At 36.4% G+C, this 62,823-nt stretch overlaps 1 protein-coding gene across 2 annotated transcripts; it reads right to left on the bottom strand.

Moving 5' to 3' along the window:
* Window positions 1–3,048: 3,048 nt before the first annotated feature.
* Window positions 3,049–49,787, bottom strand: eif2b3 (eukaryotic translation initiation factor 2B, subunit 3 gamma). Of its 2 annotated transcripts, XM_038289353.1 has the most exons (13): window positions 49,476–49,787; window positions 47,683–47,685; window positions 44,618–44,770; window positions 40,981–41,138; window positions 28,466–28,625; window positions 27,506–27,617; window positions 16,519–16,608; window positions 12,994–13,130; window positions 12,618–12,808; window positions 12,043–12,105; window positions 11,349–11,497; window positions 7,002–7,105; window positions 3,049–3,207 (listed from the first exon to the last, which is right to left on the bottom strand). In XM_038289353.1, the coding sequence occupies exons 3-13, from the start codon at window positions 44,763–44,765 to the stop codon at window positions 3,146–3,148; spliced, it is 1,374 nt and encodes a 457-aa protein (XP_038145281.1). In that variant the 5' UTR covers window positions 44,766–44,770; window positions 47,683–47,685; window positions 49,476–49,787; the 3' UTR covers window positions 3,049–3,145. The 2 variants fall into 2 exon arrangements, with proteins under 2 accessions (XP_038145281.1, XP_038145280.1); XM_038289352.1 differs by lacking the exon at window positions 47,683–47,685 and having other exon boundaries at window positions 49,476–49,786.
* Window positions 49,788–62,823: the final 13,036 nt, after the last annotated feature.

Here is a 62,823-nt window from a genome sequence, read left to right as displayed (position 1 = left end):
ACAAAGAAAATCCTAACCATTATTTTTGTGGCTTTAGGGTTCATGTAACAAATGTTTTCTGTTACTGATACATTTGTTCAAACCTGAGATGACTCCTAGTGAGTTTAAAAAAAACTGACATTGGCTTTGATGGAAAATCAGGCACAGTTACAGAGTTCAAAAGTTGGAAATGCGAGCCATAAAAAAAGGAGTTTTTCTTACCATAAAATCCACCAAAACATCAAAAAATACAAAAAAATCTGACATGTACTTACGGAGCAGTCTTCCAAAACAAGTGAATACTGAAGTTTTCTATTTATGGGATTTAAGCCACTTCAACAAGATGGACTCAATTCTGTGGCCTGACCCAGAAACCACATCGAGATTGGTTTCTGTCAAACGTGGGCACTGATTGTTTCTCTTCTTTCACCATTTCATATTCCTGCAGTTTTTGCCTTTCACAGCCAACCTTTTAGGGTTTAAAAAACTGTTTGTGGCAGCTGAAATATTAATCCTCTTCAGTATTTGATGATTTAAGGTAATTTTTGAAACTGAAAAGCCTGTATTGAAATATAGTTTTGCAAACCAGGTAATATTATCTGCCGTCACTAGTTTGCTTAACCAGCTTAAACTGCTGGTTTTATCAGGGCGCATCATTTTCATAATTCAGTGAACCACAGTCAGAGGAGACAACGTGGAATAATAAAAAAATAAAATAAATTAAACACAAGAGTTAATTTTTGATGTATTTGGTGAAAGTGTGCAGCACTCTGGTCAAATTTAGCTTTGTTATAATTAATTTGACATTTGATTGTTGACTCTAGGTTGGTTTTGTGAATTGGGTTGGATGATCAAGGTTTGAAGAAACAAGACATATTGGCAAATTTAAAGCTGATTCAGTAAATTAACAAACAGGGGACTAATAATGCACACAGTCTGGTACTGTATGTCCACTGCATGACGGTCACTAGCTTTGTCTCACAAAGTGGGGTAATATCGTAAGACAGTGTGGATCTGAAAGGACTACAGTCCATCTTCTCCAATGATAAATTCAGTAGGAAGTCTCTGATAATCTGTTCTCTCTGGGGGAAGTTATTGACCTCTTGGAGAAGAGTTTGGTTGCTAAATGGGGAGTAATGGGGCAGCAGGATCTCATTTTAGCATCTGTTGACATCGAATTTTCCGCTGATTACAAGCCTTTTTTCTTTACAGTAAGGAAGACAATCAGATCAACAAAAGATGTTTGGTAGCTGCAGAAAGGATTTGCAGTTTTTAATGGATGCAGCCCCAAAATAGAGCTGGGTTACAAAAATCGGCTGGAACATTTTTTAAGAAAAATCCAATGATGCACAAAATGTTTTTTTAATGCACAATTTTTCGAACCAAACTGGCAGGATGAATTGCAAATAGGAAAACTGAGGATAAGTGTAGATCTAAAAAACAAAAATAAATGTAGGACAAGTAGGGTGCTTATAAGGGGATGGGGGACAGACGTGGCTTTTTCAGCTGCTTCCTTTGTGACTAATTTTTACTGGACTGCTTAACATCGCACTCACCTTGCATTAAATTAGAAAACAAAGAAAAGTCTTTGTTTCGGCTTGGCTATATTTTCTTGAAACTTAGTCTCCAGAATACTTTGTATTAAAACTCTTTACCTGTTCAATTTTAAGAACATCAATCGTAACATGGTCATGATCTGTGGCAAACACTGCAGCTCTGATCTCTTTGCTTTTAGAAAAAGCCACCTGTATATATGCATTTTTTTCTGATTTGACCCTGTCAAATGGGGAATATTGCTGCAGTTTCTGGGACAACTAGAGAAATAAAAAATACAGGAGTGTCTCTCACAAATCGGGACATCTCATCACCCTAAATAAGAGTCTGACAGATATTTTTTTACTTGATTTGCATATTTTTGATTATTGTGAAAATGATTTAAAATTGTATTTTGCTGAATGTTTCCTGCTAAAGTAAACACAATATTTGCTTTCCTTTAATTTGGTAATTTTAGGCAGACTTTGAACCTTCTACATTTATTATTAGCCACTAAGACACGACACACTACAAACAATTTAATTACTTGCTAAGAAAATATCCAAAAAGATTTGGTCTCCCTCTTCAGGGTGACATCTTCTCAAAACTATCCAGTTTCGTTATGTTTGTTATTTTGCATTTTCTTGATGTCAGCTTTAGTTATTTTTCTTAAGGGACTTAAATCGAAGTTCTGTGAATGTGTAATACTTTTTTTTAAAGTTTAATCTTTTACCATATTTAACTTCTAAAATTCACTGCATACTAAGACTTGACTCTTATGCATATTTTCAGTCAAGCAGGCCTACATACACAACAGAAAGTAAAGGACAGTAAATCAGACATGCTGATATCCTTTCTTCCCATCTCCTTCCTACATGTCTGAGAAACTTCTAATCTGTAATTTAGGAGAAACTACACCAGTGGAATGCAATAAATCTTGCGATAGCAAGACGTTCAGTACGTGGAAGATGAGAAAATAAAGAAAAAGAAAAAAAGCATCAGGCTTGAGTCAGTTTCCTCCTGTGCTGGGCTAGTGAGTGTTCGTCAGGGTGGGGAGCCGGCGTTAACTGATACATGACCGAGCTGGGTGGTCTAAGGCCGACACATACACCATTTTTGTGTACAAATAAACTTAACCCCCCCCTCCTAACACACAGCATTGTGGTCACCCCCTCCCACTGCCTTTCCTCCCCATCTCTGCTGCTCACAGCTGCTCAGCGTGCGTGTGTAAACACCTTCACACACCGGGATGTCAGTGGGTGTGTGTGCGGTCTCACGCTCCTCCCTCTGAAACACTGTAAACAGAGTAACTGAGAACGATGGAGATGACAGCGATCTGATGAGGGAGTGGCTACAGGACGACCAAATCAGCAGGGTAATGTTGCTCCTTATTTGCTTATAAGATTATGCTGCCTTTTAAGTAGGGAGTGTTATGGTTTCATAGCAACAAAGATGTTAAGAAAAGAAGTTAAATAAAAAAAAAAAAAAAAAAAACACAAATCAGTGCAGTGAAGTGAACAAGTCTTTATTGGAACTTCATAAAAAAAAAAATCCCAAACTTTTAGACTGTCTGTCAGCTTCCAGGCTTCTGATTGGTCAGTCAGCTGTCTCAGTCTACCGTTGCTCCTTTTCATTAATTGAGCAAGAACTCCATCAGTTGGGCCCTTCCTACGATGACCTCATTTGTTCGCTCAGCTGGAAAGACAAAAAAAAAACAAAAAACATATATTTTTTTATGTACATATATAGTCTGATTTAGATATTTGAATACAATTGTTGTGAAAAGCTTGATCTTCTGTTAACTTCATAGTAGTAAAAAAAAAAAAAAAAAAAAGGACTAAACTAAGGCACAGATAAATGCAGATTAAAATTTCTGTACGATGATCAGGACGCTTAGACAACTTTTAGACAGAAAATTTAATCAATAAATGAAAAAAGTGATGAATTCCGGAGCACACAGCGTAACGGATTTAAAATCTATTAGATCAGTAAAATGTCAAGAGTTGCCCTTTAAACAAATACTTTCAAAAAACCTTTATAAGTCAAGATTAATAAAAGTTAAACAGACATCAGAAATATGACATTTATTTTAAAGTAATAGAAATCTTTGCTGCAGTTCAATGGGTTGAAACTTTTATCTCCACCCTGTGATCCTTTTTACTTAGTTCATATTTCTGTATTATAACACGTTGGAACTATATCTGCTGCAATAATATGGGTGATGATCTCTTCTCCAACACAAGAAGGAGTAAAACTAAAAGTTCTCCCTGGATCCCCTCCCATCCACCAGCGATTACCGGTTCTGATCCAAAACAAATGGTGGTGGAGAGCAATGTTCCGTCCACACAGACAGGTTTTAGTGTGAAGGAATCCTTTGCTCAGGGTGAGCTTAGCCACTGTTGTGTGAAAGAAGAGGACAAATGGAGCATGGGACTGCAGGAGACGGAAGGGAGGGAGAGGCGTGGAGTGACTGGAGTGTAAAAGAGGAAAAGTGTATGCTGTATGAGCCAAAGAAGCCCCCGAAAGCCAATAAAGTCTGTGGTTGTAGCGACACCATGTGTGTTTACATACCTCTCCTGATGATGCAGTGATAGAAACTTGAGAGGAGGGTGGGTTGTTTTAAATCTACCCAAATATTGATAGGGAGGGATTTTTAGTTTCAAACAGATCGCACCATTTGAAACAGAATAAATAGGCATTAAAAGCATTGTTTCCCTTTATGGGGAGGATAAAGATGTGCATCAAAGCAAAAACAAAAAAGAGATGAGGTATCCAAAAAAAAAAAAAAAAAAAAGAGATGAGGTATCCAAAAAAAAAAAAAAAAAAAAGAGATGAGGTATCCAAAAAAAAAAAAAAAAAAAAGAGATGAGGTATCCAAAAAAAAAAAAAAAAAAACAACCCAGGAAAATCAACAGCCAATAAACGGTGTGAATGCGGCGCATGTGTGTGTCTGTGTCAGGCCGTCATGGTGGTCTTTGGCTGCTAACGGCTTCAGCAGTAGGGTGGGTGTATAATGTCTTTAACAGCCTGCGGTCAGACAGCTAGATTGGCAACAAGGAGCTATCTTTTATTCAAACATTACAATGATACTAAGAAAAGCAGACCAAAGCTTTATTTTAAGTTTTATATAAAGTAATCTAATAGACTAATGATTCTTTTCAACCGTTACTAAGACCAGTAAAACAGGAATTGGTAGTTGAAAAGAAATCTTGAAATAAGTATAATAAATCATATAATATATTTTATGAAAAGATATTATGTTTATAATGCTTCAGCAAAATATGATCAACTTTGCCAAACCAGGATATTTCTGTGATGAAACCTGCAAAGTGTATGAAAAAGCATTTAACGAAAATGGAGGTTAGCTTGATCACACGCCGTTAGCTTCAGAACCATCTCAACTGTTTCATTTTGAGATGATTTTAGTTCAAATTCAAACCGCTGTTGCTCAAAGCGTCCCGTTGTTCACTCAATTAGGCATCTTAGTGTGATAGCAAAGCTTGTTCACTCTTTATAAAGAGGGGCCATGTTTTTGTTACATTGTAAGAACAGTTTGGAGCCAATTTCCCTGGAATATTTTACTTGTGGGGACTTTGGGGTCCTCATAGGACCAGTCAACTGTTCTTAATTGGGAAAAGTTCTCTTCTTGGGTTGGGGGTTAGGGTTAGGTCTAAGGTGTGAATAGAGTTTAAGTTAGGGTTATGATTAGGTATGTGTTGGTAATAGTTAGGGTTAGATGCAGGGTCTGAGTTAGATCATAGAAATGAATAGAAGTCAATGCAAAGTCCCCAAAAGGATAGCAGGACATACGGCGTTTGTGTGTGTGTGTGGCTGCAGGCTGCTGCTGTTGAATTCCGGGTGGTCCTGTTCTGGCCGTGCTCTCTAACCTCTCCATCAATATAACACACATATATAGAAACACAAATACACACACATACAGCTAGCTCTGGGGACAAGGGGATTAAAGATATACTGAAAAAAAAAAAACTTTAACAAATCGGACTGAGATGGAAGAAACGTTCCCTGTTGTCTCTAATGCTTGGCACCTTCAAATGGATGCCACACTCTGAATCAGTCACAAACTGATAGAAATAACACAGAGTATATTAGAAGGGCAAACATTTAAATGTTTTTACATTGATGCACTGGTCAAGATTTCCTAAAGGCAATAATTTCAATTTTTTTGATCTGCTTGATTATTTTATTCTGAGGACTTTAACTCATGAAAAAGATACAGGTCCTTTTATGAAGGTAGGATCTTAAATCCAACACAAAGTTAAGGTAAAAAGATGATCTTAATGTTTGCATCTGTCTATTTCTGCTAAACTTTATGTCATTCCTGTTAAACAGTAGAGTAAATCCTGTAGGTTGAGACATTTATCCCCAACAATCCATTGGTGCCCCTTAAACTTTCTGAAATAATTGTTGTAATATCTTTACCATCCAAGCAAACAGTTGCTTAGTATCTAAAATTCCAATTGTAATTTTTTTTCGACGTACATCTTTAGAAGTATGAACATTTTTCATCAATCAGCTCTGTGATTGGCATGTCTCTTAATGAAAAAAATAACATTTAGATTCTCTTTTTTTTTAACCACTTTATCCAACAATGTGTACTCTTTTGTGTACGGGGCTGCAACTAACGATCATTTTGCAAATTGATTCATCTGTGGATAATTTTTTTCGATTATCGATTAATAATCGGATAGCAAAAGGTTTCTTAAAGATGACTTTTTACGAAATTAAACCAGGTGAAACTAAACCTTTTCCACTTGAGGATTTCTGGATAGAGCATGTTGACAGATTAAAAAGGTTTAGATGTTTAAATATGAAATGTTTAAATATTTTCTTATAATTGCTGCTCAAGGTGGGTCACTCTGTAAGCTAAAGGTGTGTTTTAGAGTCTATACTCAAGTTCAGAATTGATTGATCACTAAATTAGTTGACAATTTTTTCAATAATCGATTAATCAAGACTAATCTGATTAATTGTTTCAGATCTAATGGTGTATAATAAAAAATATGAGCTACAGTTCTTTATTTATAAAGTGGCATAGTTGATAGAACTATAAAACTGAATCAGTCTAAAATAAAACCACATATTGCTTCTGGAAATAAAAACTAATCAAAACAAAAGAGAACATTCCTAATTTCTACCAAGTCTTTGATGCTGTGACACTAGCACCAGCCATGAAAAATTATGCTGAATTATTGCAAGATTAAAAAAACAGTGCAGCTGTTTGATGAAAATGTCATGAACAGGTCCTGATGTTGCACTAATAAAATCTTGGCCAGCTTAGGTCGGTATATCACACTCAGTGAAGTTTCCAGTGGAAACGCCTTCATCACTATTATATGTCACAAAGACTCTGAATGTTAATAATGGGTATTTTAAACAAGCCCAAACCAACAAGGTGAAATAAGAAAGATCATACTCAGAGTGTTTTTTTGTGTGCTAAGTTTTGATCCGTTCGTGCAGCTCTGACTTACCTTCTGGCTCGACTCGCTGTCCGTTTCCAACCAGACAGTATTTAAGATCTGCTCCCCTGCCAATGGTTGCATTGCTGCAGATTACGCTGCCTTGGATGTTGCATCTGGTGATCAAGCAAACATTTAGTGTTGGGAGGGTTGTTAGAATCATGCATGAATAAAATTTAAGAGATGGCCATCATTCGCACAAGGGAGAGAAAACACCAAAGATTAACGCAGCTTCTGTTGGAAAGGTAGAAACAAAGAAACAGATGTTTAATTGATATTTATACAACAAGACAATGAAGAAGGTAGCATCTGTTTGAGCAGTGTGGGATATTAGGCTTTAATGTGACCAGTCAAGAATAAAACACATTTGAATAAACAAACCAGAAAGTAGACCTTCCGGGAAGCTGTTTCCATCTTCCAGATAATAAAGAAGTGAATCAAATCTGGAAATTTAAGGGATTTTTTTTCTCCCTCCTTACACTGAAGTGAAAAGTGACAGCTTTCGTACTTTTCCACACTTTTAAAGACTGAGTAGGAACCTTTTAAGGAGCAACTGGTGAGTTATAAAGTTAAATCAGCTTATAAATTCAACTTATGTAGCACCTGCAAGAAGTAAGTCCGTTTCCCTGTTAGTGTTAAAATATATTATTTTTCGACCAAGCCGCATGTTCTTTTGCAAACGAGTCAGAGAGCCTTTATGTACGGCTTTCCTCTCACAGCTGCAGCGCAAACTGGAAGGACAGAGCAGGGTGCTCGTTTCCTCTCAAGGATCGCCACACCTGCCATGAAAACTCACAAATATCCAATCATCTAAACTTAATGACATGCCATTAGCATTGATGTCAGCTACCGTAATAACATCGCCCTATGCCGCGTGAATGCGTTTGTGTGTGTTAAAGGCCCTGTGCTGCAGTTCCACCTGAGCGCGCCCTGCCAACCCGCCGTGCCTGCCCCCATTCAGCCAAACCATCACCATAAAATTCTTGGAGGGACACACAGACATTGCCTGTGTGTCCAGCAGCCGACTAACCATTAAGGCTGTGTATGCGCAAGCGTGTAAGACACAGAATCTGTGTGTGTGTTTCAGAGGCTAGAGGGAGCCAAGTGGTGAGCACACGTGGGTCTTGCCCAGGCAGTGACGCACACACACTTGGCTCTCCGTAACTCACACACAGACAGGTTTGTATTGGCCTGTTTTATTCAGGTGGTTAGACCAGGAGGGGGAAAGACAGATATTTGGTGTGTGTGTGTGTTGCAGTGTGTGTAAGTGACTACCTAGGAGGTAGTGGTGGTAGTTGGTGACGGGAGATTACAAGATTCAGAGTTTTGTAACATTACAGAGAAAGGGAGACCACCAAGGAAGCTTCAGAGCTGAAACACCACTAATTACTAACACCAGGGCTCCTCCTTGTCATGACCCCCACATCCTCCCTCCCTATTACACAAACAAGCACATACACAAACACATACACACATCATCCCCCACCTCCTGTGCCACCCATCCTATAAAGTTGACCCCTACTATCCCCCTCCTCGAACACGCAGTGCTTTGTCAACAAGCTCTGGTCAGCTCCAAACAAAGAAATCAGAAATGTAAAGGGTTTCAGAGACATGGCTGGGGTCTGCTAATCCCCTCATACTGGTGCTTTCTTTCTTTCTTTCTTTCTTTCTTTCCCTCTTTTTTCTTCTTATGTCCTCAAAGCAGTAAAAGAAAGAATTGCAATTTTTTTTTTTCTTGAGCGCTAGCTTGCTTTCCTTTCGCTCCTTTCTTCCCTTCTCCTGTCTCTCTCATTCTTCTCTGGCTTTGTGTGTGCACCTACACGGGCATGATGAGGGTCTCCACGCTGCCTGGCCCGGCTCCCTGAAAGGGCTTAAGGAGGGATGGTTGGAGACAGAAAGAGAAGGGAGATGGCGGTGGCTCCACGATGAAAAGAAAGGGAGGAGGAGTAAGAAATTGAGATAAAAGAAAGGACCTTGTGAACGAGTGCATTAAAATCTGGACTAGAGGCCAAGTTGATCGACCCAGGTGCTAATTCTACTGTAGCTACTGCTGATCTTGATGGATCGGCACATTGTTTTTACTCTAAGAACCTGCAAAAAGTGAGATGGCATTTAGCAGAATGCTGATCATTGAGCATCACATGCTTTCTGTTTTTTTTTTTTATTTAGATACAGATGCTATTACTTTTTAAAAAATATTTTAACAGTTGTTAAGTGTTAAAAATGTTAAGATCAAAACATCTTTTTTTAAGTTAAATCAAAAGCATTAGAAGCACAATAAAAGTTAACCTTGTATGATATTTATTCAAAGAAATTATCCAGAAGACTTTTTTTAAAATATATATATATATATATATATATATATATATATATATATATATATGGGTAAATTGTTCATCAAAAGGCTAAAATGTTTATGTACATTTTAAAACAAATGCAGAACAAAAAGCATTAATATGTCTGTTGCAATGAATATTTTTTGATGCTGATTGCTGCAGCACATCAGGAATTTATTCTAACTGTTGAGGTTAGAGAGTTAGCGGGCGGGGCTAACTCAGCTGTAGACAAACCAAAATGTCTCAGGAGGACTTATTGTGGAGTTTAATCAACAAAGCGTTAAGATCTGTTTGAATATAATCTATACTTAATTTTTGCTTTATAAAATGCAATCACAAAACAAGCAGAATTGTTAAATTCTTCTTTTCAGTCATTTCTCTAGTTTTCATAATGGTTCCAGAGATGATTTATGTTGCTCCAGATATGCTACAATAAGGGAGGAATAAAGTATTTGGAGACATCTGTAAAAAAAAAAAAAGTGCCTGTTTTACATAAACCTGATTATTTTAAAGGACTTAGATTGATCTAATATGTGGTTTTAATAATGTATGATATAAAGTCAAATCTAAAAATTGGCAAACTGAAAGGTTTCACTTCCATATTTCTATTTATTTGATGTATTTCAGGATTCCCATTAGTCTCAATAAGAGTAGAGATTACTCTTCCTAGGGTCCATTTAAAAAAAACAAAAAAACAAAAAAAACAATCAGTAAATACAACAGAAAAGGGTGTTTAAAATAAGTTCAATTTAGCTTTAGTGTTTGAAGAAAATTGGTTTCTATTACATCTAATTAAGTTATTTGATTTCGCGATAGTCATCAAATTATCCATCATCTGTAGGTAGAACAATTACAATTTAATTTGATCTATTACTATGTTATACATGTTCTGTATGGCTAGTTTGAGACTCAACACTAACCCCTAAGGGGCCCCACTGTGTTCAGACAGCGTGAGGAATTACTGCCTGTTAGCTTTGCATCCAATCTAGCACCAGTCTGTGGAGACATCTGTGTTTTGATCTATTGTGTACCTTGAAAACATATTGAATTATTTATTCACATTTTAAACTAGTTAGGGATATATTTGTTTATTTACATGTAGTTAAATTAAAATTATGACACAAACAATCATTTCATAATTAAAGACCATGGCTACAATCTTCTCAGAAAAAGATAAATATTTTGAAAATATACATCCACAGAACATCTATAGTGGTGCAGAAGAGACATATTAATTATAGAGAAATATGATAATATATGAATAATAGTTTTAACAGATTTTATGAGACAATTGGTGACATAAAAGGAATCTGCACTAACAGGAGTGATTAATGGACACATTTGTGATAGGCATCAGAAATTACTTCTATTTGGATTTCAATTGCTCAGACACAAAAACCAACAACCATCTAACTTGAACATCAAAGGTTTGCATTAGCATTAGCAGAACTGGAAATGGGCTGGCAAACTGTAAGGAATGAGAGCGGGCAGAAGTGGGTGCCTCACATTCCGTTCTACTTGTACCCATCTACTTCACCTTATTACATTTTGTCCCTAATTTTGTCTTAGGAAACTTTAGCAGACGTGACTGTTTAAGAATTTAGAACTAACTATGGCAAATAAATAAATGACCCTCCCCCACCACTTGGTAACTGGGTTCAGGTGAGAGGATTGGGGGCTAACTGATTCCGAAACAAATGTTGGGTTTCTCTATAAGAAACTGTGTTTGTTTGGCGGTGGTCTCTGGTTGGCTGCACACTAATAGATGCTTTGTTCACGCTGCCACTTCTGTGTGACCTCAGAAAACAAAACAGCAACACTTCCTTTCAAGACACACACAAACACTCCATCACATATCTGCAGTACAAAATCTGCACAAATGTGTGTTGAGTGGAAAATCCCCTCCTTTTAAGCTCCTTTAAAGTGATAAGAGTTTAAATAGGGAATCTGCTGCAAGGATAGATTCAGTGGACGATGGTGAGCTGTTGGACAATAGTGTGTGTACAGGTAATAGCATGCTCACCCTTCCTCTATGGTAACTCCATGCATGATGATGGAGTTGGTGATTTTGACCTTCTCTTTCACTGTACTAGAGTTTCCAATGGTGGATCTTTTTATGGACGTCTTATCTGCTATCTGGCACTGAGCTCCAATGAGGCTGTCTGAGCCCACCTGCAGGACAAACACAAACTGTTGAACTACTCTGAGTCACAGGTAATAAACAAAATGGACACAATGATATGAAGAATTCCGTAAAAATTCAAAAAATTCAAAAAAATATCCACTGGACTAGGTTTTCAAGATTTGAAGACGTTTCGCCGCCTCTCCAGGAAGCTTTCTCAATTCAAATGTCTGGATCCGCAGTGAGTTTGAGTCTTATATGGACAAGGCCTTGTATAGCTTGGAAACATGCAATGTTAACCAATGTTTCCAAGCTATACAAGGCCTTGTCCATATAAGACTCAAACTCACTGCGGATCCAGACATTTGAATTGAGAAAGCTTCCTGGAGAGGCGGCGAAACGTCTTCAAATCTTGAAAACCTAGTCCAGTGGATATTTTTTGAATTTTTAAGGAATGACTATGACCTGGATGACTGAGAACCTTCATCAGCGATATGAAGAATAAATGAAATGAGAATTGATACAAGAAAGAAATAAAAAGCAGAAGATACTGACTAGTGGGTCGGCGTCTTCTGCTTTTGTGGGTAATGCTCACCTGACATCTCTCAGAAATGGCAGCAGATGGGTGAACTGCTGGCTCCTCAAACAGCTTTGGGACCTAATGGTGAGAAAAACCGTGTGACAAAATATTAGAGAGCAGAAAACATATTTAATAACCAAATTACTATGAAGGATTTCTGGATCTATAAGTAAAAGGAAAAGAAATTGGGAGGTGACTGGAATGAACTAACGTCCACCTTGATCAGCCTGCACCTGTGATTCGAAACTAAAAGAGCTATCAGGTTATTGTCACATTGTTGCGGAATTAGAGAGAAGAATAAAAGTCAACTTTTTCAATTCAGTGAGGTGTATATTTAAAGAGGAAGCACAAAAGTAAAACAGCCATTAACAGTTTTATCTTCGATAAAATGGCTACAGTTTCTTAAGAGTTTATAGAGAGAGAATAACATTTTTAACTGATAACAGGAAGGCTAAACCAAGCATATCAAAACTTTAAAAACACAAAGATGGAAAATTTAACACAGTTCTGATCATGTATCTATATATCTAGGTAGAAACAATTTATTTTAAGATGCAGTATCAGAAGAGTGGGCTAATTCTCAGACTTACCTGTCGGTTAGCCTCTATGTAAGCAGCGAGTGTGTTAACACGGTAGCACAGGCCCTGGTCCATAATGTGAACGTAGCAGCGAAGCTTTCCTCCGTGGTAAGCCTCACTCATGTCACCGCGGTGATCATTCCAGCAGGACCGTTCCTGAGCCAACTGGAGAAGAGACTCGTCCCGTGATGAGATGAGAAGCTCTTTGAGCCAGAAAAAGAACCAGATTAGCAAAAAAAAAAAAAAAAAAATCAAATATCACAGCAGATTTTGACAATTTTTGTCTCTTATCTGGGAATCAAACATATTTTTACAAAACAGCTTAATAAAATGTTATTTTCCCTAGTTCTGATGAAGAAAAATTTGATATTTCAGTGCAAACACTAACCATGGTTTGTATGATTTACATTCTTTTTCTGGGTCTGATCCTCAGAATCTTCTTTCACTTTCTGACTGTTAGTGGTTTTGGAAAACTGCTTGCGCACTAAATATGGTACTAACTCTCCACGAATTGATGAAATGGACCTAATAAAAAAAGAAGAGAAGAAACAAAGGAGAAACATTTTAATATAGACATTTTTGCTCCAGATATAGAAAGGATTTCTCAGATCCTGTGATGCACTACCAAGCACTCTGAGCTTTAGCAGGTACACAAAATGGATTAAGGGAATTATTATTTCATTAAGGCAAAATTTTAGATAGTTATTTCTGTTTAAAACAATAAGCAGTAGATGTTCCTAATAAAAGTTTAGAACAAAACCACATGAGGATGAACTCTAATTATTCTCATCATCTCCGTCTGTTTGCACTGAGCTTCTCTTTTGGTCCCTGTTCCCCTCCACCGCCCCGCATCCCCAGACCCCCTCCACTTACTTTCTTTTGAAGGGAGATTAGAATTTTCATTTGAATGACAGGAGAAAAACAACAGTTACTTTGTCCATTTCTGTCCTCCAGCAAGGGACAGAGAAAGAACACGGAGGAGGAAGGAGGAGAGCCCGAGAAGAGCGGCTGAAAAGAGAGTCCAAGAAAGGAGCTGGAGAAAGGAATGAGTCATCTAACAAGAGAGACGATCTATGACGGGGGCGAGGGGGCATTCGCAACGCAATGATTGATGTAAGATTTATATCTAAATCTCTTTAACTAAAAATACTGGTGGGGTGAGCAGAAGTGAATTAGGATTTGCTTGAATTTATGGACAGGAAGTAGTTTGAGAAGGATAGGTCAATTTTATAAAGGGGGGGAGAACTCACTCTGGTCTTACATCCATAGCAGGAGATTTAGGCTGAATTAATGCTGTTTAAGCAGGAGTTTCTAGAAATAAAACGTAGAAAAAGATAAAACAGCACAAACCTATCATCATTCTAATAGTCCAGGTAATATGTACCTCTGAAGTTTTTTAATAACTTTCCAGATTTTCTCTTATCTGTAAATAAAAGCAGTAAGTAGGATTGTTCTGGATTTGTAAAGATAGACAAAGTCTGATTCCTACCAGCATAAAGCCTGTTCATTGTTAACATAACTGCGATGATTGCAGAGACTTTTTGCATAAAGTGACTCCAAGTATTCCATCTAAGCAGAGCTTGATACTCTGTTGTTCAGTTCATGCCCAGAAGAAAACAAAGCAACCGAGACACAAATATCTCCAGTAATAGTAAAGTGAAGAGGAATCTTAAATGTAGGTTTTGAATAAAAGTCAAAACGAAATGGAAAGTCTTGGAACTTCTATTTATATGAGTTTTTCTTCAATAGTAGAAAGTTATTAAGCATATTGGCTCAACTCTTTGAGAAAAGTTGGAAAGAAGCCACACAGTTTATGTAGCTATCAGCAAGCTGGTATAACCCTGGCTGCTTTTATGGCAGGTCTACTAATCAGAAATAGTGGAGTTTATCTAAAGTAGTCAGCTCCCTGGCATGATTCCTGTTTTTAATCATAGTCCAGATGTAGAACGTGTCATGGTCATGGATTTGGGGAAGATAATGGGAAACATAGGTCTTCCAAAGCAGTTTTTTGTTTATGTTTTTTCCTAAATGTGCTCAATTTTAAAGGCTCAAGCCGATCTTAACCTGTGACACCAGGGTCCCTGTCCACTGCAAGGCTAGTTTAAAATCCGATTGGACTGAGAAGCTGTCTACAAGCAAAGTAATGCTGTTAAAAAACAAATTTCTTTAAGTCTGGTTATAATCAGCATTAATCTACTAAACAAGACAAAGGGTTTTTAGATAAAAAGGGTAATTAAAACTGAACAAACGGGCAATAGTAGCAGAACAATTGTTTGGTAGAGGTGAAACATTCAAACAAAAACCAGTAAGGCATAGTGATAGTCATATCATACTGAAAGGTTGTTTAACTTCCCGAGGGACTGATTCTTAGCACAAAGTCATTAAAGTAATAAATATTAAGCAAATCCTAATTTTCAAATTTCACCTCATATCAGCAGAGAGTAGTAAGTCTCTGTTATGTCTGATATTAAAAGTGGTCAAATAGTGAGGCAGGAACTTGCTAATGATCAGATTTTCTATGGGTGCTTTGCAACTTGCTAAGGTCCACTTTTTCCAAATATCAGTGGTGATTATTGTACAATTTTATTCTGTTTGGATTGGAGAAAATCCAAAATAAAATTGGATTACTGAACGAAAATTACTTAAAGTTATAGTGGAGGATTTGTAACTTTTCCAATATGTCAGACTAGATAAGTGAAGTGAAAATTCGGGATGAGCACATAGGACGGCCTTACAGAAACATATCACCACAATGATTGACAATTAGGACAACCACTTATTTTGATGAACCACCCGGAAAAAGAACATCCAACATTATACATTTAGGTTAAACGTGTACTATTTGGGTTACCCTTTAAAATTGTATTGAAATGCATCAACAAAAGCCAAAACATTCAGCACGCTCATGAATACCATGACTATGAGTGTATGCATGTCTGTGACCAGTACTCAAAGTGGACCACCAGTTGTTTTTCATCCTTGTAAAATGATAAAAGAGTAAAACCCCTATAATTGTTTGCAAATTGTGCTTCGTCCACCAATTTTGATTCAACTAGAAAAAACTTTTTTCTCCTTAAATCAGGAGAGCCACATAACTGTCTAGAAATTCTCTAGATTTACGACATGTTGATATCACATAGATCCATCTGGGTAATATAAACCTCAGGCTGCAACTGAAAGAGCCAGTGTCACACTGCTTTACTCTGGAGGCTAAAGGCCTAACAGCCTGTCTCACTGGCACATAGTAAAACAAATTAACACCTTGCTAGAATACTGCGCTAACAGACCCGTTCAAAGCCTTCCACACCGTGGAACCCAGTTTTAACAGTTGCAACAGATTAGGCAGTGATTGAGGGTTCCTGTTGATGTCCCTGTGTGGATTTACTCATGTCTACATTAGGGGTGGGTATTGCCAAAGAAGTCACGATTCGATTCGAATCACGATTCACAGGCCACGATGCGATTCTATCACGATGCATCACGATACTTGAATTATTGCGATGCATTGCCATATTTTCTCCTCCATGTTTTGTTTTTGAATGACTCGGCACAGTATCCCACGGCCGAAAATGCTTGTGACACAAGGCAGCGTGCGTCAACACATTTGCAGCGACATCTACTGGACTGGAAGTGGTATTGCACTTGTTTTTGGCTGATGTTCGCCAACCATTCATGCAATTTTATTTATTCATTTTTTTAAATTAATAATCGATTCTTGGCATCAAGAATCGATTCAGTAGATCACGAAAATTAGAATCACGATGCATCATCATCACGATTATTTTGCACACCCCTAGTCTACATGTATGCCAGTCAATGATCTTTGCATTTTAAACACAAACTGCTAAAAATATACATTATCTTTAGGAAATGTTAGAAAATTCAAACTCAAATAGATAACTGGAATACTTGCTTGTTTTCTGTAAGAAAGTCAACAACAGCTTTTTTCAGACAGTAGAGATGAGCGTCCACCAGGCCCGTTTTGATGTGCATCCTGGGATGTCTGCAGGTCAAAAGGAGAAAAAAAAGAGGTAATGAGGTTATGTCCAACTGGAAACTTTACCAGCTTTCTAAAAATAAATCTGTATCAAGCATACTGAAGTTCAGATTAAAGAAGAGTATTTAGTATTTTTAATTCATTGATTAACTGGGTTTTATAATCTGGTAATCAAATGAAAACTGTTAAGAAATAAATTAATTTAAAAACATTTATTTGTAATTATTTAATTGTTTTTCCATTTCATTTAACTATTTCAAACAAATGTGAAAACAAAAAAAACTAAGAATGAGAAAACAAAGTTAGTAATTCAACCCATTAATATAAATACATATTTTTCAAAGGGAAATATATAAGATAGGTTACATAACAGAAAGTAAGAATGTGACAAATTAAAACATGAAATAAAAAAGATTAAATAAATAAAAAAAATATTAGACATTTAAATTAATGTGTTGGATTCATTACTTCAACCTTTTTGAGGAAAGACGTAATTTAAAGAGAAATTTTATACGTTTTTACTAAAAAATATCTTTAAAAGAGTCTTTTTATTTGGCACTAAGAAAAAAACATAATTTGATAAGCAGACTGACACCTCAGTAGTTCAGTGCCAAAGCATCAATAAGCTTGTAGCTTGTTTTTTATTTCCTGAATTTAGTTCGGGTCAGAAGTTCCTACGCTCTTCCGCAGACGTGACGTCGGGAGTGTCCATTTTAAATGGGTCCGACCTAGAAAACAATCAAAGCGTTATATTCAAGATGGATTTTGTGGATACTAAATAGCGACTGGCATCCAGCTAAACTCAGACACCAATGGCAACTCAATGTTTGGTTAAAAAAAAAAAAAAAAAAAAAAAAAAAACTTGTCTGAGCACGTGCTACGAGGACGATTAGAAAGGTGCTGCACTTCTGTGGCAACAGGTGGGTGTATCATTAGAAAACTCCGTAATGCCTCTTTAATAAAAAGACCCAAACTGATTGGTTAACCTGATCCACCACGCCTGGTGAAACCAAAGGGTTTTTGAACCAATTTTTAGCCATGCTTACTGATTTTAAAGTGACATTACAGTTTTCGAATGATATTGCCACCTGTGGTCAAAAAATAGAACTGCAGCACCCTTCAGCTCTTTCTTGTAGTTCATGCTGGTCCTTAACAAGGTACTCTTTTACCTTAGGAGCTACCATTGGTGTCTGAGTTGAGCCGAATGCAGCTTTTCAGTCTGAACAGCATACGCTGTCAGATTGGCATACGCTTAGGTTTTTATCTAACCTAAATTAATTCAAAGTCACATTATAAAACACAGCCAATGTTTTCTATGATTTTAAACATGAAAACAAAATCAAACCAAGTTTTTTTTTTTTTTACTACTAAAGTAACTTATTTTAAATTAATATTGACTTATATGGTTTTAGTTATAGAGGCTTCTTCTCTCAACATCCCGAAACCTCAATCATGTCTGGCTATTTCTGCATCCAACAAATAACAGTATAATCAAAGCTGATTTTCTTTTTTTAAGGTTAAAATAAAGGTGTTTTTGCTAGTTGGTACATTGCTGCTAAAATTAAATGTGGGAATAATTCTCTGTTGCAGATGTGTATTAGAACAATGTATGCCGATCTGGCATATGCTGTTCTGACAGAGCACCAGTCGCTTCTATCCAAAAAAATCCATCTTGAATATAAGACTTTGATTGTTTGCCAGGCTAAACCCATTTAACATGGATGAGCTCAATGTCGCATCTGCAGAAAAGCGTGGGAAATTTTAAACCGAGTAAATTCAGGAAAATAGGCTACAGGCTTATATATGTATTGGTGATATACAGATGTGTCAGTCTGCTTATTTAACAAAGTTTTAGTTATAAAGGCTCAAATAAAAAGGCTGTTTTGAAGATATTCTTCGATAGAAATGTGCATGATGTCTCTTTAATGCATTAGTTTGATAGAAAATACAACTCATAATATGCTCCATTTGGAAATTTGAAATAATCAAACACATGAAATTATATAACAACCTTTTTTAAAACCACAAATGCCTTCTTAGTTGAAAAACATTTTTTTGTAGGCATTTGTTTTTTATTTTGCTTTGTTTTTTTGTTTTAAGACTGGCACTTCTTTGATTTATTCAAAACGTTTGAATGTTTACTCCTCATTTGTTGAAACCACTTTTTAATCAACTACGACGTTGCACTACAGCAGACAGGAAAGGCCTAAAGAAAACCAGAAACAGCCTTTTAACTGAGAGAAACATCACAGACCAGTGAGATCTGTGTATTATCTGCTGTCAGTTAAAACTGATGTGCATTTATAGAGCTGGTGCTATGAGACAGCTGCCAGTCAGACAGGTTTATATTGACTAAGGTGCCACACACACACACACACACAAAGATGCCCCGCTGCGAGTTTTCCCATTCCTGCATTTATTCCCAATACAGAGACAGTGTTGCTCCAGTTAAAACGTGGCATTTATGAAGCGAGAGGCAAAGAAAACCATGTCATCCAACAGATTTCAGGAGACAAATCTGTCTTCACCCCGTCACCCTCTCCAGATTCCTCATCTTCCACCTCTTTCTCTTTTCAGGGATTACATAATAAAAAAATGAGTGGAGCACTGTTCCTGAAAGACCCTACCAGCTGTTGTAGTACTAATGCCACATACCCCCCTTACATCTAGCAAATTTTCAAAGCATACTGTATCAATTTAGCTTTCTGCAAAAATCAAAGCAAAGCCTGGGACTTATTACCACAAAACAACAAAATGGCTTTGACAAAAATCAAAAACAGACATAATGTTTGCTGTTCACAGTTTTACTCTGATCTGTTTTATTTTTTTCACATTAAATGGAGCAGGGGCTAACGGTGAAATCCAAAAACTTGTCTTTGATGTTGGTATAATCTACTGGTGCCCCGAAAGAGAAATACAGACACTAGATTGGTATTTCACAAAGAAGAATAGGCATGTTTAACATGCTATATATTAAAATGAAACAAACACAAATGAATACAAAAGCAAAAATCTGTTCAGAAGTCTTTTATGAAAAAGTGGATAATCAGAGAGCTTCAGGGAGCAAGTTGGGGCTTTGAAGCTCTGCTCCACTGAAATAAATATAATCATTTATTTATTTGGGCAGGGTTTTAAATCTTACAGGGAAGAAGAACTCCCAGTTCTGGCATTTAGTGTCAATTTTTATGCAATTTTTGCATAGAATTTTTTTTTTGTTGAAAAAAAAATTGCTCAGGTCGTTTAATTGCACAGCAACACCTCTTATACAGATTATACAATTTTACAACTTAAAAAATATAATACAGGTGTTTCATTTAGTAAAACCAAAATGCTTTTTCCTTGGTAGTAATTGATACTGACTGCTGAAACAGATGAATACAAAGATGAATAAGCAGGGATTGATGGTGGGATGTATAAGTATAAGTAATCAAAAAATGAAATTGAAGATTATAAAGGACAAAAAAATAAATAAGGTAAATATTACAAAGGCAAATAAATAAAGAAGCTAATCAAAAGAGTTATATACATTTATGTCTCACTGTATAATTTAATTTCTACTTACATTTATTTGTTTATTGTATTTTTGGTGGTAATTAATTGTATGCTTATTTATTTATTGAGCATTTATTTATTTCTGTATTTATTTTTAAATATGGCAAAGTTGGTCCTCCATAGGGATGGATGGATAGAGAAAATAGGATGAATGTACATATGTAGGCATCTTTGTAAGCAGAAATGCATCGATAGCTGGCTGCTATTTCAGGCTGGTGGATTTGGAAGGTTGAAGGATGGATAGATATTTCTTTGAAGTTAAAATCCAATCTTAACTTTCTCCTTCTCAGCATTTTGTCACCAAAACTACAGCAGCTCACGAATATTGCTGCTTGGTCGCACATATTTTACAACCAGATGCTGAAAGCCATAAATCGAACCTAATATACATGCGTCTGAGTACTAGGTATTTGGAAAGCATAAAAACATATGGTTATGTGTGCACAGACTCGCGCTGTGGGTGTTTGTTAGATATATTTATTCACAACGGATTTCCCAGGTGTGCGTTTCGTGAGCTTAGAATGATCCTGAAGTTAAATTTATCGGAACACCCAGCATGTGACAACGGTGTTTGGCACCTGCAGCTCGATATTTGGACTGGGCCGACTGTAAGTTTATATAAATGTATTTGCATTTTGGAAAATGCAAATACATTTATATACATTTATAAAATATAAAAATGTGGTATTTAGAGGAATATATGTTCATGTCACATGATTTGTAAAAAAATTGCATTTCTTTTTAGTAGGCTTGCACTTCAAGATAATCAATGCTCTGTGCGTTTAGTTGTTCTGTTCTTTTCCTTGCAATTTAGAGATTGGCTTGGCTTTATTGGCTTTTATGAGTTGGAAAAAAAGTCCGGTCAGCAAGGAATAATCAATGGCTCATTATTTATACCTAAAACTAATACATTTGTAGTGATTTAATGAATTTAGCGTTTATCAGTAAAAAAATGAAAATAATAATTTTCCTTGCAATCACAGAGTCCGGGAGCGGCCATTAATGCCCAAATATAGTAACATCTTCCGGCAGTAACGTCATGGTGCGATAATCCTAGCAACATTAAATCAATGGGAACTATTATGCACTAATGCAATCAACAACAGTTATTTTAGATTTCGAGACGACTTCACTATTGAAATTCGGGAGAGCTATTGTTAAAGTGACAATGCCCACGTGCATGGCAGTTGGATGTTGCAATACATCAGGTAAAAGTGAAAAAAAAGTTGTCATTTCACCTTTCCGATTCATGATCCACGAGTTTGTCGTTGGATCGACAACTTGAAGAGGGAGGATTTGCCATCGAACATCTTGCCAGAGGAAAAAACTCGTCATATGTAGGCAACGTTACGAAGAAGAATGTTTTTTAGATGACTTGGATAATAGCGTGTTGTGAGAAACACCAGATACAGCATTGGGACTTGCTCAACAGCTGATATCGCACAGTGACGTCACAAACCGGTAGGTGGCGGTAGTGTTCTTTGATGAACATGGATGCCTCCAGTAAAGCACATTCAACTGAAAATTACTCTTAATTAAAAACCCTTATCATTTATTGAACAGCATGCAATAATTATATATTTAAAGTACTTTCAGAAGTTTGAATTCTGAATATGACCGGACCACAAGATATAATCTGTGCAGCCAGTTCATCAGGATTTTGATTCTACTTAAGTATTTTTTCCTCTTTTGGAGCTGGAGACCCCCACCACACTGGTGGGCTACAGGGCTGGGTGTCCCCAGTGAAAGCTCTATGAAGCAGGCCAGACTGTCTGGGCTTTTCTACTGCCTTTTGCAGCAGCTGAAAGTGCATATAAGGTGTTGTTTTTTAGGATTGTTGTAAAAAAAAAAAAACAACAAGTAGCAGAACATAAAATAAAATATTTTGCCGGCAGACTTTGGCATTTTTAGGTAATGCAGTATTATAAATCGTTTCACCACAGTTTAGTAATAAAATATTTTAGTGGACTAATAGCGATCAGAGCATTCTCTTTTCCAACAACATAAAGAATCCATCCGTTATATATAAATTTTTCATAATCTTATGCTGACAGCTCTGCAGAAGTGTTAACGGCCTGCATGTAATCTCTGTTTCCCAGGGAGCTTCTAGATGATCTTTGTTTATTGGTTGATGCTTAGCGTCTAGCTATGAACTTATTATTTCCCAAAACCTGAATGCTGAAGATATGCCGTTCAAAATCTTGACAAATTGCCAGACTCGCAGCTCCCGTTGCTCAAATCATGTTGCTGGAACTCTTAATGCTCCTTGATGTCATCTCCCATAGACTTTCCATGTAAAGCTGACCCTCAAATATAATGATGTACACATTTTTTTCTCCATTTAACTCAGCATATTGTAAAACAACTTGAAGCCCTTCAGGTTATGGAATAATTCTCTTAATACAAGCCAAAATGTAAGGAAATGGCAGCTTTCAATCAATTAGATCAGTCAATTGGAGATTAATTCTTAAATCAATAGCTTGCATCCCTACATAAAAATCATTTGATATTTTTATTCTGATAAATAAACGACAAATTGTTTAAAACACATTAACAAATGATTTTTTACACTTGACCTCTTTATAGTAGTCCGAAATTCTGAAGCCATGTGATAAAAACAATTACATAATTTCCAAAGAGATAAGAAAAAAAATAAATAAATAAAAAATAAAGTATCACTTCAGGTCTATTCCAGTTCCTGTTTGCTGAATGTTTCAGAGGTTTGTTCCAATGGCAGCAGGAACTTAGAGCATTTGGAGGCATAGATGACTCAGCTCTTGGCCCTATGAATAACTGCTAATTACCACATTGGAGACAAGAGTCACAGCTACAACAAAGCAAATATAATTTCTTAGTAAATCACAAATGAAACCCAACAGTGAACAAAGACTAAGTTGCCGCAGAACATCTGGTGAAAGCTTCATTAGTCTGGTTTTCACCATACAAGCAAGATTGCGAAATGGCCATATTAAAAACATTTACCATTGTTTCCAAACACATCATACCTGTTAAAACCTGTGGCAGTTTCAAAAAAACGCAGCTTCCACTAATTAGGATGTTGACTGTCAGACTGAAAAGAGAACTAAAGTGTTTCAAATTTAAAAAAGAAAAAGTATTTAAAGAGAGAAAGTTCCATGTTCTGTACATCCGTTAAACACAGTAAAATATTTCTATCCTAATAACTATAATAAACTATCGAATAAAAACCTACAATTCTATAAGAGAATTGAAAGGCTTTTATATACATTTTAGGTTTATGCTTAGTGCACAGCAATAATAACAGTGTTAAATATGCAGTGTCAAAGTACATGAACTCTTTTAGAGTTATTACAACAAAAACTGGAGTAAGATATACACCATGTAGAGTGAACTTGACACTAACCAGGTGTTAAATGTAACAATTAAAGTGTTACTTTAATACTGCAAAATGTAATGTGTATTGACATGACTTTTACTCCATAACCACTAAATACCTAATTTGAGTTCCTTTAGAATAAACAACTACATCAATGTTGTGTAGCATGGATGTAATCAGACTGTGGTTATACTCAGGTTTTAAGGAAGTCCATTTTGCTTTGATAGACATCTCCACATTTGTCTACATTAATAGGTCTGGTGTCTGTGATCTTCTTCATGATCATGTCCCATTTATACACGTAAGTTAAGTTTTATAGCTATTGGAGTACAGTGCTGGTCTGTTAAGAGAGTTTTGGTACTTTCACTAGGCTGGGACCGAGCAGGGGTTGTACTAAGAAATTAAATCTTCGTAAACACTTGCCAACTGAGGGTAACATGGAGTGTTCTACAATTTTCTGGTCACACTGCTTAGCTGATCCTGGATTTCAGGAAACATTGTTGACCCACATCAACAGATGCTAAGGAAATGTCCCGGTGGACTTTAAGACACTTCCACTTCTGTTCCTCTCTGCTCTTCTCCAGAATTCAGGGTCCTTAATGTCCTTAAAAAAGGCACAACTTACTTTCATCTGAAAACAAGCCTTGGGAACAATGGGTAAGGGCACAATCCTTTAGCCAAAGTAGGACACGTCAGTAGCAGCTTCAGGCAAGAGACGCGAAAGATGCAGCCCAAGTGGCTGCAATTGTCGACAACTTTGAAAGAATATTCCCAAACTCTTGAATATTCTCTGCTGCATTATCATCTCTCGGGTTTTGCTGTTACTTTTAAAACTGTAACTGCTTCTCCTTCCATTGAACTTTCCATTCTTTTTACCAGATATGGTATTTTGAACAGACAGGTCTTTGGAAAGGACCTTTAGACCTAGGCTTAGCAAAACCTGATTTAATTTCCTTGGGTTAGAAAATTATTCCAACCACATGTAAAAAGCATTTTTAAAATACAGGTTTTTCTAGGAATTACTTATTAATTTGAAAGCATATATTTCTCTCTGGTAAACTCGTGTTATTTGCATTGTCTTTTAATTAGAAAAGGAAATTAGTCACAACATTCATGGTTTAGCTGCTTTAGTAAAAAGGGCCTTAAAATAAAGTTTCAATATTTGAGGTTGTTTGCAAGACATGTATCATCACTTAAATAATGTTTTAGTATTAATTGGCTTTGTGAAAGTTTTATACACAAACGTAGAACAGAAAAACAATGAACCTTCGGAAAGCCCGGAGAACCTTTACTTAAGACATCTTTAAAATACTGATTGGATTCTTGGAAGCCAAATATAAATAAATGAGAGAAGACTCAACTATTTTAAAACAGTATTATTTGTAAAAGGATATAATACTGTACACATTACTCTATCCTGTTATTAACTTTGTGACTACCTTTGTGCCTCTGTACTAAAACAGTTTTAGTTTTTATCCCATTATTAATGTAAGAGTTTAAATTAATCTGTCGATCACTTGAAGTTTGAACAAACAATAACTGATCTGAGTACAGTTTAAGATCTTATGTTTATCTTTTAGACCTTTTAAATAAAATATATTTTTTTCTTGCCGTCTCATGGTCCCTCATGTTTTTGACCTATTATGGCAGAAAGAGGGAGCTGTGTTTTCATCGCATCCATTATAAGACGAATAAAATAATTACCTTTGTCAATCTGTTTTTATAGGTTTAATTTCCATCATATAGATTTTTAAAAAAGCAATAAAAAAAGATAAATAAAAAAAAAATGATATTGTCAAACTTAAAGAAAGTCATTGTAAACTCACAAAGCAGCAGACAGTATTTTTTGTAATTACTTTTTTTTACCTACAAACTTGTTTTGATTGGACTCCAGGTAAAATGCAAATCAAACTGCACTATTGTAAAGTAAGTATGTTACGACAATGAGGCAATTTTTCTATTTTTTCTTTTTTTGGAATGCGCAAAACAGATAGATGTTCTAGTTACAGCTATAATGTACTGAATGAGCTCAGTTTGACTCCACTGCAGTGGAAACCATAGAAAAAGGGAAGGGGAAAATATTGCAAAGGGGTTGAGGCTGAAAGAGGACAGAGGGATAAAAGAAGAGATGTCGTCTGATGTTTAGAAAATGGAAAAGATGGCAGACATAATGAATGAAGGACATTTATCATTTTTCTTTTAGATGTGAGAACTTCTTAAACTAGATGGTTTTTAGTAGCGCTGAAGGCTGTGAGATCTTCTATATCTTCTGCTGCATTCCAAAAAATGCTCCATGATTTCTTTATTTACGGTCATTTTTAAAAATTCTATCTTTCTTTTGTTGTAGTATGATGTGTGTGAGCTTGTACCCCAAGAGAGGTCTTTAACTGCAAGCCGTAAATGTTTATCTATGAGATCAATGAGTTTCCAAAACACTGTGACAACATGTGGCTGGTTTCTCTCTATCAGAGTCCACCTTGACGTTGTATTACATATTCTCATGTGCGCTCGTGTAAGCATTTCTGGTAGGTGAAAAAAGACAGAATGTGTGTGTGTTTATATGCGAGTGCGGCCCAGGAGCTCTCTGTGTAGGGAAGCATTCGAGCAGCTGCTCTGGCCTCCTCTTTTGTTGGCTAGAATTTACAGTGGCTTTGGCTCCATGAAATATTTACGAGCTCCCAAAACACCCGCTCTCACACAAACACGCAATTTAGGAATGAGAAACAAAAAAAAAAAAACAATCACCTAGTGTACTCTTCCTGTATCAAAAAACAAAACAAAACAGAGAATCTTCATCAACAAGAATATGACCTTAACAAATAAATTGAAACAAATATCTGTGCAGATGACACAAGAAAACAATTCAATGGAATTTAACCAAATAATCAGAGACTATCAAGGACTGAGTTTCAAATAGTAGAGATGGGGAAAAAATCTGATTTGTTTGTTTGGCATACTGTTAAATTTGCGATAACCTTCTGTCCATGTATAAGAGATTTAGTAATAAGGAAACAAATGGAAGAACAACAGGATTATTTTTAAAAAAGCGTTTAGAAATGGTCTTTAAACTACTACATCTGGTTATAGTATTACATAAAGTTAACCACGTTGCAATTTTGTTGCTGCCAAAAATCATTCCAGACTAATTTAAATTAGGCATGATGCATTTTATGAGAAATATCGATGCTTTCAATGAAACTTTTATCCGAATAGTGCTTTGCTGACCTCACTGAGATGCAAGGGCCCCATGTTGTGTGCCCAGCCTTGCTGTTCAAGTACAGAGATAAAGTGAGGGGAGGAGAGGCAAAATGAAATCTTTCACTAAAAAGTAGCTATATATTAGGGAAGAAAAAAACAAAATGATTTATTGAGGCATTTACAGCATGAAAGGATATTGAACCCAAATCTGACACAAGCAACAGAAATTAAATGAAAAAAACAGGACTTTATTAATGTAACTCTTTAAAGTTTGTGTTTCCTAATATAAATATAAAAAAGAGCTGTGTTTATTCCAGGCCTCTCAGTAAACACTATGGTCAGCAGAGGGGGGTTAAGAAGTTGCAAAGTTCCCTTATGCCTTGGCCCAGGCTCTGATCTTCCTGAAGCACTAAATAGGAGTTGTTTCAATCTTAACAGGGCAGAACAATTTAGTTAACTTTCCTTTTAGGAGAGAAGGAGATGTCTTTGTGTTTCAGATAACTGGTCCAAGTGGTAAAAAATCTCTGATTAATTACTATACAGTAATCAACTAATTTTCTACTTAAATTACCTGACAATTCTAAAAGTAAGTTTATTGGATAAATAAATAAATAAATAAGTGTATTGTGCAGGTGAGTAGCTAGTAACATGTCAAGTGTTGAAGCAGGTGAGAAGAAGTATGGCCTAATCTGCTTTGAGATGAATATTAAATCAAGGACTATTTGCGCTTATGCAAAGCAATAAACAGTCACACTAATTAGATAAAAAAGGTCTTAATGATAATAAAGCAAGTCTTACTTTGTTATGATAGACTTTCTCACCGACAGTCCATCCTCCAGATCCGCTTCATTGGCCATAAAGAGTAGTCTCTTCCCTGACTGATCTACACCGACAAAGTCCCTCTGCTCAGCTGGCAAAAATAAAAAATAAAGCACATCATATTACAATAGAAATTAATGCAAAGATATTATATCTTACAGAACCGACATTTTTTCTTTAATTCCAGTTGGACAGAAGTAAACAGTTTAAACCAGATGTTCTTTAACAAAATACTAGAAAGAAGAATAACCTTATTTCTGACCAACTAAATCTGGCTAACCTAAAGGTCTTTCGGTACACAGTAAATTATTTATTCTATTAGCTAAATGGCATAAAAAGTGAATTTAAATAAATATTCTGTTAAAATATTTGTTAGAAGTGAGTTTTTAAACTCAAGACATTTAAATACACCAATATTGCCTAGTAATAATTTGGGAAATACAAGATTATCTGTATATAGTTTTTCATGTTTATCTATTTTACAGCCTCTTACAATTACTCTCTGTTTATATATATACCATTTATAGTCAATACATACATAGTCTCTGTGCATATGTAAATAAATATTTATATTCTGTATAGCTCTTCTGGATAGATGCAATCTACATCTCGTTGCTTTGTACTTGTGACGCCGTAATGAAAATACAGTTCAATTCTATTCTACAATTTTGTCATGTTTCATTAGGTTCTTTCTGAATGGTATATTCCAACTTAGATTAACTGTTTAAAAAGGTTGCAAAATAATGCAGAAGCATTTAACGCAACACTTGAAACACAGTTGTATCTTAGGTGACATTAGCATCTAATAGGCATCTTCCATTTGTTCACACACTTGAATAAAAAGATAAAATCCATGCGTTTTTTTTCTAAAGGATGTATGCATGTAGCTAGAAAGGTATTTAAAAAGCATCATTTAAAACAAATCTTCTTTCCCCTTACCTGTCTTCTTTTTCCCTTTCTGTCCCGGCACCGTCTCTGTGAACTCGTGGGCTTTACTCATTAACATGGCCAGTGTTGCATTGTGGGCTCTGAAAAGGTCGACCACCTCATGGAGAGCTACATCGGTTATGAGGTCACAACTAACCACGAGGACGTCAGTCTGTGGAGAAGAGTTGGAGAAAGAAAAAGAAATTGTGAGGATGAAACAGGATGAAATGTCTATAACACATTGGATGCAGTTTATCATTCTGAACAAAATCTGTGAAGGTTTAGTGGGAAATTTCACAAGTTTAAGTGTTTGGGATACAGAGAAATGTTGCCATCTAAAACCTAACCCTGCAGAGTTGATTAAATTCCCATATATTTAGAATTTTTTTCACACACAGCATATGCAGAAAAATAAAAAGGCACTGAAAGACAAGTGGGGAAATAAGAATTAAAGAGCAAAAAAGCCTTTAGGGTAGCTGAGTGTACTGTTGTCCAAGAAAGGCTTTCTGAATATGTTGTATTTTCCGGATTATAAGCCTCTACTTTTTTCCCACACTTTGAACCATGCGGCTTATAAAAAGAAGCGTCTTTTTTGGGGATTTTTTTTCTAACCGCCAGACAAGGAAGTCAAAGTTGGAAATGAAAGAAAAAGGGGCTAATTTTCATTTAGCACAACAAGATCATAGCAGCAGGCACGGTGGGGAACAGTGTCCAAAATTCACACATTTTTACATTTATTTGCTGCATTAAAGCTGTCAAACCAATGAAGACACTGGGCTGAACTCCTGCAGAGCTGAAATAAAGAGCTGATGAAGCCCCATCTTTCAATAGAAGCTCTTACTGCTGCAAGCAAACAAGCTAACAGGCTAGCATTCTTCTTCTGCCCTACTCCAGGGGCTATATGTAGAGCTCCCCCTACAGGTTTGGTGGGAGACAGTTCAGTAGATATCGGAGGCTTATAACCCTGTGCGGCTTTTATATGCAAGTTTCCAGTTTGTTTTTTTTTAATGTTGTGGCGTGGCTTATAGTGAGGTGTGCTCTATAGTCCGGAAACTATGGTAATGATCTTTGTTCTCAGATTGTGAAGGAGACATTTTGAAAAGCTCTGCTTGGTCTGATTAAGTCGTTGTCAGTTTGTCTGCCTTTTTGAAATGCTAAGAGTTTATCAGGTGGTCTGGTTGCACTCAAGAGTCTTTCTTACCAGTAAGAAATTCTAAATGGAGCAAGTGAATGAACAATAAGCATTCATTTTATATACTGAGCTCTGAACTTCATATGCCTCTATAAGCCAATTAGAATAACTTGAAAACTATGCAGCAAAAAGTGCACACGTAACCTTAGCTGTACTTTTATTTCCTTCTTTTTTTTAATAAAAGTTTTTCATAGTAGATTCTCACAGCTTTGGGTTAAGTTTATGACAAGTTTACATTTATGTCAAAGAGGGTAGCACATGTCAGTTGTACTTGACAAAAACTGGCTATATTTTTTAAACTAGTAAACATCTTTTCAGATATCACTTTCAATCAAACAATGTTGTATTTTCAATTTAAAAGCTGTTACTTTAAATAGAAACCGACACAAACATACATAGAAGAGAGGAGTATACAGGTTTGCCTGTTCAGTCATATAAGCATGTGTACAGACTGAACTATAGGGATTTAAAGAAAAACAAGTCAAATTAAAAGTTCCTCCTCAGAGCATGAGGGACGTTTAATGTTAGCAATTAGCATCATGTTAAATAGATAAAAAGCTTAATAAAGAGAATAAATGTAGAATCCTTGCAGATTATGTTTTGAGATTTTTTTAAGTGTGACTAATTAATTATTCCTCCTCTGTGTAATGCTTTTTGAGCTAGAATTTTAAACAGAATAAAATCCAGGATTACTTCTCTCATTATGCGATAATACAAGAATTCACCATTTAGCCGATTTGCAGTTTGTCTTTTATTCAGTAGTGTCACCATATGTAATTTATAATTGTCTGCAGAAGTGTTTAAACAGATCTCAAAATGAGACGCACCCCTTCCAGATTTTGCCTACTCTACACCATATTAACTATTGCCACATTATGCTATTCTCAGCAGCCAGGGACAAAAGCTAAAAGAAGCTATTTAAAGCCACAACTGTTTTCAAAACTAAATAAATACACAGCTTGTGAATTCCAATCAGCATTCTAATCTCCCACCATCTACAGGAAGGAGACATGCCAGCATTTGTGCATCCATGTTCTCCATTTGTGTGTCCTGCGATGAAGGCTGTCAGCGTGTGAACTAATCCTACCATTAGAACTAGAAGCCTTAATGACAGAGACACGGCTGCTTTCATTCCACCCCAATGCAGGAGACAGAAAGAGAGAAGGGCACAGAATTACATCTGCAAAATGAAAACGGTAACACAAAACACTATCGTGATTCATTCATTCTAAGGAAATATGGATGCAGTTTTACTAAGCCTAACACATTATTGATCTGTCCACTTAAAATCCCCAAAGATTATGCTTTCCGTGTAATACTGTCATCAGTGTCCAAAAAATGATTTCATAAAACTATTTCATTATAAAGGGAATTACTTGCATCTGGCTTAACACAACACATCTCAAAATAAAATCTTATGTTCTGAGGCAAGAATGTATTAATAGATGTAAGTCGCCATTCCAACAGAATAATTTCATAACAGCCAAAAAGATTCATAAATCAAATACTAATTTACATTAGGAACTAATGAACTAATCACAAACTTCCTATTAGCTAAAATTAAGCAATAATGTAGGAATCAAGAGTCGAGTCCAAATCACATGAACTTATGGTGAACTTATCATAAACTAATGAGTTAACCTTAACTAATCATTAACTAATGATGAATTATTGGCACGTAACAATAACTAATACAAACAAAAGATTAAGTAACTACTTAACCAATTATGAACTTATGATGCAGAAATGTATAGATCAATAGGACATCTGGGGTTTAGTGGAATTGGATTAAACTACTGTACTACTACTCTTTCCACTAAGCTTATAAAGGATGAATTAATCTTTAAATATTTGCCAGTCAACCATTAGTTAAAATTAATTAAATTAAATAAAACAAACTCTTTAGATCTTTACTGCAGCGGAACACTTCATTATTCATTATAACAAAAACATTTTTAAACAGCCTCAATATTAGCAGTTACTTAGCAAACTTAAACCATTTTATTATGAGGAGATTCTGGAAAAACTGCTGTAAAGTTTTTTAGTAGTGGGTTAGCTAAGGTGAATTATTATTATTATTAGATAATTCATGATTAGTTCATCGGTTAATGACTTCAGCTCAGGGGTTAATCTGTGTGGCCTTTATACTTATCCCTTTAAATTACATTTACTGTATTGCAGATTCAAACAGATTTTTCTTATATTAACCGTTATATGAAACACAGCTTTTTATATGCCCCTTTCAGAACTCAACATGAACATGTGGGGTTGATTTCAGCTGAATGATAAAGAGTTTAGAGCTGTTATTTGTGCGTTTCAAAATAAGAACGGTACCAGCAGGATTAAGGGTCATCAAGTTAACCAAGATTAGCTTTAATCATAACCTTGATCCAGACCCGGCGACAGGAAGCAGTCTGACTAAATGGAGGTGTCTGCAAAAGATCTTCAGACTCAGATCTTTCAATCCTGCACTGTCTCTCTATCACATACTGACAGGCTTGTGCACATGTTCAGAAACGGAGCACAAAAGCATCATGCTCACATGCATGCACATGCATTCGCACATCAATTGACAATAGCTTGCTTACACAGAGGCCACACACACAATCCCACACGCACAGCCACACACTCTGAGGCGACAGCAGAGTTGAGTCAGCTGGAGAGACAGAGGCACTTTGGCCTTTCCACAGCCAGGATCAGTGGACAGGTCAGGACCACACACACTGATGCTTACAAAATCTCATACAGACACATACTTATCCAAGTGGTAGGTGACTTCAACCCAAAACTACGTACTCAATCTTGACCTACCACAGAAAACCTTTTCTTTTTCTCTAAACAGTAGTGTTAAAAAGATTTTTCTATTAATATAAAATCTAAAAGTTTCAGATGTGAAAATTGTTTTATGTGCCTCTGTCTTCTAAGCAGGACAGAGTTATAAAACAAAGTTAAACGTTATCACGTACTTCTAGTAATTGCACTCAAAAGATATATTTATTTTGTTTTTAACTTGAAGCTAATGTCAACTTAAACAAATATGAACTAGAATAAGAATAAACAGGATCTCAATAGTCTAATAATAATAATAATGTTGCTACAGATTTGAGTAACTGATGGACTGTTTTTGGTCCACAGTTTGGGATTTGTAGTGTACCTCAAAATTATTAAAAACCTATAAACTTTTAATCACAGACCTCCATATATATTGTTTTCTCTGCCACATATAAACCCAAAGCAATATTTAATTGTGAAGTGGAAAGAAATAGTGATATTCTTAAATCACAAAAGTATGGCTGGAAAATAAAACAAGCTCCCTGACTTATAGATAAAATTTGGTAAAACTCATGCATTACAGAGTTTTCTATTACTGCCACCTGTGGCCAAAACACAGAACTGCAGCTCTCTTCAGCTAGTCCTTGTAGCTCGCATCTATCAAGGTTTTCTTGTTTCTTCAACTTTTTCACCTTACCTAGAGTTACCATTGCTGTCTGAGTTGAGCTGGATGCCAGTTTGTTTCTGAGCATCCACAAAGTCCATCTTGAATATGTCCCATAGGTCAGACCCATTTAACATGAACATGCTTCATGTCACATCTGCCAAACAGCACGGGAACCTCTGACCATGAATTTAGAAAAATAGGCTACAGGCTTTTAGGCTATGTTCACACTGCAGCCTGAAGTGACCCAAATCCGATTTTTTTTTTAACAACACAGATCCGATTTTTTTCTAATGCGACCCAAGCCACTTGGCTATGTGGTTCTGAATCCGATACAAATCGTATCTTTTCAAATGCGGCCTGTGTCTGAGTGGCCAGGTCGTATTCATCCGACCTGAGTGCCATTAATACCCGACAAAGGTCACTATTCTGGGTGTTGCTATGAAGAAGTGGCAAGAAAAACAACAACTATGGGGGACGATGATGCAGAGAGCTGTATTTATGTTTAACCATCTTGAAAAGATTGTGTTTTTATGGTTGAGAAAGACAGCTAGATGTGCTCCAGCACTACGATCCATGTTTGCTTCCGTAAACACAGTGCACGCTGGCCTGTGATGTCATTACGTCATCTACTACGCATGCGGGACACTTGTGTTGTATGACTGCAGCTCACACTGGAGATCACATACAAGTCGCATATATTTGGAAATGTGAACGGCAGCGCAAAAACATCGGAATTTCACAAAAGAATTTGGGTATCAAGGCCTGCAGTGTGAAGGTAGCCATAGATGCTTTGGCACAGAACCAACGTCGTGACAGTCTGCTCATCAAACAGTGTTTTAGTCGTTAAGGCTCAAATTATTAGAAAAAAAAACATGCAAAGTGTCTCTGTAATTTAGACATCCTTTGAACAGAAAATGGAGCCTTCCTGTATATGAAATAATTTCAGAATAAATCTAGCTATTCTGTTAAAAATGCCGTAGAGGTTTGTTGGAGAGCACTGGTAAGCAAACAGGAACACAGGAGTTGGGTCAGGGGTAAAATGTTGAAGTTTAAAGTTTAAAGCAATGCTGGGAGTTAAAACAATATCCCAAGCTTTGAACACATTAGTGATGTTAAACAAAGGGTTAAAAGGGAAAAATTGCATCATTTGGAAAAGAACAATTGTCAAAAATTTATGTCACTCCTCTGCAAACCTGATAGAGCCAAAACCCTAAAGACCTGCACAGGAATAGTTTTGTGGTTAAACCAAGAAAAAATTAAATCTGAAAATAACTGGAGATGATGTTTGGTGCTTAATTTCTCTTTAAAAAAAAATAAAATATGTTATTGGTCTCCGTTTCAAATCCTTGAGGGCTGCTGTTGTACAAATTTTACATGAAAATTATACAACACAAAAACTCTGCCAATGAGCTCACATTGGAGTCAGGCAGTGATGGGGAATCTGGAGTCAACAAGTCATCTCTATTATCTCTTTACCACTGTCCGAAAAAAGTATTTAAATCCGGGAACAATTGGGTTTTAGTGGCAGTGGGAACAGCTCACTGACACGTGTCAAACAAACCGGGTCAAAAACTGCGGCAAGCTACTCACGTTAAATCGCCTTGGCTCTGATCAGCATGTAGTAGGAACACCAGACCTAAGTTGACAGGCTAAATTATGTGACACCATTGAATGCAACGTACAGACGTCAACACTCTGCGCCAGTCACCAATGATCAAACAAGCCGAAAGAACACTGTTTACATTCGATACACGTGGCACAGCTCTGGTAAGAGGGATTCGGACAGATAAAGTTTCTCTCTATCATTTACTTCCCTAATTTCTGTTGCAATATTGACATCATCAACGCTTACACAGCCTGAAGACATCATCAGAAATGCAGTGATAAGCGACAGTGGCCACGCAGCTTGCCAGCAGGTGGTCGGACTAGGCCTTTCGGTAAAATGGGAAAAGAGCCAAAAGGTTGATTGTTAGCGGGTCGACTTGGTTTTGAAAATCCCGGGTTTTCAGTGGGTAAGCGACTTATGTCCTGTATCTGTTCTGTGCAGCCACTGAATAAACCAATCTGGTTTAACCAGTGCAGATTGGACTCACCTGGTTCAGTGGCTGGGCAGAACAAATACTGACATAGAGATGACTTGTTGACTCCAGATACCCCATCTCTGGAGTCAGGTATGGAGAGCCGGCAAGGGGACTGCCGGCAGCATTGCATCCAGAGGAAGTTGCTAGACCCAAACAGGCGTTAACACAGGCATTTTAAAAAAGGCACTCCCTATGAGACGACAAGCTTTTAACATAACTGTTTCTATTTAAATTGAAATGAGTTTACATTGGTTCTTTATAACTAAATTGTCTGTTGTTTGTTTTGTTTTTAAATAACTGTTTTACATATAGAAATGGTCTGGTTACCCTTACCAGAGACAATGTTGTTAAAAATACATGTACCATGGTGATAAAACAGCACTATCTAAAAGTTTGAGACCACTGCTATAGGCTATTGCCACCATAGCAACTACCGATTCATACAAACATATAATTAGTCTTTCACAACCGTATAGCTAACGATATTTGTATTAAAGCCGAGCAGAGTCTTGACACTGACTTAATTTTTCTTTCAACACATCAAAGAATTTCATTTAGATTTCAAATAGTACCGTCTGGTTTAAACAAATAGCTTCTAAAAAGGAAACAAAAGCATGATGGAAAGCATGGAGGGTGTGAGCTACATAATGAAAACAGACACTCAGTCTTGTATGTTTGCAGTATTTCTCTTCTCCAGCTCTAATGCCTCTCTTTCTTCACCTTTTCTCTTGAGTCTTAAAAGCTGACTAACGTTTGTGGACCCAAGGAGGAACGCTGAATCTGAGTTTTTAATGTACATCTGGCTCTTTTGGCTTCCTACCCTCATTTTCCGACATAATTAAACTTGAATGATAGTTAAAAAAAATGTCAAGGAGGGTTAAGGCATACAAAGCAAAAGGAGCATGTTAAGTACTCCTTTCACTAGTATGGCTTTTTGTGAAAGATCCAAGCATTAATCAGCATATCCGTCCACCTTTGTGTAGCTTCAGTGTTTGAAAAGTGAACAAATCAAAATATGCTGCCTGTAATCTCTCTTTTCATTAATCAGGAGGAATGACCCACTGTAAAGTGTACTCTGATTCCTGTAAGTATTTAGTTTTTAGTTTGAACCAAATCCCCTCATATGACGGTGTTTGCCAAAAGACACAAGTAGGTGTGTCAGGGTTTCTATGCTGGGTTGAAGCATCGCTTTGACAGATGGGGAGATCTGTCTGCTTGGATTTGGCAGGCCATGGGTACACTTCTTCACTCATCACCTAGCAGAGTGTGAGTGTGTGTAACTCAATGCCTGTAATCTAGTGAACTGCTTGGAGGATTAAAGCCAAAGAGACTCTCAATAGGAACAAGCAGTGGCTAGTTTTTTTGTTTTTTTTTTAAGTGTGTTTATACAAGGATATACAAAGTTTTGATCAAGGAAATCTTCAGAAGCAACAACAACCATCTGTTCAGACACGTTCTGGGATAAAAGTGTGTAACACTTTACAAAATACAAAAACTCATAGGTTCAATTACCTTACTGTAGAATATGTCATGATAAAAGATCGTCAGTGCATTAATGCCATGCAAAAAGGAATAATTCAAAGATACAGTAGACAACTGAGATAAACACTTTCAGCACAGAAATGACAAGCATAATTATCAAAAAATACAGTAATTGAGCAAAACCTTACCTTTTTTCATTGGCTTTGATATAGATTACTGGAACATTGCAATTTAGCTTTTTGCATCTTAAGGTCACTATACTCAAAACACTGGAGCTTCAGCTAAGAGGTTTAAGCACGTTTAGATTTCATCTTGGACAGAATAATATCAATGAGTCAAATCAAAACAAAGAAATGCTGCAGTCTTCTGCTTCAGCAAACTGTAGATGCATAAGGGAAATTTATTATTAAAAATAAATCATAAAGCCACAAATATTTTAGCTTAAAGGTATTCAAGAGGAAATTGAGTGTTCAGACTCATCTAAAATGACTTAATTGATGGATAGCATGCTTGCACTTATGGTCCAACCCCCCGAAAAAAATTAAAATCCATAAACTCTGGCTGTGGTGGGGCCTACAAAAACATTAGCCAATCTATTTTACCTACTGTTGAAAGTGGTTTGACTACTTGTTTGTCTATCAAACATTTTGTGTATGTGCTTCCAGTATGTTTGACGTAGGCAACAACTACTTATGCTCTGTTTAGCTAGCGGTCCGCCATTACACCGAAGCATGAAGAAGTACTTTTTTTTTAGCTATTTGTTCACACTTTGTGTAAACTGGAGCATCAATGGCCAAAAAGAATCCAGACAAACCTAATTGGAAAAGAAGGTCTTTGTTCGAAGCTAAGGTAATTAGCAAGATGGTTAGCATTAGCTATAAGGATCAAACTTTTTTTAATAGTCAAAAAACTGACTTTATGTGGTGATTTTCATATCATTGAATGTTTTTATTATGAAAATGCTGGATTACTTTTTATCTGGAGACAGTTACAGACAAATTGATTATAAACAATCTAAGAGTAGATTCATAAGGCGGCCTCTGGATCGCTTCAGGTAGGAAGTCTGAGCTTTATTTTAGAAATTCTGATATAACATGCTGCTATATCTTAATTTTGCTTTGGTGCTCATGGTGTCCATAAAATGAACTTGGTGGTTGAATTTTGGAGAATCAAAGCTTTCTAAGGATGTATAAAATGTCTATATTGGTAAAAGTTTAACCGGGGCGCTGGTGTTATGGCATGCAGGAAGTTCTTGGCATGTAGCTGTCCACAAAAGGGCATCCATGCATAAGAAATATTAAAACATTAAGAATATGTTTAAAGTTCCCTTTTTTGTTCATATTTTCAATCCGTTTTCTCAGCAATGTGCAGGGGGGAAGTAATTCTCAGCAGGCAGGTATTTCTCGGCATAGCACCGGCTGAGGCGTTAGAAAACTTTTGCGAATGAGGGAACACTGACACGTGCACAATACAAAAATACACAATCAACTGTCGGACAAATCTTCCACCACAGAATCCTCTTAAATGCCTTTAAAGTCATAGGAATATGGCTGTTTCAGCCATTGCAGTTCCGAATTCTCCTGACTTTACACGAGTGAATAAATTTAATGTGATTGGTCATTTATTAAGGGGGCAGGATTGTTATGGCGGAAGGTTTGCAAGCAAGTTTGGTTATGGTCGGTTTGTCGGAAGCATCTTGCTAACCAGTTAGTAACTTAGTGCTAGTAGGTTCCCAATGGGAAATTACATTGGTACCAAGTAGCACTAAATTGGTGACTTAGAAACGACACTGTCAGGGAACGCTATGGACAGCAGAAACATGCAAGAGGAGGAAAGTTTTATGTGGATGAGTCTCCTTCATCATACATTTTTTATTTAGAGGAGGAAAGTGGGGATAAGGTTGTTTTGGAAGAGGACGCCAGGGAGGCAGAAGATTGGTTTGGTGTAAAAGGCTTACAGCCGTACATGTTTGAGCCCTTGCCTTCCAATGCTGCCAGTTCCTTTAGCGCTACGCCTTTCGAAGACACAGGCGTCCATCCCCATGAACACTGGGACGGGACTCAATGGTAAAGTAAATGATTTTTATTTCTTATTTCAACCATTGCGTATATTAGCTGTGACATATGAATCAAGATGCTATTACTGAAAAAATTTGATTGACAGATGACCGTTGATATATGATTGTACACCGAATTCAGGTGTACAAGCTGACGTATAACTAACTGGCCTGCATAAGATAACGAAGAAAAAAAAATGTAGATTTTACGACAGGATTTTTTTTTTTTATTGAAATTTTCTAACTTTTGAGACAATATGGTCTGATAAACAGTACATTTATATACATGTTTAAGCCAGAATGATTTGACATTTAAATACGACTTTCCTACAACTTTAAGTAGGGATGTCTCAATCCGATATATCGATATCAGTCTAATATCAGGCAAAAACTAATATCAGATTATATTAACCTGGGTCTAAAATGTCCAATATTGGCATTCTGATAAAAACACAAAGCTTCTGTCCAAAGATAATGTTAACAATTAATATTCAGTTCAATTCAGTTTATTTATATGGCGCCAATTCACAACACATGTCATCTCAAGGCACTTTGCAGACAATTCAACCAAGTCATTAAGTCAGATCATTCAAAGTTTTCTATCTAAGGAAAACCAGTTGATTGCATCGACTCTTTGACTCAACAGCAGCCCCTAACAGCAAGTATGCTGGTAGTGACAGTAGAAAGGAAAACTCCCTTTTAACAGGAAAAAACCCCAGCAGAACTAGGCTCAGTGTGAGCAGCCATCTGCCGAGGCCGACTGTGGTTCGAGTTCAGTCAGTTAATCTGTTTTTGACTATTGTTCTCTGTTTGAGTGATATTGCTTGATAAAACCTTCTTTGACATTCAGCACACAGCAAAAGTATTAAAAGTATGTATGTTTCATGCTGATATTGTATCTAGTCAATATCCACATCGTATTGGAAATGAAAGAGAGAATAAGTAAATACCTAAGCGCCCAAAATATAAATTGCTGTCATAAGCAACAGGAAAGGCAGCAACGTCGTATTGTCTCCAACATGCAACTGTAGACTGTCTGCCATTTTGGAAAAGATTTCCCCGAGGAGCCATGTGTAATTGCTTGTACTAAAAAAGTTTGTCTCCAAAGTCTACATAGCCCTTAGAATAAGTTGATATATAAACTACTATTTAAAGGGTGTCCATTTATTTAGATGTTGAATATTTAAAGAGTCAGCAATTTCATTTAATCAAATTATTAATGAAGGTCTATGTTAGTTTATCTTAAAAACTTTAAGAGCCACAGAGGAGGACCTACAGGACCTCAAGTTGTGCTCTAGGAATAAACAAGCAGACACTTGTTCTCTCCAGGTACTTTTTCTTCCTCTTATGGTAAAAAAATATGCATGTGAGGTGAATTGCTCTTTCTATTTTATTTCTATTGTATATGTATGGCTGTTTTTGTCCTGTGTTGGACAAGAAATCTGTTCACAAGGATAAATGCATGGATCATGGCTGTGGGACCTTTTTAAATATCTGTTTTATATTTCCACAGGATATTAAGTAACTGCCACCCTAAAGAAATGTGTATTTTCCACGTTCCAACTACATAAAAATCCCAAACAAAGCCAAACGAATCTGTGGGGAATCCACAGTTCTGCAATACACAAATGTCAAACAAATATGTCATCATGTTTTAGAGGAGGCCGGTCAGACCTGTAACATATCCACCCCAACATACCTAAACACAAATGTTGCACAGATGTGCACCTCCACTGCATGTGACTGAATGGTGTACTGGGTAAACTGGCAACACAGAGAATTGGAGTCTTAACCATGACCTCATATGTTTAAAGTGAATTGGATGAGTGGAGGCATGGTGGGATCGGTAGGCAGGATACAGAGCAGGGATGGAAATTGGAGTTGGGAGGTCATGGATAACAACCCAGCATGGGTTCATCTGTGTGAAGGCAAAGGTTGTGTGTGTTTGAAAGAGAAGGTAAAACAAAACAAGGCACTTCAACAGCCTTGGCTGCCAGCCTGGGGCCAGAACAGACATGGATCAGTGGGTCCCCTGCAGAACACACACCTTGCTAAACATCTTTTATCCCTCCAAAATCTGATAAAACATAAGTATCAAGTAAAGCTATCAAGCCATCGGTTTTTATTTGGTTGAAAGTAAATAGATCAGGCAAAGCAGCGATAACCTAAATAACTTCAATTTAGAGGTCATGTTATTGTGAAAGACTCAATTTTATTAAACAAGACTTTATGAGAAACTATTTGTTTGGATACTAAAAACAAAGAAAGTAAGCAGACCTTTATCTTCTGGTGAATGTGTCTGAGAGCATCAGCAGTGCCCATGTCTCCGTCCTCCGGGACACAGACCACCTCCATTTTCATCTTCACGTCCGGCTTCATTCTAGGGTCTGTGCTCATCATCTTCTGGACGTCTTTGGTGGTTATTACTATGACCTCTGGGAAACACAGGACGCAGAAAACATGCATCAGTCAGAAACACGTGAAGTAACAAGTCAAAGAACAAGAATATTGCTGCAGCTGCAAACTTAACATCAAATTAATCTCTAAACTTTGTGATAAGCAACAAAACTGTAACACCTAACAAATCCACAGATTGCACAGTCTGCCTGTTCTAATAAGAATTGCAGACATTAAACTGTTTCTACTGGGCATTTGCACAGACTAGCTGTGTCAGCCCAGTAAAATCTAATTGCAAAGCCCTGGCTAGCAGGCAGCACATAGTAAACTGCTGGCCACACAGAGTGATTACTTATAGAGAGCAACTTTCCTGCAGTCTAACACCAAACTACAGGTAATGAACGGTCCAGTTTATTGTCAAGTCTGGAAAATAGAAGCTTGTCCTTAATCAAGTCAGGCCTGTGAACCTGCGACACCCAAACAGTCAGAAATGCAGTCTGCAGCGTCAGACGGGAATAGCACACCTGACTAAATCTTTAATAAAGAGAACCTGATTATTTCTAAATAACAGTTTGTTTAAGTTTAGTTTAAACAATTCTCTCGAACACCAGCTTGTGTGGAGAAAAATCGAATGCTGCAACATCAACCAATCCTTGTGCGACACATACGTTAAATACAGGACATTTACCAAGGTCATTAAAAATATATATTTGTTACATTAGAATAAGTGTTTTAATCATTTACAATGTCCTGTAATCCTCTACCACAAGCGTTTCTGGACTCTTAACTTAATCCATTGCTAATGCCCAGTTTCCATTGAAAAGCTTTAAGCCCCACCTCCAACCACCTGTGTTAGAATAAAAAATAAATACCGTATTTCCCGGAATATAGAGCACACCTCCCTAAAAGCCGTGCCTACTAAATTTTTTTTTAAACTGGAAATTTACATGTATAAGCTGGACCGGGCCATAAGCCGCTGATATCTACTGAACAGTCTCCCACAAAACCTGTAGGGGGAGCTCTACATGTAGCACCTATAGTAGGGAAGAAGAAGAATGCTAGCTCCTGTTAGCTTGCTGGCTCACAGCAATAAGGGCTTCTAATCGAAAGAGTGGGCTACGTTGGTCTTTATTTCAGCACCGCAGGAGTTCAGCCCAGTGTCTTAATTGGTTCGGCAGCTTTGATGCAGCACATAAATGGCAAAATGTGTGAACTGTGGACAATTGTTCTACGTCATGCCTGCTGCTAGCATGTTCTTGTGCTAAATGAAAATTAGCCCCTTACTCTTTCATTTCCAACTTTACCTTCCTTGTCTGGCGGATAGGAAAAAAAAAAAAAAGCCGCTCCTTCTTAATAAGCCGCATGGTTCAAAATGTAGGAAAAAAGTAGAGGCTTATAGTCCAGAAAATACGGTACTTGAATCACTAAATAATGTTACTAGAGAAAGCTATAATGTCTTAATTATTTATTTATTACAATAAAAAAAAACAGTCACTCTGAATAACAGATCAGCCTAAACTGATAATATCAAATAAGTTGAAACTCCCGTCTACCTGTTATGAAGAAGGTGACAAAACTAGAGAGTGGAGGTTCATCGGCTGGTTCCAATTGAATTAAGAAGTTAAAAGTTAGGCCTTTAAGTGGACTTTTGACTAAGACAGACAAATTGTTTCATAGGTTGGAGATTGTGGACTCAGGATGTGTAAAATCAGCAATGTTTTTCCAGATCCTGTGGAGGAGCTCTGCATACAGTCAGCAGCTCTCTGCCCGTTTCATCCGCCCCTCCACCATCCTATTAGTTAAGGTTAAAATTTCGTTTTGAACAAAACACTCCTTAGAAACAAAGGTTGATCGTTTGCAGTGATACCCAACTTACATAGGGGAAACATTTGATTTTTCTGATCTTTGGGTCACGGGTCCCAGCACAGAAGCAGGAAGAGAGCAGCTGACAGCCGAAAGAGAAGATCAATGCTTCTGTTTCAACGGACTGATTTAACAGGTTTTTGTTATTAGATACAGCACTCTGCCTGCATTTAATTCAGAAAGCTTACTTTTCGCTTTTATTTTCATTTTTTCCCTTCAGGCATGGTTTACGTTTTCTAAATGGAGGAATTATTTTTTAGGTTTTGTTTGTCACCCTTAAGTGACAAACAAAGGGGGGATAACTTTGCGTGATGAAAAAATAATCTTGGGTACCTGTCCAGCCAGTCTGGCACAGGTAAGGATACAGGTAAAGGATTGTGAAGATTACATTATTATACATGCACCACTCGAATGTCACATTCTCCTGTCCCTCCCATTTTGGACGACGACAATTCAAAACTCCCCTTTTTCACAGCGAAATAGGAAATTATGTATGGTTCAATAAAACTTCAAAAGACACACTAATCACATCTAAAAACATATTTTGGTGACCATCATTTAAAGTGATTCTTAGAGGTGCTAAAATTGTGAAACTTATAGTTATAAAAAGAATCGTCTATGATTTACAGTCATTTAAAGAGAAAAAATTCAGCTTTTTTATTAGGGAATTGTCAAAAACTGATGTGTATCCAGTTCGTTATATCTAGCAAGCATGTGGTTAAATTGCACTTCAATCAGTTTGTTTTGCTTTAAATAAAATACATCAGCAAATGTCTAACGTCAAGTTTAGGGAACAGCTTAGGTACCCTATAACCACAAAGCTAGCTTTACCCTCTCTGACTACATCAACTTGAGATGACCCTTCAAGTTGCCATCTACCTGACTATGACATCAGTTGGACGAAAGTTGGCCACTATTTCTCCATTCCAGGGATTTCTTGAATGTTAGCCTCTCAGTCAGTCAACAAGATCTCAATGAGATCTGGGAAACACATTTCCAGATTTTACATTTCTTAATCCGTAATAAATCTTTAAAGATACTGTATGTTTTTTGTTGCCATGCTGCAGGATCTAGTCCTGCTTCATCTGTGCTAGTTTTTTTCCTGATTTTTTTCTCAGGTGGTGAAAAGAGAAGATCTCACTGCAGCAAAGCCTCGCAAAACCATGATACTTCCTTAAGTGTTTTTCAGGAATTTTTATCTTATTGCTTCTTTTTTTTTTTTTTTTTTTTTTTACTACAGATTAAAAACATGGACTTGCTAAAAAAAAAAACAGGAAAGCTAAAGCTCCAAATACACATGTTTTAGTCCTTATGTGTAACTGAGAGTGTAAGTTTTCTTCTTCAAGGTAAGTTTTTCCACTTAATGCTCCATACCTCTCATCTGGGTCATATAAACCAACTAGCAGCATTTTGTTTCGTTACATTTTATATGGAAACCAAAAAATGTGCTCCCTATAACGACCTGAGCTCCTCCCACAGAAGCACTTAATCTGACTGAAGGGCATGCAGCTCACACGAAGCTCCTGACTTCATGTTTGACCCAATATGGGTCAGATACAGATTGCAGAATTGTATTTTATAGAACACAATTGTATAAGTCGGATGTGAGTTTTTCGTTAAAGCATGGAAGCTTTGGTGGGTTATAAGTTCTCACCTTCAAAACCTACTCTCTCGAGCAGGTTCAGGGGATACCACATTAGGGGTTTGTTGCCAACAGGTAGCATGGGTTTGGGGGTGTTGTATGCCAGTTCCGTCATACGCGAACCGCCCCCAGCTGCCATCAGCACCGCCTGGAGCTCCATGATGTCTGCAAGGTAAAAGGTAACAAAAATAAGAAGAACCTGGTTCAGATTGATAAGGGAGAAACATTCATAGAGAGGTCAGAGCAACAACCTCATGTCTCAGCAACATATACAATCGGCAGTTTCACGATCTGACATAAACATCAGGGGTCATTTTTCAGTGTTTTGTTTATTTTTTAATGGCAGGTACAGCTTGTTGCTCTGAGGTTTAATAAAGGTTTTGTTTTTCAAGAAATCTACAGGTGGATTCTCTGTGTTCATTGTCAATTAAAGCAAGGAAAAGTTATTTGTGTGACACCGATTCGGTACAAAAACAAGTCAAAAATGTATCACACCAAGATTTTTTTAACATTTCACCTCTCAGAAGGAAACACTCAAAAATGTTATTATGGGGACGTGAATCTATCCATCTGTCAGGCTTAAAATGAACAGAAACCACAGCAAGCAGGTTAACTTCAGTCAGACTAGATTAGGGGAATCAATAAACAATAACCTGTACAAACGTCTTGCCATATATACCTAGACGTCTGTCGTCCTGACTAATAACCGTCTTGAAGGCAGAACCTTCCAACTGAGAAGCGGAACTCTGGCTCTACTCCAGAGTTATCGTGGGCCCCTTTGAAGCTGCCATATTATAACAATAGGAAGGGATAAATGCTCTGTGATATAAACATTTAAAACTTTCTCTATTAAAAAGGAGATAAGATGTTATCCAGGAGTTAGCTGGTTTAGAGCGGCAATGTGTTAAAAGACACAAAGGCAGATGACTGTTTTGTGGTAGATTTACTGTGGTTGTACAAAGGAATACAAATAATAATCAGTGCAGAACTATGGAAGACGATTAGGGCCACTGAAAAACTAAAAAAAGTTAACTGATTTTTAAATTTTATTTCAGTATAATATAACAAAAAAGTCAGAATTCTGACTTTAATCTCAGAATTCTGACTTTAATCTCAGAATTCTGACTGTTTTCTGACAGCTAACAGACATGTTAGCATCAAGCCGTAGCCATGTTTGTTTTAGAGATTATCTCTCATGTTTTAATCACCTTCTGCTCTTCCATTAATAAAATAGCATCACCGGGGACCCCTCTGGCACATAAAAAGTTGCCTGATTGCGTCATTTTCCCCCCAATGTGTTACTGGCCCTCCAAAACAACTCACATCTTTGTCAGTGAAGCTGAGTGCTCCCACATCTCTTCCTTCATGGTGCCCATCTACATTAAGATCCACAATTCTGAGATTAAAGTCAGAATTCTGATATTAAAGTCAGAATTCTGACTTTTTCCCAATATTAAACTGAAATAAAAATAAAAAAATCAGTCAACTTTTTTTTTTTCAGTGTCCCTAATCCTCTACCATAGCAGAACACATCATACATAATATACACTGTATGCAAAATAATAAGGCAAATAAATATTTCAAGCACATCGTCCTTTTCATAAATGCTGTCCTACTCCAAGCTGTATAGGCTTGAAAGCCAACTACCAATTAAGTAAATCAGGTGGTGTGCATCTCTGTAATGAGAAGGGGTGTGTCCTAATGACATCAACACCCTATATAAGGTGTGCTTAATTATTAGGCAACTTCCTTTCCTTTGGTAAAATGGGTCAGAAAAGAGATTTGACAGACTCTGAAGTCAAAAATTATCAGATGTCTTTCAGAGGGGTGCAGTAGTTTGGAAATTGCCTAGCTTTTATAGTGGGATCATCGCACAATCAAGCGGTTCATGGCAAATAGCCAACAGGGGCGCAAGAAGCATGTTGAAAAAAGAAGACGCAAAATAACTCCCCATGAATTGAGATGGATCAAGCGTGAAGCTGCCAGGAAGCCATTAGCCACCAGTTGTGCCATATTTCAGAGCTGCAACATGTCTAGAGTGCCGAGAAGCACCAGGTGCTCAATACGCAGGGACCTGGTCAAGGTAAGGAAAGCCGAAAAAAGGCCACCTTTGAACAAGACACACAAGATTGGGCCAAGAAATATATGAGGACTGATTTCTCCAAGGTGTTTTGGTCTGATAAAATGAGAATTGGGCCAAATGGATGGGCACCAGGCTGGATCAGCAAAGGGCAGCAAGTTGCTTATCAACTCAGACACCAGCAACGTGGAGGTGGGGTACTGGTATGGGCTGGTATCATCAAAGATGAGCTTGTGGGACCTTTTCGGGTTGATGATGGAGTCAAGATCAACTCCCAGACCTACTGCCAGTTTCTGGAAGATGCCTTCTTCAAACAGTGGTACAAGGAGAAGTCGCCATCATTTAAGAAAAACATGATATTAATGCAGGACAATGCTCCGTCACACGCATCAAAATACACCACAGTGTGGCTGGCCAGAAAAAGTCTGAAAGCAAAAAAAATAAAGACATGTCCCCCTTTTTCACCTGATCTAAGCCCCATGAAGAACCTTTGGTACTTCATGAAATGCAGATCAAGACACTGACAGAATCTATGGATGGAAGGCTTTTGAGCGTCATGGTGAAGAAAGGTGGCTATATTGATCACTAATTTGTTGTTTTTAATGTCGCAAATGTTTATTTCAGAATTTTTAGTTGTTATATTGGTTTACCTGGTGAAAATAAACAAGTAAGATAGGTATATATTTGTTTTATTACGTTGCCTAATATTTCTGCACAGTAATATTTACCTGCACACACAGACATCCTCATAAAATGGCCAAATATATTAAAAAACACATCAACTTCCAAAAATATGAAACTTTGATATTGAGGAGTCTTTTGGGTTGATTAAGAACACAATTGTGGCCCAATAATTAAAATAATCCCCAAAAATACAACTTGCCTAATAATTCTGCACACAGTGTACATAAAATATATATATATCCGAACATTAGACATATAATCATGAAATATGCAATTAACACCATACAGCACAATGAAACACCATTAAACTCACCTTCTGACATGTACACACAGCAAGTCCAGTAGGTGAACGCATATAAAGGAAGAATGTTAGGAGAAAATGGGAAATAATGAGCTTTATACTGATGCATCAGTATGAAAAGCTTTCAGCCATCTCTCATGCACGTTTGGTGCGTTCAATGGAGTTTCGAACCCCTATGGTGCGTTCATGAGCGTCAGACATATATCTCACTGAAAACACAATAGAAATGAACACTTTCCAATGGAAAACATCTAAACAACATGGACTTTCTAACACCTATTAATTTGTAATTTATCCCTGATTTATGTGTTAGACTTTTACCACAGCGCCGTCTGGTGTGGTGATTGGTCCTCTTAATGACGTTTGTCATTAAGAGGATGACGTTACATCCTAGCAAACCTTTTGGAACCTTAACAGAACAGCCATATAATTCTAACTTAAATGTTAAAACAAGTGAATGCTTTTTATTATAGTTAAAGTTGCTGAGTACACATACACACTAAATTCTCATTATTAGTAAACATTGTTTTATGACTTAGTCATAAAACAATATCTAGGTTTTCGGTCATTACTTGTCACTTTGTGATCAATTCCAGTGGTGATGGGCACTTTTGTAAGAAATTGTATGGTGATCTGAAATGACCACATCTGTGTCTGTCCAAAGGGATCCTTAAACATCACCATGGGTGCTTTGCTTTTCACTGAGCAGTAGAAGACAAATCCTTCATTTTTATTTTTTTTACCTCATAAATCAAAATTGTGGCTTAAAAATGTAGAAATAACTTCAAAAACATGTTTCAATTTATTCACAGCACATTTGGTGAGTATTTCAAGCCTCTATATCCATAGTTTTGTCTTAAGTTTATCTAATAAGCTTGTGACACCACCTCATATTCTCTCAGCAACGTTTTAGTGACCAAACTGCAGATAGAGGCTGGAATTGCTCACCCAATTAGATGGAAATAAATGGAAATGTGTTTTTGAAAAATTCGAAAACATTGACTTTAAAGAGTAGAAAACCTAGACGAAGCTGTATAACTCTAAACAACAAGCAGCCCATCTCCATAGAGACAGATGTCAGTGTCTCTATGGAAACGGTGCTAATCCCACCCTCTGAGTTTGATGGTTTTAGTTGACAGTCATTTCATGATTAAGCTGCTGTGCAGACGCCATAAAATAAACAATTGAAGAGGGAAATAATGTAATGTATAAACAAATAAAAAAGTTATTATAAAGAATTACTATCATCATTTAATATCATACTTCTAAAGAAATAATTCAACAGTTCAATCACTTAGGGATGTATTAAATGAATGAATGGTACATTTAATTATATACTGATACATTTGAATGGTAAATGTATTGATTTATTTCATTTTACATTACATTTATTTAATTATTACATTAAACATTTACACATATTTGTTTAATAATATATTCAATTATTTCATTTTATCCCTCTTAAGCCTCATCCAAAGGAGGATCGAATATGTTAAATGTTATTTTGGTGATTACATTTTGACTGTGACAGACAGAAACTAGATTAAATGCCATCAATGCTGAGGACAGCATAAACAAACTATAGCAACAACTGTTATTTGCAAAGACGATGCGATCATGGAAAGAATGCACACTTTCTATTTCTTCCACTTTCATCTGGAATATTTAAGAGGTGCATGGCATCGCCACAGCATACTGATCAGCCACTGATCTGCTACGTTGCTAAATAAACTGATATCACGCCATGGAAAAGACACTCAAACGAAGATTGAATATGTCACATCATCTAAGTAAACATTACCCACCTCTCTCTGTTCTTGATTGCAGATGATCTACCGTCCAAGTATGGCAGCGGTGGCAGACGCATGTAAGTTTCTAGATGTCAATGTAGCAGTTAGCCCTGAGCTAACGCAAAGGAATACCGACTGACACTGCTGGAGAGACCGTGTGAGTTTAACGAGACACCTTTTTTGAATATGAATAATATATCACATGTGCTAAGGTGACAAAAAAATAAACTACGCTCTTAATAACTTTACAACAATACTATGAAACAGGCTAACAGGTAGCATTTGTATGATGACATATGGGGGCGCTCAGTGAAATATGTCCGATAGGAAACCAACTCCGCCCGTAACGCCGTTCCTGGAGAATAAATTCTTTTATTTTAGATAATAATTAAAGGTATTCAGTACTGTTACACTTTAAATTAAATATATATAACTTTCTTAAAACAGCTTTAACATAAAGAAAGAAAAGAAAAAAAAATAATTACAAAAATTTAAGTTAAATAAAAAAATCTATAATTTTATTAAAATCTCTTATTTAATTGAAATGGCTTAGCTAAGTATATAAATGTATATAAATTTGAATTAATTATATTGTTAAAACACTGTGCTGTTATTTTTTTAACTCTAACTGTTATGTTATTCTTATGCACTTTTCTAAGGTCCAGATTTGTGTGACCATTTTTTTTCTATAATGTTTTTGCTGCTGTAAACACCAGAATTTATTCATTGTGGGACAATTAATGGATTTTCTATTCTATTCAATTCTAAACATCTTTATTACTTTTCATGGAGGTAAGAGTAAATTGGAAAAGGAGATTGTTAATATTTTTTTTTCTATAACACAATAATTTAAACGAAATATGCATGCATTCTTGCCTACACCAAAAAGGAGTGGTTCAAATCTACATGAAAAACATTATGAGAGCATATCAGCAAGGAGCCACTAAGCCATTTCTCCAGATTCAGAGACTGAGAGCTCCCAATGCATAGAGCTGAGACGTAACAGTAAATTGAGCTTGGGGAATGTGCCTTTGGTTTTGTTTGCGCTGAACAGGAGATGAGCTTGACTGCTCATTATTGCTCGCTCATAACCAGGCGGGAAAGGGGGGATAGAAAGGGAGGGGATGGGGAGACAAATTGGTTTGACTTTTTGATTTTGTCTGAATACAATGGAACTGATGCTAGAATGATAGAAGAAAGTGCTCCTGCTGGGAAAGCTAAAGCTGTGCTCCACTACTTAACAGATAAGCTGTAAATGGGTCTAAGCTTAGAATGCATGCAGGTTTATGGATACATTATGTGAAAAATTTGGTCAAAAAGCAGTGAAAATAAAGTATACTATGCAAACATCAGAGTAAAGAAAACAAGGGTAGATAGGAAAAGTGAAATAAAGATTAATTTGTAACTATGGTTAAGGACCGCCTAAACATCACTTGAAGAATTGTAAAATTGTTTTGTATTACAGGAAGTATGGATGTCTCTGACCTTGTTAACTGGTTATTGTGTTGCACACTTTCCATTGGACAGTTTGAATGTATTTATTATCAATACTGCATTGAAATAAAAGGTAATTAATTGAACACTAATTTAAGAGTAACTTGCAAATGAATCTGTGATCCTTAAAGATACTGACAAAACCTTGATGTAAAGCTACGAATATCAATGTATTTCCACAGATTCTATGTGATAGACCAACAGAAAGAAGTGCATAATAAAGATAAATAAAAGTAAAAGCATATAATAAAGATAAAAGAATAAGGTTTTCAATTCTTTTAATTAAAAACTGAAAAATTCAGCTTCACTTTATAAAGATGCCCCTAAATAAAAATTGGTACAACAACTGCATTAAGAAGTGACCTCATTACTGAATAGAGAATACATCAGTAGCCTACAAATTAAGCTGTTTTGCGAAGGCTCAGATGCTTGTTAGAGTGAAAGTTCTTCATCATCAAAACCAATTAATTATTAAACAGCAGCCATTCTTTGGATATCTCACTCAGCATTATTTAATCAATCACAAGAAACCAGAAAGAATATAGTAAGCCATAGCAGCCTCCCTTTCTAAAGCAGGAACAAGGGACACATCAAATGTAGAGTAGATCAACAGCAAAGCAACAACAAAAAACTTTACCTGTAGGTAAGTTATAGTTTTGATTATTATAACTGAACTCAAAAATATGCTTGTCATAACTACGACATAGTGCCTAGTACTAATATAGAGGTTTCGTATTATAAAATACTCTGTAAGACTCTGAGTGTTTGATCTAGTAGGATAGCTTCATATCTTGTAAGACTTTAACTGAATTTTGCTGAAAGTGTGTTTAAGGTCTCTTTTCAGGATCTAAAAACAAATTATATTATATTAAATTAATTATCTTATATTTTATAGAACAGCCTGCACTCTTGGACAACTTTAGAAAGTGAAGATGCATCTCAGTAATCTAGATTTAAACAAAAAAAGCCAAAAATATCTAAGCCCAACAAGTAAACAGTTGAGTGAGAAGTAAAAGAGGCAACAGTGATGGACTCATCAGTGTCCATCTGTCCACCTGTTATTGGGAGAATGACTCGGTTCCCTGGAAACAGCAAGTGGTCTTCAGAGCACTAATGATCACGAGGCTGTTGGACCTCCTTTGCATGTGATCTACCACTAATGATCATTACCGTTAATAGGTTGAGTCCCTATGCAAAACATGCTGTTATAAGTATAACAGTTTACCTGTGACTCCTCACGTGGAAGAAGTTTCTTGGAGAGGAAATAAAACGTTCCATTAAAGAAGAACCTATTTGAAGGACTCACTAAACCTTTTTAGATTTTAAAGTGCACTTTTTCATTTCTTTTATTGACACAAACTGCAAATCAGCCACTCATAAGGCAGCAACACAATCTGTTTAGCTTCCAATTTGAAATAGGAATAATTCAGAAACTTTGAGCCTGGCATGTCAAAGGTAAGAGAAACAGTTCAAGTCAGGAATCCTTTCTGCATTGTATCACTGGTTCAATGCTTGTTAGGTAACGTAATGGAGAGAAGACATTTTCGCAGCACATTTTGGCTTTTTAGCACCAGTTGTAGATTGTTTTAAGGCTGCAGTCTAAGTGTGGCTGCTGGCCATGAACACTGTGTGCCCGTTTGCTGATAGCTGCTTTCAACAGGAAAGCAGCTTTGTTAGCTGGTTTATTGAACACGACAAGGAGTTTGCAACCATCCAATTGCCTCTGCAGTCAAGAGATCTCAATTCAGTATAGCATTTTTTTGGATGCGTTGAAACAGGATATTCACAGCAAGAAAATATTGTTGACAAATCTGTAGCGACTGCATGATGCTATAATGTTTTTGTGGACCAATATCTCTGAGGGCTATTCACATCTTATTGGATCTGTGCCAGAATGTATAAGAACAAAGCGAAAAGCGAGTTTGAACTGATAATAGCAAGATGCAATCAGAGTATTTTCACTGTACCAAGTACAAACAACGAAATAAGCTTTAGTATTGCCCATTTTTATTGTTAGTAATAAAAAGTAGAATAGTATGTTTTAATAACATAAAACATAAATACAGATAAAACAATAGCATCAAACTATTTGCTTCTTTCCCATACAGAACAAAAAGCTTAAGTCACATTTTTGTGTGTGTTTAATGTAAAAATTTTTATTTTTAACCAAAAGATATTTTTCAGACAAATTCCAGTTATAGTATTTTACAACAATTAGCCGGTGCTAACTAATAACACTGATATATATATTTTTTTGCACAGAGAAGAACTCAAACAGATTGCTGAAAATATTTGTCAGCTCCAGAGAAATAGCCATGCAACCATACATCCAGACACTGCAATCGGTCTAATCACAGACTGACTTGAAATGAAGCTTTGAGATCTCCCATAATTTCCTCTTCAGTTCTGCTGCTGCATCTTGTAAATCATTCTCAATTCACTGAAACAAGCCAGTTGGATAAGCTTGGTTTGATCATAAACATTTGCAGCTCAGACCACCCAGGGAGAGTGCGGAGCCAAAGTGTGAGTGTGCCTGTTCAGTGTGCATGCACGAGTGTGCAAGTGAACCCTATAGCTCAAGCTTTTAGTGTTGCGCTTTGCAACACCTAGACACTCTTACACAAGGATTGTACTCATGCCTTGTTAACAGTCTGTGCTCTGTTAAGTCCTTACCTCTGCTATCCATACCAAAATGGCCATCTTTCCAAGACAATGTCAAAACTGAAGGCTATGTTCCAACTCTGAGGTTAAAATCATTCATTAATGCTGTTACAGTACACATGCTTTACAGTAAAAATGTATTACCTTAGATAAGTGATTTATAGACTTTTTCTTAGGTAACCAACACTTGAAATGTTTGTATTTCCAAAAAATACAATAGGGAACAACCTTTGAGAAATGATTTGCCGACTACTTTTTAGATAACTGGGGCTTAAGATGAATATGTTTCCAAAAGGAAAATCTAAAATAATTTTTGCCAGATTACAGTGCTGCTTTATCACAATATCTTTTAATATTATGAGCACACATTTGAATGTTTTTATATTGATTTTGGATGACAAATTTTAAGTTTTGTATATTTAAATTGGAAAGAAAAGGAAATGTGAGTTTTAGTTTTTTATTGAATAGAATAGAATAGAACAGAATAGAATTCAACTTTATTGTCATTACACAAAGCAAAGCAACGGAATTCACTGCAGGATTTAACCCATCCCTTTGGGGAGCCATGTGGGGGTTAAGGGTCTTGCTCAGGGATCCAGAGTGACTCTCCGTAGGAATGGGGCTTGAACTCAGAACCTCTGGGATCCAAGCGCAGTGCCCCAACCACTAGGCCACCACCCCTCATTTATATAGAAGTAAGACATGAGATGTGCTTTTATATTCAGCCGTTCCACTCTAACAACAGTTTACAGCAGTTAAAGCTGAAAATATTTTCAGGTATGTTACTAATAGCCTACAACACCAAAAAAGCTAACTGTTGACCGATTCATCTTTGCAAAGCATTCAGATTGGGTGGAGGGAAACGTCAGTTATAAAGTCTTGGTTCTTTGATACATATTTTTATCTTAACGCTCTACGTCAGTCCAACTTTGTTTTTTGGGTTGTTCTCCTGAACTGTGACTCTCTACTCAAGTCAAAACTATTTTCCAACTTCTAACTTCTGGATACCCAAACTGTTTCAGATTGTTAGCTGCGGTACTCATAAATGATCAAATAACCAAGTAAGTATTTTTCATGAATATATTGAATTCTGTTATTGTCCATTTTCTTTCATTCTGTACAGTAGGTTTAATGAAAATTGACAATTTACTGCAAAACACATTTTAGGGTGGTGGCAAGATAATAAAAGCACTTCCAAACTGCTGAAAAATGCTGACTAGATTAGACAAATAAATGTAACTACACCTAAGCTAGCTTGGTCTGATAAAGAAATAAAAGCAATAGATTATAATAGAAATGCCTTGTTTTCTTTCTCGTTGGAATAATTCAGAAAAGAAAACATTTCCTGGATGTCCCATCAAGTTGGTTTAAAGATGGTAGAATAACAAACTTTTCAAAACAGAGGCTCTACATTATTGTATAAATCCAGATTAAACAATGCAAGAAGTTGTTTTTTTTTGTGAACTTACCCCAATTTATTGCACAGAATCAAATCAACTAGAAGTCTATCATCAGACAGTAGCCACTAAGAGCTTTCCTCATGCAGGCTTCCAGATTATGATTTTTTTTCTAAGGCATTGGATCTAAAGACATGCCTTTTATTATCTATCTAGCAAATCATGATCTAAGTAACCGGCTTTCTTGTCCTTTTTTTTAACAGACCGCTCTGTGTTCACCTTCATTCATGTTCTCAGCTCCCTTTTTAAAATGAAAAAATCACCAGAAGATGATGCCATATTTCATTATAGATATTTATGTAAAAGATCTTTTAGTGTTTTAGTGTTTTGCCCCACTTGTTTTGAAATATATGAGTTCGAATTCAATTCCAAAATACATTATTGATCCCAAAGAGATAATAAATCTTGTTGTACCCTAAACAGGTGGTGATGACAATTACTTTGCTCTGTCCCCTTTAGGCAAAAAGATAACTTTAAATTTGCCTTCAGTCTTTCTTTTACCAGATTCTCCTCTGCTTCTTGTCAAACAGTTCTCCTACCTGAGCTGTAAATCCCTGCAGCTCATCCAGAGATACCATGACCCTCTTCTTTAATCAACCCACTTTTTGTCCAACGTGTCAGTTTACATAGATAGCCATGCATTGGTCCTTGTGCAAATTTCCTCAACTCTCTTAATTTTGGAATAAATTTAACAGTGCTCTAGGGTAAACAAAGCTTGGATTATAGTTTTTTAGTTTAGCCCATGCACTGCCTTTTATTGGACTTTCACCAATGGGTATAAATACTTCTGCAAAGAGCTAAATATGAAGACTGGTTCAAAATGATAATTATGTGTTAAGACCATGCATGGAGATGCTTAAAAAAAGGCACAAAAAAAAAAAAAAAATGAGGGAAATGAGGGAGACAAGACAGAGTTTGACCACATGTTTCACCCCCAGCAGGCTTTGTGTGTCCTTTCCTGGCCAGATTCTGTTTGTCAGACTGTCTGGGAGGTTCCTGAACCACACTGGCAAACATGCACAGACGCTGTCTTGGTATTTAATAAACACACAACACTAAAACATGGTGTAACCAGCACTACTATAACCTTTTTTGTGCAGCTTTAATGGGCTGCTGTCATTATGTTTCAGATAAAATGAAAAAAGGTTGAAGTCAAGACAAATACTTTAATACTATTCTGACATGGTTAAATTACTTCAAGTATGCAAACATGGAATGGTTATACTAAAATAATATCAAAGTTATTAATATATCATCATCTACTAATTGTTTCAACATAATTCCAATGAATTTTATGTTTTTTTTATGTTCTTTAAAACTGCAACGCTCTGTTGTTTTTTTCCTATTAGACACAAAGACACAAATCTAAGCATCTTTTGGAAATTTCATTGACAGGCAATGACTTAGCCTCTTTTCTTACATAAACCTATCCCATTTGATGCACAACAAGCATAAATTATACCCCTGTTTGATCTCTATCTGGTGGCCCACATGTGTAGGAATACTTTCCTTCCCTTTTGAATAACACATTGTTTATACAGATACAGACACACACGCATGCCTGCACATACACTAAAAAAAAAAATCTTCTTTTCAACCGAAATAAATGTTTACAGCATTCCAAACATTTTGTGTGCGAGACAGTATGTGTGGTCCTGTCTGCACCTAGCATGTGGTTTGAGGTTAAGGTGTTTTTTTCTGCCAGTGTGTGAGCACGTTAAGGTGTTTTTTAATGCCAGTCTTTGAGCGCCTCAGTCTCCATGCTGTGCGCATGGGTGAATTTATCCTCACTGTCTGTACGACATTGTCTTAAGAAAACAAAGAGAAAGAAGAGAAAGTCATTATCAGAGGGGTAATTCATTTTACTGAATATAAGGCTCAAAAAAATCATATTAATTGTGATTAATCGGTTGTTGAAATAATTACATCAATTAAGTAATTGATTAATTGTTAACTGGAGTATAGAGACTGTAAAACTTTCCTTTAGCTAACAAAACAACCCACTTAGAGTGTTAATTATATGAAAATTTCTTAAAAATTATATAAACATTCTGCATTTAAGATGGAAAAAAATGTCTGTCAACATGCTCTATCTAGAACCTCCTCCTCAAATGGAAAATTTTTAGTTTTACCTGGTTTAATCTTGTAAAAAGTATTCTTTAAGGACCTTTGGCTAACCGATTATTAATCAATTAATCTAAAAAATAAAAGACATACACTGTCCATATTAGGTAGAGTTTACTGATTTCTTACCACTGAGATTATCCAAACTCAGCAGCACTTTCTATGTGTGCTTGTCTCAGACTTTTACTTTACAGTAATACACTTTTTTGTGGTTAAATATATATATTGAAAAATATTTAAAGCATCCCAAGGATTTAATTTTCATTAGACAAAGCTTTTCAAATACTAGCGACTCCCTGTGTTATTCACTGGTTTTCCAAAGCTTTAGAAATATCCCGGTAACCCTTTTCAAACAGATAATTTGTATGTTTCACAACTGTTTCACTTTTATTTTGGCCGATCTTTCTTGATTCAATGTCCGGTGATAATCAGAATAGGCAGTGGCAAGTGAAATCAAACTAAAAAAAGAAAATTAATTTAAGTTAGACTAATTGAATGTGAGGAGTTTTGTTTTTGTTGTCTACAGGACTTTTTTAGATATGTTTTGCCCTTATTTTAAAACAGATTTTTTGATTCGCTTTGTTTACCTTTGTATGGTATTTAAACCTTGTCTGACATTTGTCCAAAAAAAAAAAAAATATATATAGCAGAAAAGCATCAGCAGAAGAAATCTGAAGAGGGACAATCTTAGAAACCCATGTCTTCATTTAAAGAAATGTAAAATATTTTATTCACGTAAGTATCCATCATGTTCACTGTTGCTATAAAATATTACACACATTATTATTTATTATCAAATTCATCTAAATTTCTATATGCAAATTTGTATCTTGAATATACTAAATGTCTTTAAGAAATTAAACTTGTAATGCTTTTTCACAACATTCAACAATATAGAGTCTTAATTTTAACAAAATGATCCCATCATATGAATTGAAACCATGCTGCCGAACATTTGCATACACTCTAATGTCTACCAATTATTCAGCACTAAAAGTTATCTGGACTAAGATAAGTTTTGGTCATAAAACTGTCATTATTCAGAAATGCCTGCAGAAATGTGTACTCCCAAATGCAAAACTAATACTAAGAAGTTTTGGAAAATTAAAAAGAAGCAGCTTAATGATAGCCTTCTCACATCCAAGATATCATTTACTGCAGTCTGCTTACATTGTGAAGTTTTTTTAAACCCTTCAGTGTTTCTCCAGGCTCTCTGCCAGGTTCCTTAAGTTAAACATGAGGTGAAAAGAGTTCAACATGAACTATATGCATCCATTTTTTGCACTAGATTTGCTTTCTCCTTTTCAAGGTCAAGACAGGGTTGGAGGTATCCCAGCAATCACTGGGTTGAGCCTAGACAGCTCCCCAGTCATAGGGTTCAGCATATACTATAGGTCATAATTTCATTTTATTTATTTTCTTATTACATGCTTTACCCTGTAATGGACTAACAATAAGTCTGGAGTAAACTATATTATCACATAAATGATGACATTTAACTTTGGTGAACAAAGAGCCTGAAAGAAGTACATGACTTAGAAACTACATATTCCATATGTTGTTATTGTTATAAAACAGTTAGAGACCAAATTAAACGGTAAAAGGAGTAACCCAGCCTCATAAACTATAAACTTCTTCTGTAAAAAAAAAAAAAAAAAATAGATAGCAAATCACACTTCTCCAGCATTTTACAAATGTCTTTTCTGCCAGGCACTATAAAATAACAGTTGTTTGCATTTAGACACAATTATACAACTCAACTGAGCAAGAAAAGCACCCAAATGTGGGCATTTCCAGGAACACAGAGGACCACACACATATAATACATACTGAGTCAAGGCTATTTCAATGTTAAACCTATGGTTATCTGTTTTGGATATTTATATACTTTTTTCTTTTGGTAACAAGCTAAGAATAACTATCTGATGCTGTCATAGTTTGTCAGTTTTTAGTAATTAACTAATCAGAAAAACACACAAAGAGCCGCCAAATAGGGTTAAATCTTGCTTATAGAAGTTGGTAATCTTAACAGTAGATCAGGAAGTGATTAGTAAGGCTCCAACAAATGTTTAAAATGTGGTAATTTTAAGATTTTACGTAAAGCTTGGAGAGAATTTCAGTTTCCACCATTTGCTGAGGCAGGACACCAGAAGGTGGGTTATGAAGTGTGATTGATTCAGATAGAATTAGTACCTATGGCTGCACATCTCCACAGAAGGGGGACAGGTAAGAGACATAGGATAGATTAGACTGAGGTGAAAGACCAGTGGTAAACTCTTTGGCTTTGAAATATGCTGCTTTTTAAATTTATTACAGGTTTGGTCTAACTTTAAAGAGGTGTGGTGATCAAAATGTTACCCCATTAAGGAGAATTGAGGAAAAAATCCATGTAGGTATTTCTGGGCCTTAAGGTCAGTAGTATAAATCCGCAGTAATACCATATAGGGAGGTCTTAACAACAGAAGCCAATCAGTCTGGCTGTGAGAGGGCTGCTTGTGTTTCAAGCATGGACTGATGAGATCACTGAAGGTGAGACTGCTGAACAAAAGAAGACTCCCTACACCTCAGAGGGACTCAGCAACAATGAAGACAATGGTAGATCCGCCATTTTTCATTTGGGCAGAACTCAGAAAGGCCAATGTATGACATGCACCAGTTACTCTGAGGTGGAAGGATCCAGGCAATGTCACTGTTAAATCAGAAATGGTCTCTACAAAACTATCCACCCATTCCCACATTTAGAATAAATTGCAAAAAAAAAAAAAAAAAAAAAAATATATATATATATATATATATATATATATATATATATATATATATATATATTATTTCAATTGAAAGGTAAAAATCAATATTAATTAGGGTATTTTAAGAATAGATAAGACAATTGTGACTCTACGAGTACCCTATAGTCTATATAAGGCTTATAGAAATCTCCAGTCGAAGGGCCTTCCCAGTACTGGACTCCATTACCTTTTGGCTTAATTCATCATTGTGTGGATTCACCAAAGTGTGAAATGTGTTTGAAACATTTATCTAAGATTTTTAATGCTGAATATATTATTTCATCATCCAGTTTCCACAGATCAGGGGGCATATACATCTACAGTAGGGTAGGGTATCCAGTTCCACCACACACCAATGATACTGTATTGCATTGAGATCTGGTGATGCCATCAGAGGACACTGAACCATTTTTTATGTTTAAGAAACCAGTTTGAGATAATTCGGCATTTAAAAATCATGTTTAACCCTGTTGAAATATTGATCAGACAACAAGATATCAGTGTGGCCATGGAACAATATAGGTTCGGCTGTAGTGTTTAAATGAGCTTAATTGGTACTAAAAGGCCAGGACTATGGCAGAAATGGCTGCCTGCAATATTACAGCCCTAATAGTAGTGGTTGAAACAAGGCAGGATGGGGCCATGCTTTCATTATTTTACTGTATGCTGAATTCTGACCCTACCATCTAAATGTTGCCGGTATGCTTCATTAGATTGGACAGTTTTTCTCATCTGTTGCTGGTCAAGTTCAAGGCTTTGTTAATTATTACCTTAGTCTCTTTTTCTTTGCCAATGGAAGCAGCACCTAGTGTGGTGGTCTGCAGCACTACAACATCTTCCCCAGGGCTGAATCTGTTGTACATTTAAAGTAGGCCTGCAACTATTGACTATTTTGTAAATCGATTAATATGTCATTTATTTTTTCGATTAATTGATTATAAATTGGATAGCCAAAGGTTCATTACAGAAGACTTTTAAAGAAATTAAACCAGGTGAAACAAAAACTTTCCACTTTAGGGGTTCTGGATAGAGCATATTGACAGACAAGTAAAGTTTTTTTATTCTTAAATGCAAAATGTTTATATATTTCTTTACAATTTTGATATAATTACTGCTCTAAGTAAGTTGCTCTGTCAGCTAAAGGCATACTCCAGTTAACAATTAACAATGATTATTTCAATAATTGATTAATGAGGATTAATCTAATGAATTATTTCAGCCCCAATTTAAAGATAATGCTACAGACAGCTGTAGTGCGAGGCTAATGAAGCTACTGTTGGCTTCCAGTTATCTTTGCATATTCTCACCTATACGGAAACTTATATAGTTGCCTGTAAGTAACAGACCGTTTTACAATATTGCACAGACATTTTGATGTTTCATTCCTCATTCTGTCCACCGTTTTGCGTGAAAGTCTTATTTTGTCACTACTTTTAAATGATCACTCAGTGAAAGGAGTTGTAGTAAAGGCCTGAGTTTGTTCTCTGAAAGTTAAAGCATATCTAAAAACTTCAGGCATCTAGAACTGGTAAATCAGCACCATCTGCTGGTCAGATAATGGTATTACACTTTTTTCAATAAAGAAACGCATCAAAACTTTCCCAATGTTTACCTTGTTTTTTTTTTTTTTGTAGAAAGAGAGTTGATTATTACAGTAATTAAAATGTGATAGAAAACTCAGGTTTGCGCTCAACTGCAAATAAGCAAAAGTTTTACAAGCTTTGTATTCAGTTTTAAAGCAAATCAATCCAGGAAACCATAATTTATATTTTATAAATTTCTTATCATTTATTAGTATACTATACTATCATTTATTTTTATTACACCTTTTAATGTCTTATTTCCATGAGGTTTAATTTTTATGATTGAAATGTTTCTCTGTTATACTGGATGTGATATGTGACCTTGTTGCTTTCAGGCTTTTTTTTAGTCATATCTTACTGCAACAGTGCATGTTAGTGTCTCCCACAGTGAAGAGGGAAACTATAGACACACACACATTCATCATTTTCGGAGATAGTGTACACACATCATGCGCTCCACCACATTTACAGATAGTTTGGCAAGTCCAAGGCGTTGCAACTGCCTACTGCATTGTGAATCCCCCTTAACCCTCCTCCCTTTTCCACTCCTTTTCCTTACCCTACCACAGTCACTGCCCGGATCCCAGCTAACCGGGCCCCCGTTCTTTTCTCCAGGTTACCATGGAGATGGCTAACAAAGCCATCACTTTTACCAATTTCCTCAGAGACAGGTGCTGGCACAATGACTGCTTCCTCGGTGGCTGAAAAGGAAAGGGGCAAGAGGGGTCCATGGGAACTCCAGGCGGACACTCTGAGGCCCTTCCAAGTGTCCTCCTCCCCAGGCCTGGCCGAGAAAAGAAGGCTAATTTGTTGTCCCTGTTTTCCCAGGGAGGGGAGAGGCAGAAGGAGGAGGAGGGTGACACAGCTGGGGGTGGAAGGAGGGTAAGTGGGCAGGAGGAAAAAAGAGGCTGAGGGAGAGACAGAGCGACTAGACTTGTCCTCTAGTTTTCAAAACAGACCGCCTAATATTAGCCTCTTTACACCTCTCTATGCCAGTAGGTGGAAAGGTCATTCTTCCCCCCCCTTGTTTCCTGCATCTCTTCTTACTTCTCTCATTCTCCTGCCTGAACTCTTTCGCCCTGAAAACAAAAACAAGTCATCACATCCTGACAGAGAGATGTTTCAATTTAGCTTTCAGTGTGTCTCCTCTTCCTTTTTTTGTTTCTCTTTGTCTGTGCTGGTGACAGAACTAATATGGGATTGATAAGATCAGCAGTTATATTAATAGTATAGTATACAGTTTTACATTAATGTAAAG

The sequence above is a fragment of the Cyprinodon tularosa genome, unplaced genomic scaffold (assembly GCF_016077235.1).
Source record: "Cyprinodon tularosa strain WSP-4 unplaced genomic scaffold, ASM1607723v1 ctg267, whole genome shotgun sequence".
Classification (NCBI taxonomy): domain Eukaryota; kingdom Metazoa; phylum Chordata; class Actinopteri; order Cyprinodontiformes; family Cyprinodontidae; genus Cyprinodon; species Cyprinodon tularosa.
The sequence above is the reverse complement of the archived record's forward strand: the minus strand, read 5'-3'. Positions and strand labels throughout refer to the sequence as shown.

Coding starts and splice junctions, on each gene's coding strand:
- eif2b3 (XM_038289353.1), bottom strand. CDS start 44,765: ATGGAGCTCCAGGCGGTGCTGATGGCAGCTGGGGGCGGTTCGCGTATG. Junction 41,139..44,617: donor CGAGAGAGTAGGTTTTGAAG/GTGAGAACTTAT, acceptor TGTGTTTCCCAG/AGGTCATAGTAATAACCACC. Junction 3,208..7,001: donor ACAGCGAGTCGAGCCAGAAG/GTAAGTCAGAGC, acceptor TTGTCTTTCCAG/CTGAGCGAACAAATGAGGTC.